This window comes from Ascaphus truei, chromosome 2, assembly GCF_040206685.1.
Source record: "Ascaphus truei isolate aAscTru1 chromosome 2, aAscTru1.hap1, whole genome shotgun sequence".
NCBI classification, from domain to species: Eukaryota; Metazoa; Chordata; class Amphibia; order Anura; family Ascaphidae; genus Ascaphus; species Ascaphus truei.
The window spans coordinates 5,997,729-6,069,817 of NC_134484.1; the positions used below are offsets into that span (position 1 = coordinate 5,997,729).

Consider the following 72,089-nt stretch of genomic DNA (forward strand, 5'->3'; position numbering starts at 1 on the left):
TGTTGCTAATGTTGTTTTCACTCTAGTTCTCTGGTGTCTAACTATTTGTCTGGTCCTATGTGCTCATCTATGTGTTATCACACTTTTTATCATCATTTTTTTGTTGTGTCTTCCCTCCTCCCCTTGTCTTATTTGTTCCTTCTGTGTCCTGTGTTTCACTTGGTCCCTTATTCCTTTCCCTTGTCTCACATCCACATTGGTGTTTCAAGTAGTTTGTCCCTTTCCTCCAGGCGCTGTGGTTGTTAGGTGTGTCTTTGGTGCTCCCCTTTTTTTACTTATTACGATCCGCATTAAATTGAAAAAAAAAGAGATGTTGATTACTACATGCATGGGGTGACTCTGTCGTACTATCACAGAGAAAAACTTATTCCTAGGGGCTTTCGCATTAAGAACCAACCTACCATTGGAAGCACTGACACCGAATTTTGTAAAAAATGGGTGGGAATTCTTAACAAGTGCTCCTTTGACCTCATGATTTTAGTGATCGAACAATCCAGTAAAGAAATACTACGTTTAAAGAATGAAACAGCAATCATTACAGACAAGCATGGGGACACACTAGCTTCAGATACGTCCACTGCTCCATTGTGCTCGGAACTACTGCGCATGACTCTGTAGCAGTCTCTGCATATATTTATTTATTTTCAGTCCCTTCCTATGCTATTCGTGCCGCACATGCGCAACCACGCTCCCTTTTTACTTATTACGATCCGCATTGACTACACGGCTCCATAGTGACTCCTGGATATATTTATTTATTTTCACTGAGGCACTCGCGCTGCGCATGTGCGATGCTGTTACATTTAGCCTCATTGACTCCATGGTTACCTATGACACTTTGTTATGCTTTTTCCCTCCAGCAGTGGTCGCATATATGACATCATTCTCAGATCTGACTAGTGAGTGTCTGCAGCTGTTTAGTGTTGTGACTTGACCAATCAGGACTCTGCTTGTTACTTGGTGGTGGGTATATATGTATGTTTGTCTTCACTATGTTTAGAGCACTCCCTTGAGAAAGGTCCTGTTTCTAGGACCGAAACTTCGGTGAATGTGCCTGTTTTCTACCAATACACTTCTTTTTTTTGGATACTACTGAGTGTGCTGTCTCTTCCTTGCTGAACTCTGGATCAGCCTGGTAAGGAGCTTATTTATACCTACTGTCTATATGGGATAAGCACCTACTTTACTGCAATATGTGTGTGCCATCTGTTTTTTCTATATATATTTATATATATATATACACACAGTGTTCGACAATCATATACTTTTACTCGCCCGGGGCGGGAGGATTTAACCCCCGGGCGTGTAAATATTGGCCCAAGCAGCACGTGTTTTTTTAAAATTCCCCCGTTTGCGCTGAAATTTCCCTGCTCGCGCTAAAAAAAAACAAAAAAAAAAAATTCCCCCCTACCTGACTCCTGATTGGCGCGCGCTCCCAGGCTTTGTGGGCGCGCGGCCAGGCTCTATATGAGCCCACCCCCAACGAGCGGCCATTCATTGCTGCCTGGAGATCTGTTGGAGGGTAAGTACTCTCCATGCTGTGGCCCCTCTGCTCCTTCCCTGCGATCCCCCTGGTCCCCACATGGCTCCCTACTCCCCACCGCGGCACCTCTCCTGTCCCCTGCTCCTGTCCCCTTCCCCTCCTCCTGTCCCCTTCCCCTCCTCCTGTCCCCTTCCCCTCGATCGATGTCCGGGGCGGGAGGTCACTGCTTCTGCAGCCCGGTTGGCTTGCGGGGGGGGGCTCGGCCCTCACCACGTGCCTCCCATGCACCAGCTACCTACATGATGGCGCAGCCGCCGCATAAGGTGGGGGGATGTCGGCCTGCCCCCCCCACGAGCTTCATGCCGCCGCGGGCTGGGGGGGAACACGCAGCCTGCAGCTTGGCCGTGCACTGTGACATGCCGGCGAGGGGAGCAGGGCAGTGGCGGCCACGGCAGGGCTGACTGTCACCTGGGGCGCCCCGTGGGGGATACCTCGCCACGTGCCTCCCACCCACCCTGCTGATTGGGGGGGGGGGATGTCGGCCTGCCCCCCACACGAGCGGGAGATGGGTGCGGGTGGGTGGGGGAGGAGCGTGGTGCTGGTCGCGGCCTTTCCTCCCCTGTGTGTGTGTGAGAATATGTATGTGTGGGAGAATGTGTGTGTGTGAATGAATGTATGGGAGTATGTGTATGTGTGTGACACCAGAGGTCCCCCCCAGTCAGTCACAGTCACCCCCCACCCCCAGTCAGTGTCAGTCACCCCCCCACCCCCAGTCAGTGTCAGTCACCCCCCACCCCCAGTCAGTGTCAGTCACCCCCCACCCCATCAGTGTCAGTCACCCCCCCACCCCGTCAGTGTCCATCACCCCCCCACCCCCAGTCAGTGTCAGTCACCCCCCCACCCCGTCAGTGTCAGTCACCCCCCCACCCCGTCAGTGTCAGTCACTCACCCACCCAGTCACCCCTGCCCCACCCAGACACTCAACCAGCAAACCACTCACCCAGCCAGTCACTCACCCAGCCTCTCTCTCTCTGTGTATCACCCACCCTCTGCGATATCGCCTGAAGAAGTTTACTTAGGTAAACGAAACGCGTCGTGACTGTTGTGGCTGGCGGTTTAATTACCCACCATCAGTACACACTCAAGTGTACCGTTCCTGCTTTTTTCCGATCGTTTTTATGCTATCAAAAACGGACAGGCATCCTAAGGACACCTATTGAAGGCCCCGGTTCCTGCACATGTGTGCTACACTCTGCACCACGCTACCACACGTGGAGGACAGGAGAGGAAACAGAGACAGCCCCAGTGCGCGGGTCTGATCTCTTAGAACTGAGATTACCCTTCATACTTCCTATGTGATGCCCTACTCCTGTGATAGACACCAGATCGGGGATTATTAAAGAAATTTTATATGTAAGTTACTAATTTTATTATTTGTTGCTAATACAATATCTATCTCATCTTGGTGCGCTTTTGTGTTTTTTCTTGTTTTGCTGATATTGGTATCACCATCGGGGTTCCGGTGGAGACCACATTTGGAGGTGGGGGAGACACCTCATAAACACAGAAGCAGCAAGAGAACTGAGAGGGACCAACAATCCAAGCTTAAAGAGCCAGAGCGCGGACTGAACTTTTCATTACCTGTCCCACATCTGCCTGGTATCACAAAGCTCACTTTCCCGCCAAAACGGAAACCAAATCAAAACCCTGAGGTGAACGAGGGGCCCCCACAGTTCCGTACCTCCTTAGAGTCCCATGCCCCCCCAGTCCCTTATTTCCCCAAAGTCCAGTGCCCCGCCACAGTCCCGTGCTCCTCCAAAGTCCAATCCCCCTCACAGTCCTGTGCCCCCCCACAGGGTCCGATCTGAACGCCGGTGGCTATTTGATCGTGGTGAAACGGCCATGACAAAATGTCCCATTCCGCAGCTACAGAAAGTGAGACCAGACAACTTTAGTATAATGGGGAACACACATTTTATTAGAACCAACAGCATGGACATATACAACATTTAACTTTAAATAAAACTATAATGGGGATTATATAAATAACCTGCTTTTAAAAAGTTATAACTTATCCTTTTAAAATACTTATTTTATACATAATAAAGTAAAGTAACTTTTCAATATAATTTAGCATAACACATATTCTAAGCCCTCGCTCAGGCAAACCCCAGATATTAAGCACATGTTTGCACTTATATGTGAGCGTGTTATCCTAAACATGAGAGAGAGATGTCTCTACCCCGTGTGTCCTCTTGTGTGTGTTCAGGTTGGATAACTGACTAAATCCCTTCCCACATTCCCCACATACATACGGTCTCTCCCCTGTGTGTGTCCTCTTGTGTGTGTTCAGGCTGGATAAGTCCCTAAATCCCTTCCCACATTCCCCACATACATGCGGTCTCTCCCCTGTGTGTGTCCTCTTGTGTTTCCTCAGGCTGGATAAGTCACTAAATCCTTTCCCACATTCCCCACATACATACGGTCTCTCCCCTGTGTGTGTCCTCTTGTGTTCCCTCAGGCTGGATAAGTCCCTAAATCCCTTCCCACATTCCCCACATACATGCGGTCTCTCCCCTGTGTGTGTCCTCTTGTGTTTCCTCAGGCTGGATAAGTCACTAAATCCTTTCCCACATTCCCCACATACATACGGTCTCTCCCCTGTGTGTGTCCTCTTGTGTGTCCTCAGGCTGGATAAGTCCCTAAATCCCTTCCCACATTCCCCACATACATGCGGTCTCTCCCCTGTGTGTGTCCTCTTGTGTAGGTTCAGGTGGGATAACCGACTAAATCCCTTCCCACATTCCCCACATACATACGGTCTCTCCCCTGTGTGTGTCCTCTTCTGTGTGTTCAGGTTGGATAATTTACTAAATCCCTTCCCACATTCCCCACATACATGCGGTCTCTCCCCTGTGTGTGTCCTCTTGTGGTCTAATAACAAAGTCTGACTCTTCCCACTTTCTCTAAGCTCTTTTCCTTTGGCACCTTCTAATATATTTCCTTTTGAATGAGAAGCAGTTACATTGTTTATAAATAGCGTTGACTGGTTGAAAGTTGCATTTTCTGACATAGTTATTGGAATGCTGCTTTCTAATCGATTCTCTAATCTGCAAGATTGTTCTGTCCTCATCTTTTCCATATACACATTTGGGTGTTTGAACTTCAGATGTTTGAGTAGGTAATCCTGACTGCTAAAAGCAACCTTGCAGTGTTGGCATGGGTGGGGTATTTGTGCTGGTCTTTGTACTAGACGAGAGACAAAAAAAATCCCTGTTACACAAACTGTCTTACAAAAGGTCATGAAGGAGACGTAAAGTGGCATATCACAAACAGTTTAGGATGAAAGTAAACTGTAAAAGTACATTGCAAAGCCCAACATGTGCAGCATTAGGGCCGGGAGAGTAGAAGTACATTGCAAAGCCCAACATGTGCAGCATTAGGGCCGGGAGAGTAGATGTACATTGCAAAGCATCATTTTAACACACAGCACATTGACTATCTGGACCTCCGTTTGTTCATTGACATTAAAGGCCAAATCCAAACGGAAACATTCAGGAAACCGAATGCCAGGAATATGCTACTACGAGCTGACAGCTGCCACCCCCCTGCGGTCATTAGGGGTATCCCCAAGGGCCAGTTCCTCAGACTGAGGAGGAATTGCTCCACCGAGGAGGCTTTTTCTCGTCAGTCTGAGGAACTATGCCTTCGTTTCCATCAGAGGGGCTATGAGATGGAGGGTCTGATTGACACCTCCAAAGAAATTGCACTGACAAATAGAGAGGATTTATTGAAAAAGACCAAGGGTGATCCTGACAAGGATAAAATTACATCGAGATATAATAAAAAAGACACTGGGTTTTCAAAAGGGGAGGTTCCACTCATGATTACACAATACAACAGATGTAGTCATAAAGTACAAAACATCATACGCAAACATTGGAATATTCTCCAAATGGATAGCAGCCTTAAGGAATGCGTTAAACAAGGCCCCCGTTTTGTCTACCGTAAGGCAAAAACTATCGCAAGTTATGTGTCGCCCAGTTATGTTGCATCCTCCACTTTATCTACAAGAAAATTTGTAACCAAGGGCTCATACAGATGTGGAGGCTGCAAGATCTGCCAATTTGTGACACCCTCACAATGTTTTAGGGGTTTAAATTCTAAACAAGAATTTCGTATAAAATCATTTATAAATTGTGATACTAACAACGTAGTGTACCTCTTAACATGTGGGTGTGGGATAAACTACGTGGGTAGGACAATTAGACCGCTAAAAAACAGAATCCTTGAACATATTAGGTTAATCAGAAAAGGAGACACTTCCCACCCGGTCTCGAAGCATTTTTCACAATGCCCAAAAGGGAGCCTAAATAGGCTAAAAGTTCAAGGTATTGAACAGATCTTTCGAAATGAAAGGGGAGGTGACTCACTCAACCTTCTGGACCGCAGGGAGGCATATTGGATATTTATGCTTCAGACTAGAACCCCCTGCGGTCTGAATGTAGAGTGGAATTTGAGTCATTTTCTTAAATAATTAATTAAAACCCACTATACCTGTTAATGCTGTAAAATAACAATGTTAATACTTATCCTATGGTCATCATCACTTTTTGACATAATTATGAGATCTTCACGCAGATATAAAACAAAAATTGCATGAACTATCCCATAACTTAGCACTATGTTTTTGATAGTATTCTATGTCAGTTTTTTTAATTTAATATATTGTGTATTGTACTAGACCCGGACATACGGGTTGAGCCCTCACAACAGAGGTGGCATTGCCACAGATTAATACCTGAGCTTATTGTTTAGGGCTGTCATAGTGATTACCTTCAAGAGCCATTGATTAATCTAAGGCCATGATTTGTAGTAGATAATTGAGTAATCGCAGGAATAGCATAACTGATTCCTCTTCCCCTTTGGAAGACTCAGAAAAACAAGACACTATATTCAAGTCTTGCTGATCTGATTTATATTTATTTATTATATTTTATATCTGTATGTTAATTTTGCCAGCATTTGTGCTGATAAGGATCTTAGATCCTGGATATGTATTCACTTGTATGTCTTTGTTTAAATGGGATCTGATTTTAGAATGGGCACCATTTCCAATAGGAGCTTAAAAGGATTCTGTTTACTTTATTTTTCAGTCTGCTCCTATTGTGACTTCTGTTTACACAAATTTGTCCTCTCTGCCTGTCCCTTCCAGCTACAGTGTGGTCGTGCAGGGCTCCGTGTGATTGGAGCCGTTCCGTCTGCCCCACACATTCATTGGTGGCGCAGCGGTGAGCTTCAACCAGTCGGATCACTTCGTGACGTCACTCGGGGAAGGAGAGGTGGCTGAGAGTAAGGGAATATCTTCTTGCCCTCACGGAGCACCAGGAGCATGCGCGGGCGTCATTTGGGGGCGGTATTTACCCACAATCCCATGGGTTGTTGGAGTGACGCTCCGTGTGACGTCACGCGCATGCGCGGTGGGTCCGCGACGCAACCATCCACAGATTTTTGTAATTTAACAATTAAACTTCAGATATATAAGGTGCCCATCCAGATCATATACCATACTCCTTGATAAAGGACCGGTTGGTCTGAAACGCGTAGGAGGACTCTATCTGTGTCCCCCAAGGGGGTGAATTTGTCTCTCACCATGCTGCAATAAAGAAAAGTTTTTTTACTCCACACCTGGCTCCCTGGCTGTGCGCCATTCGTTTTTTTCTCTATAAATAGCGTTGACTGGTTGAAAGTTGCATTTTCTGACATAGTTATTGGAATGCTGCTTTCTAATCGATTCTCTAATCTGGAAGATTGTTCTGTCCTCATCTTTTCCATATACACATTTGGGTGTTTGAACTTCAGATGTTTGAGTAGGTAATCCTGACTGCTAAAAGCAACCTTGCAGTGTTGGCATGGGTGGGGTATTTGTGCTGGTCTTTGTACTAGACGAGAGACAAAAAAAATCCCTGTTACACAAACTGTCTTACAAAAGGTCATGAAGGAGACGTAAAGTGGCATATCACAAACAGTTTAGGATGAAAGTAAACTGTAAAAGTACAGGAGAGCAGATGTACATTGCAAAGCCCAACATGTGCAGCATTAGGGCCGGGAGAGTAGAAGTACATTGCAAAGCCCAACATGTGCAGCATTAGGCCTGGGAGAGTAGATGTACATTGCAAAGCCCAACATGTGCAGCATTAGGGCCGGGAGAGTAGATGTACATTGCAAAGCCCAACATGTGCAGCATTAGGGCCGGGAGAGTAGATGTACATTGCAAAGCACATGTGCAGCATTAGGGCCGGGAGAGTAGATGTACATTGCAAAGCCCAACATGTGCAGCATTAGGGCCGGGAGAGTAGATGTACATTGCAAAGCACATGTGCAGCATTAGTGCCGGGAGAGTAGATGTACATTGCAAAGCCCAACATGTGCAGCATTAGGGCCGGGAGAGTAGAAGTACATTGCAAAGCCCAACATGTGCAGCATTAGGGCCGGGAGAGTAGAAGTACATTGCAAAGCCCAACATGTGCAGCATTAGGCCTGGGAGAGTAGATGTACATTGCAAAGCCGAACATGTGCAGCATTAGGCCTGGGAGAGTAGATGTACATTGCAAAGCCCAACATGTGCAGCATTAGGGCCGGGAGAGTAGATGTACATTGCAAAGCCCAACATGTGCAGCATTAGGGCCGGGAGAGTAGATGTACATTGCAAAGCACATGTGCAGCATTAGGGCCGGGAGAGTAGATGTACATTGCAAAGCCCAACATGTGCAGCATTAGGGCCGGGAGAGTAGATGTACATTGCAAAGCACATGTGCAGCATTAGTGCCGGGAGAGTAGATGTACATTGCAAAGCCCAACATGTGCAGCATTAGGGCCGGGAGAGTAGAAGTACATTGCAAAGCCCAACATGTGCAGCATTAGGCCTGGGAGAGTAGATGTACATTGCAAAGCCGAACATGTGCAGCATTAGGCCTGGGAGAGTAGATGTACATTGCAAAGCACATGTGCAGCATTAGGGCCGGGAGAGTAGATGTACATTGCAAAGCCCAACATGTGCAGCATTAGGGCCGGGAGAGTAGATGTACATTGCAAAGCACATGTGCAGCATTAGTGCCGGGAGAGTAGATGTACATTGCAAAGCCCAACATGTGCAGCATTAGGGCCGGGAGAGTAGATGTACATTGCAAAGCACATGTGCAGCATTAGGGCCGGGAGAGTAGATGTACATTGCAAAGCCCAACATGTGCAGCATTAGGGCCGGGAGAGTAGATGTACATTGCAAAGCACATGTGCAGCATTAGTGCCGGGAGAGTAGATGTACATTGCAAAGCCCAACATGTGCAGCATTAGGGCCGGGAGAGTAGATGTACATTGCAAAGCCCAACATGTGCAGCATTAGGGCCGGGAGAGAAGATGTACATTGCAAAGCACATGTGCAGCATTAGGGCCGGGAGAGTAGATGTACATTGCAAAGCACATGTGCAGCATTAGGGCCGGGAGAGTAGATGTACATTGCAAAGCACATGTGCAGCATTAGGGCCGGGAGAGTAGATGTAGTGGATCATACATTTAAAGTGGATCATAATATTAAGAGATTTAAAAGGAAGTGTCACTGTAGAGGGAGAGAGGGGGTGGCCCGGTATTAAAGGGGTTGCACCCCATTTGGCCACCCCTGACCGCACCAGGGAGACAAGGGGTTAACTGGGCTGAGGTCCAGAAATGTGATGTAACCCTTGTTATGACATGTAAATGTATTTCCCCTGTTCCATTGTAATGTCTGGTTACTCAGTGTTTGCATCACACACACACTAGAATCCATCCGGGAGCACAAGGGTTAATAATTCTTTAATGATTATAGCTCTTTGTGTAGTTTTCCCGCCTTTTCAGGCACCATTTTGCAGGTCCCCATTGGCCGCCATTAGGGCTCAATGCATTTCAATAGGAATTGGTGCTGTTTTCGTCCTGTTTCCTGTAGTGACCAGCAGGTGGCGTCCGAGAGGGAGAGCGGCGGTTTCCCATTGAAAGTCAATGGGCTCATTGACTTCAATGGAGATGCCTCGAGGTAACCTAGTTGGCTGCCGTCCAGACCGCAAACCGCAAAGCGGATACAATGTCTTTCAAAAGAGCTAAAATCACTGGGTCAAGTTCAACGTCAATTAGCGGGGAAATAAACTGTTCTAGGGCACCTAGGGATAAAATTATTTTTGCCCCTAGTTCCTAAGCGTCCCCCCACTCGACCACCACCGGGTCCCCGAATCCTGGACCCCCGATAAGGGTCGAACCAGATAGAGCGGGTCGCGCCATAGGCTTTGCCGGCGGCGGCAGAAACGGCTCAGAAAAATGACTAAGTGAGAAATGCTGAATTTTAGGAATCCATATCTCCGGTTCCGGAGGGTTCAGCGGATCAGGGTTTGGGGTATCTGTAGCCACTGCTCCGGCATCGCTGCAGAACCATCCTTGACCCGCTTGGACCAACCCGACGGAGTATGGACCCCCTTGAAGTTCGGGACTTTTCCCATAGACTTCAATGGCAGAAAACCCCCATTGACTTCAATGGCGGCGATTTACCATTGAAAGTCTATGGCGGAGCTGCCCGTTGTTTTCAATAGGGATTTAGTGAAAAGCTGAGATTTCTTTTTCAATGGAGATTTTTTGTATTAAAATGATTTAATGTGCATTTGTGTAACTCCGGTTTCTTAGGTCGTAGCAAGTCGCTTTTTTGACCATATGGTGTCCCAGTTCTGGCAATGCGAACTGGGAAGTTTGGACCTGCTAAACCTAACGGAACCGGATATTTTAATACGTTTATGTTTTATGCTTAATAGTGTATCCTAAGGTAGGGATAAGTTCAAAAGGAAATTCTTTTGGGCCATAAGGTAGCAGATGGCCCTGGGGACGCCGCTATGTCTAGGATTTAAGTGCTGTTCAAAGAGTTTTATCACCCTCACTGTTTATCCGAAGCCCAAACCAGGGCAGGTCTTAAGTGTTCCAGTTAACACCTTTCAACAAAGGTTTTCCTGCCAGAACTCCAAATAGTAGACTTTCTGGCATTCCTGACGTAAATGTGGGGCTTCAGAAATGAGACCCCCAGAGTTCTACTGCCCATGTGCCAACTAGCAGGGGGGCATGGGTCAGAATGCTTTCCCACGTTAGTGAGTGGCTGGAGGTAATTGTAAACCAATCCCCTGTGCTTAAGGTTAAGAATAGAAGGAGAATGGTTTATAAACGGCTGTCCACCCATATATCCTTTGTCTTCGTTTGCTGATATGGTTACCTGATATCACCTGAATGATTTCCTCACTGCTGAAAGAAATGCTACATCATACTTCTCATTCCCCAACCCTTAAGTAAGTGTACTTCTTGTTTGTTACTGTATTATCTGTTGTGTTCACCTTTATTCTAAGGAATAAATACAATTTATTATATCTTAAGCCTCGTTCAGTTCAAACCCAATTATTTTTGTGTAATATTAATAAGCCTGTGGAAGCTATCGTCACAGGCGTATTAATATAACTGGTGGCAGCTGGTGGGACTGAACTGGACCTGGATTACAGTATTCTGCGGGGTACTGTGATCCCGTGGGAACTTGATAGTAATTGCAAGTTCCTGGGACTAAAGATATTGAACACACAGTAGTGCAACAAGTAACGCAAGTTGTCACACCACCTCACTGCTGTGACCCAGAACTAAGAGCCATGAGTGAAGCGGAGAACCTCTATTACCTGAGAACTAGAAATCCGCTAAAAGACAAGTGCCGTGCCTATGGACTGGAATATGTGGACCAGGAGGTCGAGGACATGGTTGCTGCAGTCACCGCATATGAAGCTGAGCATCCAGAGGTCCTGGAAGTAGCTCAGCTTGCCCTTTTACAGCCGCCCGGAGATCAGGGACTGAACCCAGTGCCGGGCTGGCAGGATCCCGGGGAGGGACCAAGTGCACCTCCCAGGACAAGTGCAGCAGGAGGGGCACGGGTAGCTGCGGCTAGCAGTCCCTTTACCCCTGAAATGCTGGCACTGATAACAGCGTGGGGAGACCGAGGGACACCGGAGGAGCGGCTACAGTTTATCTCTATGGCAGTGAACAGACCCGCTTATTGCCCCCCGGTCCGACCCCCCAAAGATGGACTTCAACTGGACAAGCACAGCCTCACCAAGTATGTGGAGGGCACTGATCAGATTGACATGTTTCTAAGGAACTTTGAAACGCAGTGTCGGCGGTACGGGGTGCTTCCCCAGCATAGGGTTGCACGCCTGGACCCGCTACTCTCCGGCTTGGCTAAGCAGACCTTGATGGCGCTTCCAGATGAGTTTGCTGATGACTATGACCACCTGAAAGAACTTCTGCTGTTTCAGCACGGTTTTACCCCTGAAGCTTACCAGGGTAAGTTCCGGCTGGAGGAGAGGCACCCTCAGGAGACCTATGTCACTTATGTGACCCGCATGGCTTTGTACGGGTTACACTGGGTGGAGGGCTCTGAGGCCAAGACTTACCAACGCCTGCTGGACCTCATCTTTCAGGAGCAGCTCATGCAGCAGTGCCCGCCGGCGGTGAGGGCTTTTGTGTATGATAAAAAGCCCAAGACCTACACCGAGGCGGCGAGGATGGCAGATGACTATGTGGTCAGCCGGTCCCAGATGACCGCCAAGGTACCAGCCAAAGCGGTAACCCCACCGGCGCCGGCCAAGAAAGCTGTGAGTACCCCCCAGTGGACCCAAAAGCCGCCTGCGGGCAGCGGGTCACAGAAGGCGGGAGAGCTCCGGCATGAGCGCCGGTGCTACAATTGCAACAGCACTGGTCACCTCAGACCAGATTGCCCGGAACCCCTGCGTTCCAATGGACCCTACCGAGGGCAACGCACCCCAGCTGCAAAGCCGGTAGCCCGCGTGCGGGTGGCTTCCACCAAAGAACCAGGACCGGTCATGGAAACAACTCCCAGCGGGACGTCCCATGTCACCCCTACCCCGGTTTCTTCAGTGCCTACAGCCAGGAGCGGAGGACATCACAGCGCAGACCTGCAGCAGATGGACGGCAGGAGCAAGCATCTCACCCCGGTCACAGTCGGTGACCGGCAAGCAGTTGGCTTACTTGATTCAGGAGCTGCAGTGACCCTGGTCCGACCTGATATGGTCCGGCCAGAGGAATTGATCCCAGGCCCTGGGATGCAGATCACTGTGGCTGACGGAGAGCCCCGTTTCCTGCAGGTGGCCCGCATTTTTTTGGATTGGGGGGTGGGCAAGGGTGTGCGGGAGGTGGGGGTTCTACCAGGTTTGGATGCTGAAATTCTTTTGGGCAATGACCTGGGACCGATGACCTGCACCTACGACCGTGTGCCCCAGCCCGCTGCAGTGGCGGCGGTTACCCGGAGCCAGACCGCGGCAATGCCGGCGGTGGCCACCCCAGTCCCCCAGCCTTTGGGACCAACGTTAGCGGAGGGCACAGAGGAGCCCAGGGAGGTAAGCCAGGATCAGTTGCAACCACAGGCTGACTTACTGTTCCCCCTTACCGTGTCCCCTTCCCCTGACAATGACATGACTGGGGGGGGGCCAGATTTAGGAGCCCAGTTTAGGGAGGCAGTGAAGGTAGACCCTACCCTGGCCGGCGTGAGACTTCGGGCGTCCGAATCTCAGGCAGGGGAGGGCACTGAGCGCTGCCTATGGCATAAGGGACTCCTATACAGAGAAGAAGGGAACCCGGGAATAGAGAAGGGATTGACCGGTAAGCAACAGCTAGTAGTACCCCAGGGGTACCGACAGCAATTGTTACGGGTAGCTCACTCTATTCCGTTAGCGGGACATCAGGGGGTCACCAGGACGCGAGCCCGGTTATTGCAGCGTTACTTCTGGCCGGGGGCATCCAGGGATGCGGCTGATTTCTGCCGCTCCTGTGATGCCTGCCAGCGAGTAGGTAAGGCGGGCGACCGTGTGAAGGCACCCCTGAGACCCCTACCGATAATAGGGGAACCCTTCCAGAAGGTAGCGATGGACCTGATAGGACCCCTCATGATTCCTAGCAGGTCAGGGAAGCGCTACATCCTCACGGTGGTGGATTTTGCCACCCGGTACCCTGAGGCGGTAGCGCTGGGCACCATAAGTGCTAAGACAGTGGTAGCAGCTTTGCTGAACATTTTTGCTAGGGTAGGTTTCCCTAGTGAGATCCTAACTGATCAGGGGTCGCAGTTCATGAGTGAACTGTTACATTGTCTCTGGGATGCCTGCGGTGTACAGCACCAGCGCACTACCCCTTACCATCCCCAAACCAACGGATTATGTGAGAGGTTTAATGGTACCCTGAAGCAGATGCTTCGGACCTTTATAGAGGCGGAGGGGAAAGACTGGGAGATTCACCTGCAGCACTTGCTGTTTGCATACCGAGAGGTACCGCAAGAATCTACAGGCTTCTCCCCCTTCGAGCTACTATATGGCCGCAGGGTACGTGGACCTCTGGACCTCTTCCGTGAGGGATGGGAGGGGGAGACTACTGCTACTGATGCTTCAGTGATCCAGTATGTAGTAGATCTCAGAGACCGGTTAGAGATGCTTATGGGGGTGGCCCAGGACCACCTCAGGGCTGCTCAGACCAAGCAGAAGCAATGGTATGACCAGCAGGCCCGTAGCAGAGAGTTCATCCCAGGACAGCAGGTGCTTGTTCTCAAACCCACTCGGGAGAACAAGTTAATGGCTGCCTGGTCGGGACCGTATCCGGTCATCCGAAAGGTGAATGAGTGCAACTATGTTGTACAGGTAGCGCCTGAGAGGCACAAGACATATCACATTAATATGTTAAAGGAATACCGAGCACCGAGTATGGGAGCAGTAATGGCCATTTGTAGCCCACTGCTGGAGGATCCGGCGAGCAATGCTCTGCCTGATCTCCTAGGGGAGGCAAAGCAAGGAAACACTGTTGAGCAGGTAGAGATCGGGGCACAGTTGAGTGCTAGGCAGAAGGGAGAAGCCAGGGACATGCTAGCTCAGTATAGCGCCCTCTTCACTGACATGCCAGGGACCACACATCTCACCAAACACCCAGTACACACAGGGGACCTGCAGCCTCTGCATAAGCACGCTTATAGAGTGTCAGCAGAGGTCAAGACAAGTATGGAGAGAGAGATTTAGGAGATGCTGACCCTAGGGGTAATTACTCCGTCCCAGAGCCCTTGGGCAAGTCCAGTAGTCCTAGTGCCTAAGAAGGACAAAACCACCCGGTTTTGTGTGGACTACCGGTTGCTCAACGCTGGGACGGTGTCAGATGCTTACCCCATGCCCCGCATGGATGAGTTACTAGATGAACTCGCGGGGGCAAAGTATCTGACCACCATGGATCTGAGCAAAGGCTACTGGCAAATTCCCCTGACCCTGGAGGCTAGGGAGAAGTCAGCATTCATCACTCCAAGTGGCCTCTATGAGTTTTTGGTGATGCCATTTGGGATGAAGAATGCCCCGGCTACCTTCCAACGCCTGGTCAATAGGTTACTGGAAGGGATGCAGAGCTATGCCAGGGCTTACTTAGATGACATTGCTGTCTTTAGTAATTCCTGGGAATCCCACATAGGACATGTAGCTGCGGTGCTGGATAGAATCAGGGAGGCTGGGCTTACCTTAAAACCCACTAAGTGTATGGTAGGGATGGCAGAAGTCCTGTACTTAGGGCACAGGGTGGGTGGAGGGCATCTCAAGCCAGAGCCAGCCAAGGTAGAAGCCATAGTTCAGTGGCCTGTTCCAAAAACCAAGAAACAGGTCATGGCCTTTTTGGGCACCGCAGGGTACTACAGGAAATTTGTCCCACAGTACAGCGCCGTGGCCAAACCCCTGACTGATCTGACTAAGAAGCAACTGCCTGTGCTTATTACCTGGTCTCCTGCCTGTGAAACTGCTTTCCAGGCACTGAAAGCTGCGCTTGCTGAGGCCCCCATCCTGGCTGCCCCAGATTATACCAAGCATTTTCTTATTCAGACTGATGCCTCAGACTTTGGTGTGGGGGCTGTGTTGAGCCAGGTGGGGGACGACGGCAAAGAGCACCCTGTGGTGTATCTCAGTCGCAAACTGCTCCCCAGGGAGGTGGCATATGCCACCATTGAAAAGGAGTGCTTGGCCATTGTGTGGGCACTCAAAAAGCTCCAGCCCTATGTCTATGGGAGGGCTTTCACGGTCATTACCGACCACAATCCCCTGAGCTGGCTACAGAGGGTATCAGGGGAAAATGCCAAACTGCTGAGATGGAGCTTGGCTTTGCAAGAATTTGAATTCACCATTCAGCACAAAAAGGGCAGTGAAAACAGCAATGCTGATGGGCTTTCACGCCAGGACTATCCCTCTGAGACTGAATTCATTAATGGTGCCAGCAGTGCCCCACTCCCCGTCAGGGCCAGTGGGCCACAGGACACGCATTAAGAAGGGGAGGTGTAGAGGGAGAGAGGGGGTGGCCCGGTATTAAAGGGGTTGCACCCCATTTGGCCACCCCTGACCGCACCAGGGAGACAAGGGGTTAACTGGGCTGAGGTCCAGAAATGTGATGTAACCCTTGTTATGACATGTAAATGTATTTCCCCTGTTCCATTGTAATGTCTGGTTACTCAGTGTTTGCATCACACACACACTAGAATCCATCCGGGAGCACAAGGGTTAATAATTCTTTAATGATTATAGCTCTTTGTGTAGTTTTCCCGCCTTTTCAGGCACCATTTTGCAGGTCCCCATTGGCCGCCATTAGGGCTCAATGCATTTCAATAGGAATTGGTGCTGTTTTCGTCCTGTTTCCTGTAGTGACCAGCAGGTGGCGTCCGAGGGGGAGAGCGGCGGTTTCCCATTGAAAGTCAATGGGCTCATTGACTTCAATGGAGATGCCTCGAGGTAACCTAGTTGGCTGCCGTCCAGACCGCAAACCGCAAAGCGGATACAATGTCTTTCAAAAGAGCTAAAATCACTGGGTCAAGTTCAACGTCAATTAGCGGGGAAATAAACTGTTCTAGGGCACCTAGGGATAAAATTATTTTTGCCCCTAGTTCCTAAGCGTCCCCCCACTCGACCACCACCGGGTCCCCGAATCCTGGACCCCCGATAAGGGTCGAACCAGATAGAGCGGGTCGCGCCATAGGCTTTGCCGGCGGCGGCAGAAACGGCTCAGAAAAATGACTAAGTGAGAAATGCTGAATTTTAGGAATCCATATCTCCGGTTCCGGAGGGTTCAGCGGATCAGGGTTTGGGGTATCTGTAGCCACTGCTCCGGCATCGCTGCAGAACCATCCTTGACCCGCTTGGACCAACCCGACGGAGTATGGACCCCCTTGAAGTTCGGGACTTTTCCCATAGACTTCAATGGCAGAAAACCCCCATTGACTTCAATGGCGGCGATTTACCATTGAAAGTCTATGGCGGAGCAGCCCGTTGTTTTCAATGGGGATTTAGTGAAAAGCTGAGATTTCTTTTTCAATGGAGATTTTTGTATTAAAATGATTTAATGTGCATTTGTGTAACTCCGGTTTCTTAGGTCGTAGCAAGTCGCTTTTTTGACCATATGGTGTCCCAGTTCTGGCAATGCGAACTGGGAAGTTTGGACCTGCTAAACCTAACGGAACCGGATATTTTAATACGTTTATGTTTTATGCTTAATAGTGTATCCTAAGGTAGGGGATAAGTTCAAAAGGAAATTCTTTTGGGCCATAAGGTAGCAGATGGCCCTGGGGACGCCGCTATGTCTAGGATTTAAGTGCTGTTCAAAGAGTTTTATCACCCTCACTGTTTATCCGAAGCCCAAACCAGGGCAGGTCTTAAGTGTTCCAGTTAACACCTTTCAACAAAGGTTTTCCTGCCAGAACTCCAAATAGTAGACTTTCTGGCATTCCTGACGTAAATGTGGGGCTTCAGAAATGAGACCCCCAGAGTTCTACTGCCCATGTGCCAACTAGCAGGGGGGCATGGGTCAGAATGCTTTCCCACGTTAGTGAGTGGCTGGAGGTAATTGTAAACCAATCCCCTGTGCTTAAGGTTAAGAATAGAAGGAGAATGGTTTATAAACGGCTGTCCACCCATATATCCTTTGTCTTCGTTTGCTGATATGGTTACCTGATATCACCTGAATGATTTCCTCACTGCTGAAAGAAATGCTACATCATACTTCTCATTCCCCAACCCTTAAGTAAGTGTACTTCTTGTTTGTTACTGTATTATCTGTTGTGTTCACCTTTATTCTAAGGAATAAATACAATTTATTATATCTTAAGCCTCGTTCAGTTCAAACCCAATTATTTTTGTGTAATATTAATAAGCCTGTGGAAGCTATCGTCACAGTCACTAGCTGCAAAACACCATTTAAAGTGGCACAAATCCTTAGACAGAAAGTAAGTCGATAGTTTCAGATGTGAAGGCATCATTAAAAATTGCTTGTACAATGAATAGAATACGTGTCTCAGTAGGTGCTCAGATATCAGTCACCGGGTGTTCCCGTTACCGCACCATGTACCTGATCTCTAATAGTTATAGGATGACCCAACTTTCTGCTAAATCTCCATTGTTAAAGCAGAAAACAAATACCTAATTATTGTATTTGACATCACAGATGTTATTCAGACTTAATTAAGCTATACCAATATCATCCAGTGAGTTCCAGAACTGTGTTACAGTAGTTATTTAATACAATTGTTGATTTTTTTTTTTTTAAAGGAAACAAGGAGTCTGTACTTCTGTACTAAGGGGTTAATATTTTCTGTAATGTATTATAATAAAAATGTTATCATCTCTTTCAGGTTGGTTTAGCTTATCTGGCCTATGTATACAGTAAAATGACCAGTATATTGCCCAGTATATACATAGGAAAGACAGGGCTAACATCAGCCTGGAGCAGGTGATAAAATATTTGCGGTATTTCTGGCGTTCTTCCCATTCTGATAAATATCGGAACTTGATGTATGGCAGTGTTTTCCTAAACATGAGGTATAATGCCTGGCTTTTATTGGATCTGATGCTTTTAACGGGTCTGGTAAAAGGTGCTTTATTTTTGGCGGTGCAACACACTGATATATTGCACAATAAAAAGAAGGCACTTTTTTGGGGGGCGTTAATGCAGCATTTTTGGTTACCGCAGCTTGATGTATCTGGCCCTTTGACTCAAGTCAGGTTTAGTGATTTTTAAGTTCTAGTTGACCCATAATGGTAAATGCAGATCTATCAATATTTGCAATTTAATATCAGTAAAAAGACAATAGAGATGTAAAAAAACACATAACACACATATTCCTGATTACCTAGTTCTGGCGCGTTACTTTTCCACAGCGAACCCCACTTGATACCAAGCTCTTTCCCATATTCATCTCCATACCAGACGAGGAGCTCTGTGTGTGGGGGGAGGTCTGTGCAGGTTCTGTAATAGGAACTGGAACGCCACAAGGTTCTGTTCTTCCTCGTTTCTCGCACAATTTACAAACCTAAAATTGGGACAGTTAGTGAGGTCTCAAAGTAATGTCGTTTTTAAAAAGGAAGAGCTAAAAAAAGAAACAAGTTGTTAGTAATGTGACTTTACTTTTCTTTCTTCTCTAGTTTTTGAAACAGAAGTTAATGGAGACCAATGTATATACGACGGCTCACGTGTATGTACCCACATGGGAATCACAGGCCACTGACTACTTTCTCATTCCTTAAAAAAAGCAAAAAAATACTGCTGTAATAAAAAGTCCCCGACAAGATGACACGAGGGCCACAAGGGTGTGTTCTCTTCCAGTGGAACTATATAGAAAGTGGGGTTGATGTAACAAGGTGTTGTACAGTCGCAGGAATGTGTTCCATTAGCAACCTGAGCTTATAACATGCCCTGGACTGATATGGAAACTGGACTATAGAAAAAACCTTGAGCCAAAGTCTAATGAGGTAACAGTGTTGGTTTGGGCTTGAATAAGGAAAAATAAAACTAAAGAAGTTGAACCAGTTCCTGTAAGAGAAGTCTAACATTATGCTCAAGTGCAGGGTCATAAACATATATGATCAAATACAAATTCAGAAATGCGGCTTAAAGCTTAAAAGGAATAAGTATGAAAAGGTCTCATGCAAGTATACCCCTGAGGAAGGCAGGCATAACCTTGATGTCTCTGATTAAGGGATGGAGGGCATCATAGTATTAAAGCAGGAGAATAAAAGGGTGAGAGCGCACATGAAGTCTTACTTCCATCCTTTTTCATATTGTCTCCTCACCTCTATTTGTCTGAACATTGTTTTAACAGGCTGTGTAAGGCTACATACAGGCAGCAATGGTGCTGAACAAGGCTGTGAGGAGAAGACAGGAGTGAGGGCAGAGGTGTAAAGAACAGCTGTCATCACATGCTCATTGCCATTTACTTTAGTGGCTGTTAAAGTGCAATTGGGGCTATTGCACTCTAGTGAAAGTAGTGTTTGGTAAACAGAGGAGGCAAAGTGGATAAGGAAAAATAACCACCTGCAAATCAGTACCTGGGAGGCAACTAAAGATAAAGGGTGTGGGAGGTATGGGGATACAGAACACAAACAGCAATGTGAACACAGTAAGACAAACAACGTGAGACAGATAACTCTTCCCTTGTTGGGGTATTGGGGAAATAAGTTGACAAGCTGTTTAATTAATAAATGAAATGAATATTTCTGTTCTTCAGTAGGTTCGGGACGTTTGGCTAGGATTTGGTAGGACAATAAGTGATGGTAATGGGCACTTAGCGTAATAGTCTGGGGAATATAGATTTGGCATTAGCTGCCCAGTAAAGTAGTGTATAGTAGGTGACAGCAACTAAAGTTATCCATAATGTCAAACAGCTGCCTCTGGTTAAATAGAGCTTAGAAATATGTGGCCCTGCTTTCCAAAGACGGGGAAAGACGTGTGTGGGGTGAGAGGAAAAGGATTGCTTAGGATAGCTAGCAAGGACAAAACCCCGTTTAGCAAACAAAAATGTAACATTTTGATAAAAAACAAAAATGATTATAATACCCTCATTAGTCAAAGCAACTAATGCGTGTATCCGATGTTCCTGGAGAAATACAGAACATGATTTTTTCACAAGACACAAATAAGTAAAGCTGTTATTTTATCCCTTTGAGTGATGGAGGGGTCACGTGACCACTCCCTCACTGATGACAGAACGGACAGAGAGACACGATCCCTACTATCCCACGTAGCGATAGATCCCCGTCCTGCTCTGCACAGGAGCACAGAATGACATCTCCCCTAGGAAAACCAGCAGGATTATTAGGACGTAGCTATTACATCATGTGAAACAAAAAATGATCGAGTGGACTACCGCTTGCTATGAAAAGAAGTGGGGAACTCACCATATATGAGGTTAAAAAAACTTTTTAATGAAAACTACATAAAATGACAAAACTCCTCCTCCTGTCTATGATAACAGCCCTTAAACACGACTACCCAACGTACGTTTCCCGTGAACACTTTAGCAATTAGATACACACCCTGTTACAATTACCATACTCCCTAGAGCTTAAATAGGCTCACAGTGACAGCAGTATTTACTAATACCAAATTACACCCACTACATTATGGTCACAGATCGTCACATTTTTGTGGGTTGATGGTATATAGAGTATTCAAAGTTACATGCCCCACTTAACAATACCTTAGGTGGGCTAAAATAATGGTAGCAATTTTTGAGGTTGCTATCTGTACTGTTTAAACCCCTTAATAGTGCACCTACAGTACTTAAAAGGTAATACTGCTGTATTAACCTTCAGCTAGCCAATTTATGGTATTATCGCTGTTGAGGTCAATTACACTGGTGACATTGCAGAGAAAGGTATGCTACAACCTTATTGTACTTACATCAGAATCCGGCAATTAGCTTCTCCACTGGGGATTTTTAAGCACATTGTAAATAATTATACAGTTACGACGAATTTTTGTAATAAAACTTTTTAGTTTTTGTATTTTCAGTGGTACATAAGAGAACCAATATATACAATAGTGTTCTCTATGTGAGAATAATATTCTCGGAGATCATTTATATCTCTTAAATAACAAATGTACTTAGAGTGCCACTATAGGGATTCTTTACTGAGAACTCTTTTTCTTACTATTTGTGTACAAATGTCTATAGGTTTGTCCCTTTGCACCAGAGTTTAAACTTATATTTATCAGTTTTGGCACGTGGGATAGAGAAGTCAATCTACATGTTTAGTTGAGTTCTCTCCGGGACTAGGCCAGAGCTTTTCCCCCTTGGGCCCCGACTCACTGTAGCTTGTGGCTGCAATAGAGAGAGCCCATAGTCAGGGACCTTTCCCCTGTAGCTACCTATAGTAAGGTACAGAACCGGTGAGACGCCACGCGGTGACTGCGGCCGGAGGTCTGGGACCAGACCAGCTACATGGTAAAGACGAAGCACAGCAAGAGGAAATCCTTCTTCCGGTATCCAGAAAGGAAAAAAGGCCAGGCCACTCCAAAATTGACAAAAAGGGGGATAATTTATTGCAAATTTACATAGAGGATAAAGTGGGACTAGATGAACGCACCTACGCGTTTCGATAAAGTACATTCGGTACGAAACGCGTAGGTGCGTTCATCTAGTCCCACTTTATCCTCTGTATGTAAACTTGCAATAAATTATCCCCCTTTTTGTCAATTTTGGAGTGGCCTGGCCTTTTTTCCTTTCTGGATACCGGAAGAAGGATTTCCTCTTGCTGTGCTTCGTCTTCATCTCTACCCTGCTGCATTTACCCTGGATGGATTGCACGTCCTTGATGTTCAGACTGCCCCTGGGGTTACACAGGTAAATAGCCGCAGTGCTTCATCATTTCCTGTATGCCTCAGACATTGTCCTTTATATTTAGTATAGCTGGTTGGGTATTCATTATAGTGTTCATTTTTGAGGATGTCAAGCAGACTCCACTAGTCACTATTCCCTTCCAGCTTTATTTATAATCATTGAGGGCACTCCATCTATTGGACTATTATTATGGAACTATAATGTTCTCATTCTTTTTATATGGAATTGGTTACAATTATTGAGCACCACAGTTACCCTGTTTATTCCACATGGTAAAGACGGTAAGGTTATATTATCCGCGCCGTAATTCACCTAATGCGGAGGCGGACGCCATAGCGGTCGATAATGTTTGATCAGACGGATCCTCTTTGTTATTCAGCAATACCTGGGTGCTGGAGCCCCGTGCAGGTACCTAACCACGTGCACTAACACTCCATGGGATAGCGCTATCTCCAACACTTTGGGTGGGCCTTGACATTGGGAAAGGGACATCAAGGAATTGGTGCCTGGCACCCAATGTACTCTGGGGACTCTCACTATTGTTATCAGGTTGGGTTCTATTTTACTGTGTGGTACAGGGTACCAATATTATTTGTGTTCAGTAAAAGGTTGTTAGCATATATATTTGTGTGCGTGTCTCATTATTATTGTTCCTGTAAGGGTACATCCCTCCAAGTCAGGATCCCTTGTAGGTGGAGGCGCTGTCATTGTAAGAATCAGGTACTCCCAGTGGCGGAGGTTCCGGCCCTCTGTGAGCCACAGGTAACGTACCACGCACACCGTATTCGCCATATCTTCCATAGGGTGGGGGAAAGTGCGCTGCACATGTGTAAGGTTTCCCCAGAGATATGAGTTTATTAAAACAGTAAAAGACAGGGGTGCCCAATGCTACATCAAAATGACAAAACATATATGGTAATAAGTATAAAGTTTAAATACTTCAATAAAAATAGTAATTACTTGGTTATTTAGTTAAACCCTGGTTTAGTTAAAAGGTTTTAACTAAATAACCAAGTAATTACTATTTTTATTGAAGTATTTAAACTTTATACTTATTACCATATATGTTTTGTCAATTTGATGTAGCATTGAGCACCCGTCTTTTGTTGTACTGTATACATTTGCCACGCTCAGTAGCACTCATTTTGGCATAAATATATATACTGTATTCATGATGGGATGGGTGTAGGAGTTTGAGCTAGCTGGGAATGTGTATGTGTGTTTATTAAAACAATGTTTTAATGTTGTATACTGTATGTATTAATGTCTATACAGTCAGCCCGGGCATCTATATAGGCACCGGGATGTCTGCATAGACATCCGAGTTCAAAGAAGAGAAAGGATGTCCAGCGGTGAGAAAACCGTTTGGTGAGCGGGAGAGGGCGAAGTACCAAGTCCGGAGAACAAAGAGCACCCCGCTGGGGCACCTTTTGGTCTGGCAGACCTGGTGGAGCCTGCCCAGCGGGTGGCAATGGGCTGTCTGGGGGAATATGCTGCTGGTAAGCATGTTTCTCATTGGCCGATTCACATTTCCCGCTCGCTGGGCATTTCGAGCTGGGTTGGCACGCCCCCTCCTTTGACGTCAGCAGCCAGACGAGCCCCCATTCTAATTGGCTGGTGGGAGGAATCCCCACGCTCTGATTGGTCGCCACTCCGTCTTTCATGTTAGAGATAGCTCAGCGGAGTGTATGTAAGGAGTCGGCCCGATCAGAGAACCAGACCATCTAGCGGCTTGAGTCGGTGATGCAAAGGCGGCTTTTCAAAGTTGCTCTGTTGCGAATAGCAGAGCAACCGGCTTCATTTTTGGAGCCAAGAAAGTCTGCCTATTCCATATTTTGGCGCCTTGACGGGAAATGTCTGAATTTAAAATAAAACTGTGATGAAATCAGTTATAAAAACATAATAGATTGCTATGTGAGTGTAATAGTTCCCTTTTCAGATAGATGTCGCCTTAGTAAATTATTAAAATAAAAGTTATGGCACTGCCTTGTCATCTCATAATACCCTGTCCCCCACCCCTATAGGCGTTATTTTTTCTCCCATCGCTACATGTTAGGTCAGCGCATGTTTTTCCCCGTCACGCCAAGCACAGAGAGGATAAAACAGAAAAAATATAGCGGTCACACGGGAGATACCGTTCAGCTCGAAGGGTTTACAAATCGTTCATCCCTCATTATTACGTCACACTTTCATACTGGATATCGCTGTCCCGTATTATAAAAACTGAAATATGGCAACCCTAAGTACAGAGTAAAAGTAGAGTATCAGGACAAAACTGAAATGTGAAGTACAAACAGGGGCAAGTGCCAATGTGAGTAACACAAAGATGCTGAATAAATAGGAGAGGGATCGGGTGCAGGAAAGTACTTAAGCCCACATTGCAATCACATAGACAGCCGACAGGGAAGGCAGCTTTTACATGGAGCTGGGCAGCATCCTTACAAAGATATAATGCTTCTGACCTGCAGCTACTTTAAAGAGTCATTGAAGCAGCAGTAATAATTACTAGTTAAAATATAGTGATAACAGCAGCTTCATTCCCAAGTAAAGCCCCCCAAGCACTGAGGAAAGCGTGTGGAGTATTAAACCATAACAAAGATGCAGTGCAGCTGTTTTCAATGTAAGCAAGTGGATAATTAGAGGTGTCCTGGATTAAAATTAAAGGAGAGTTACTGTACCACACACAACAAAGACAGGCGTCATTCAGCATTTCAAATATGTATATATGGACACGTTAACTCCCTTTCAAGTCAAAGGGAGTGAACAGCAGACCAGGTGTGATAACCCGTGGCAGCACTTGATGAATGTGCCCTATATATTCTGTAAAGTAGGCAGCAAGTAATAATCCCATGTCATTCTTTTCTCATGCGTTGTTTAGTAACGTGCCGTGCTTGATAGCGCTGCTTTATAAGAAAAAGTGACCACATTAAAAATGTCAGGGATGATTTAAATAATATATATATAAAAATACTTTACCTCATCCAGTTAGAACTCTTTTCTTCCCTTGCATCAATATACTCATAATCATTTTTACCTTTAGTGATCTGTTTTCATTAAAAAAAAAAAAGTTACATTAGTACATTCACAAGTGAATAATTTTTGATGGAAAGGCTTGATGACACTTTAGTAACTGTTACCCGACACTAAATACTGTGTGAGGTCGGAAACGGAATGATTTATGATGAACATACTGTAGCAGAAACTAGTATGTAGATGAATTCCATATTTCAAATATTACACGATATAAGATTGAACTACCAACCAGCCAAGAGTAGCCACTATTAGCTCCTTCCTCCTCATCCGTTATGATCCCCTCATAAGGTCCAAAATGTACACCCTTCTGAAGGATTGCAGCCTCATTCCACACACCAAGCCCAACACGTGGAATGCTAGAAGGCCTGATACTCATCCCAGAAGGCAGAGTAAGGTACGATCTCTTCACATTTCCCATTTCAACGGCAGAGTCCTGGATGAAGACTGGAGATCCATGGACTGCACATTCATCGATGAAAAACGCCTGACATTCCTCACAAACTAGACGGAGTATGAGAAGCAGATGGAAAGATAAGACTCATGCAGCAACATCAATACTTAAAAGTTCTTCCAATGTTACGTAGCCATGCAGTTCTGTTCGTCACTTTAAAGCAGCAATCCCACCCAAATGGTGAATTGTTTTTATCACATAATTGGAACGTGTTATTTTCAGCTCCGGGGACCCCCTGATTACCAGGATACATGAAGTGTTCAGTGCTGGTGCGCCCTCATGTAAAAACCAACATGGCTGCCGGTGTCCACCAATAGGAAGCTGCAACCAATGATATTGCACATTCCTACTGGTCATATTAAATTCCCAGTGGGAGCTTTATCCCCCAGCACAGAAAACTGTACATATGTTTGCCAGACAAAATAGTATTTTTGTACACATAAAACAATACAACATTTTGTTATAAAATAGGACTTTCTCTGCACAATTGTTCTTTAATTCCCTTGTCCAGCCATTGCACCTGTTCAAAAACGCACATTAAGAAACAGATGCCCTCTTTGCCTCTCACTGCCCCACCTTCCCTATCCCTCACACCACCAATGTCCTCGCCTATCCCCTTAACACACCACTCCCCACATCACTGCACTTTGGCCCTTTGAGCACCAGAGAGGTTAGCAAAGCAATTTTACAATGTTACTGACCCCTCTGGCACTCAAGGGGTAAAGTCCCCTGCACATTATTCTCCTCCCAACTACATGTTACATTCCTTCTCTAGACCCCCCACATTATACCCCTTACACGTGATGGGTTTCACCACCACTTTGGAATTGCTGTTTTGCATCTAAAGTCCCACAAAATTGATACACAGCACACACTGCTGCTGCAGCTCCGCCTTCTCATCTGGCCACTCTGCTGTCTTCAGTGTCACTGGGGGTAGAGCTGCAGGAGCAGCACGTCCTGTGTATAAACTGAAATGCAACACCAAACACTGCACAAGGAAGTAGCAATTTCATAGTGATTGTTAGTCCTGTCTCCAGCAAGATGGCCGACAGTGAGCCGCCACCAGCAGGCGGGAAATTGTACATGCCAGTGGGCCGTATATGTATGTGTGTGTGGGTGTATATACACACAGTATATATTTCCATAGTTTCCCCTGGCCCCATGCCAAGCCACCCCTCTTTTGGGCTCATCTCATGACAGGGATAACCTACTGTATCCGTATTCAGTGCACTCCCACGTGTACAGTTTGAAATAATAACCAATGACTGGCACAAAGTGTTATCTAATGACAAGTGTCTTATTTGCAAAGCCTTTATATGTTACATTTAGGCACAGGTACACTGAGTGCATTTAAAATGTGATATAATGTATTAGTGATTGAAAATCTCTACATGCTCAAAACACTACAACATACATGCATTTTGATATAACATTTCAGCATTAGCCCAGGTTTAATGTGATGAGCTCTGAATGTTGGTAACATTTGAAACAGGTTGACACAATAAGGAGTGAAACATACATAAATAGTCATCGTCTTCTAGTTCGTTCATTTCTGTATATATTTTTCTCTCTCTCTTTCGCAAACCGAATGTCCTGTTACATTGCGTGCCCGTGTCCTCATTCCCGGAACCTTCTTGCTGAGAAACTAGAAAGAATAAAGGAGTCAGTAATTATTTATGTTTCCCTGTGGTATTGTTAGTAGAGATGTGCCAAATTTTCCTCCAAATTCAAATCCGCCTCAAATTTACAAATTCATTTTAGCGGGAAAAATCCATGGATTAGTCTCAAAAGTACAAATTCAACTCAAAATCTGCATCATAGCAGAAATCTATATGCTGATTCGGATATCTGCAAATCCAAATTCTCAAGTACCATGCTGTATATCCACGGAAACTACCCTCCAAACATGTGGGGAGACACCTATGTTCAAAAAGGAGCACACCTGGGAGATATGCAAAGTATATTTAAAGGACTCACACCCCACACCCATAGAAGATTGCTACAAGGCCTATACTGACAAGCCAGGTCCTAAGGGAATCTGTGAGGAGGAATACTGTCAGGCCCAACAGGATCAGAACCCACAACCTCTGTTATTACAGGGTGGCATCTTCTAGCAGTGAGCTAAACCAGCAGCTGAGAAACTATACGGTCGCAGTGTACTTTTGAGCTTGACTGCCACTTAGTATGACATCACCAGTAGCGACTTCAGTGATACTAAGTGGCAGTAGAGCGCAAAAGTATAAAAATGATGCTGCGACAGTGGCGCTTCTCAACTGCTGCGTTAGATCACTAATACAACTGTGAAACAAAATTAAAACAAAAAAAATAAAATTGATGCGCTTAGTGTAGTTAACTCTAGACAAAAAAACATTAACCAGAGACAGAAACTGTCTACCGGAGTGCCTTTGCAATAATGATAGGGTCAATCAGAAAAGGTGAAGAGAACCAAACAATGAACTAAAAAATAAATAAAAACTAATGAAACATATACAGAGAACCACTGATAGAAATAGGAACAAATAAATGGTATTTAAAGGCACAGCGTCTAGTCACTGACAATGCTGAATTGCAGAGAACAGTCAATAACCATATGGTATCTGCTGCCGGTTACACCGATTGAGCTCCTGCTTGACCTCCCCCACTTCCACCAACCCGGTACACAGTGATGCACTTCCAGACGTGTCACTTCCTGGATACACGATAGAAGCGAGGCCAGCCCACATGAGCACACGGTGTGAGGGACGCCTGCTGACGGAATCCCCAGAGGTTGCTTTCACCACCAGACATGCTAACATGGGCTCCATCTGTCTTCCAGTGATTGGGTTGGACAGAGAGGAGCAATTCCAGGAGTTATTACAAGTGGGAGTGATATCTCCTCCTTTACCAGGCGAAACTCTTTTCTTTTAAATTGTGAGTGTTTTTTGTGAACTCACTGTGTCATGATTTATTTAACAAAAATAAAGCCAAAATGGAGAAGCCACGTGTGGAAAACTAAATACACCCTTACTGCTTCCATAGGAATTAAGATGCTAAGTAGCAGACAGGTGCTGCTAATCAAATGCCTTGATTAATTGATCAGCAAGTGTGACCACCTCTATAAAAGCCGAAGTTTTTGCAGTTTGCTGGTCTGGAGCATTCAGGTGTGTGTTAACACAGCGGTGCGCAAAGTGGGGGGCGCGAGATTGTGCTGGGGGGGCGCGGGCAGTTGCAGAGGCCCCGCGCTCTTCCCCCAGGCATTTAAATTAAATGCCGGGGGTTCGCATGAGGCCCCTGCAACTGTTTACTTACCGGGATTCAGCTGTCTGTGTTGCGTCACCATGGCAACGCGGCGTCAATAGACGCCGCGGCACCATGTGACCTGACGTCACACGCCCACGCAGCGTCATCTGACGTGGCTGAAGGAAGGCAGGGGGGCGCGAGAGCCGGGGCAGAGAGACAGGGGGGCGCAGCTCAAAAAGTTTGCGCTCCCCTGTGTTAACACAATGCCAAGGAGGAAAGACAGAAGCAATGATCTTAGAGATGCAATTGTTGCTGCTCGTGAATCTGGGAAGGGTTATTAGGCCATTTCCAAACAATTTAAAGTCCATCATTCTACAGTGAGAAAGATTATTCAAAAGTGGAAAACATTCAAGACAATTGACAATTTCCCAGGAGTGGACATCCCAGCAAATTCATCCCAAGGGCAGACCGTGCAATGCTCAGAGAAATTGCAAAAACCCCAAGAGTTACATCTCAGACTCTACAGGCCTCAGTTAGCATGTTAAATGTTAAAGTTCATGACAGTACATGACACGGAACCTCTCTGTGAAGGAAGGAATTAAGCAGGAACCGCTGGACAAAAGTAGAAGGCTGGACTGTACAAAGCCCCACAGGGGTGAAACGCGTTAGTGTAGCAGGGGGTTTATCCCATTTTTTGGTATGACTTAATAAATACATTTTTTGTACCAGCACAGTCCAGCCTTCTATTTTTGTCCAGCGCTGCCTGCTTAAATCCTCCCTTAACAGAGAGGTTCCGTCTCAGATCATATGTATAGTAGAGCACGCCTACCCGGACGGAGCCACGAGACAACAAACAGTGAGTTATCTACACATTCTTCTATGGAGCTGCCCCAGGTGAACTGACCATATATGCAGGTCATTTAAGGGGTCCAGTGTCGGTTGAGAGAAACCCACTGGTCATCCCTGTTTGATTTATAATACTCATTGCTAGGTCAATTCCCACAATAGGGGCATACAGTGCAGTATCAAAGGCTATATATAACTACGTTAAATTCTCACTCCATGTGTGTCCGGATGTCGTGGCAAAAGTGATTTACTATTTATAACATGAGACTGTTTACTCTGTAGCACTTGTCTACTTTGGGGGGACCTTTACCCCTATCTAATCTTTCATGACAGTACAATTAGAAAAAGACTGAACAAGTATGGTTTGTTTGGAAGGGTTGCCAGGAGAAAGCCTCTTCTCTCTAAAAAGAACATGACAGCACAGCTTAGGTTTGCAAAGTTACATCTGAACAAACCACAAGACTTCTGGAACAATGTCCTTTGGACAGACGAGACCAAAGTGGAGATATTTGCCATAATGCACAGCGCTACGTTTGGCGAAAACCAAACACAGCATATCAGCACAAACACCTCATACAGTACCAACTGTCAAGCATGGTGATGATTTGGGCTTGTTTTGCAGCCACAGGACCTGGGAACCTTGCAGTCATTGAGTCGACCATGAACTCCTCTGTATACCAAAGTATTCTAGAGTCAAATGTGAGCCCATCTGTCCGAGAGCTAAAGCTTGGCCGAAATTGGGTCATGCAACAGGACAATGATCCCAAGCACATCAGCAAATCTACAACAGAATGGCTGAAAAAGAAAAGAATCAAGGTGTTGCAATGGCCCAGTCAAAGTCCAGACCTCAACCCAATTGAAATGCTGTGGCTGGACCTTAAGAGAGCTGTGCATAAACAAATGCCCACAAACCTCAATGAACTAAAGCAACATTGTAAAGAAGAGTGGGCCAAAATTCCTACACAACGATGTGAGAGACTGATAAAGTCATACAGAAAAGCAATCGAATCATAAGGTATACTTAGTTTTTCACACATGGCTTCTCCATTTTGGCTTTATTTTTGTTAAATAAATCATGACACGGTGTAATATGTCATGTGTTGTTGTTCATCTGAGGTTGTATTTACCCAATTTTAAGACCTGTTAAGGAACAGATGATTGTTATTATGTCCTGATATGTAAAACCATAGAATTCAAAGACGGTGTACTTTCTTTTTCACACAACTGTATATCTGTGAACGCTGATGTATATGAGGACATACATGGCTCTGTGTAATGGGGTTAAGAACTGTATACAGCTTACTATTGTGCTAAATAAAAATATTTCCTGTTATTCTCAATAACAATCTATCCAACTCAGGCCCTTCGTGAATAGTATATGACTCGGCTCCTCAAACCCACCTTAGCAAACTTGACACCCTCTACAATTCAATTTGTCGTTTTGTTCTCCAATGCAACTACAACACACATCACTGCGAAATGCTCAAAGAACTAGATTGGTCCTCACTAGAGTCTAGGCGCAAAGTTCACCTTTCCTGTCTTGCCTTTAAATTCTTCATGGGCAAGCTACCCAGCTACCTGAACAAGCTCCTCACCCCTACCACTTGCAGCACTTATCACCTGAGATCAGACTCCAAAAGACTGTTCATGGTCCCAAGGCTCAACAAAGTATCCGGACGTTCCTCCTTCTCCTTCCGTGCACCCCAAAACTGGAACAACCTACCAGAGACTCTCACATCCACCACCAGTTTAAGTTCTTTCAAATCTAAGGCTGTCTCACATTTTAACCTGGTCTGTAACTGTTTCATACGCTCATAATATATATTTTCTTTAACTGTGCACGCAATGTCTTGTATATAATGTGTACCCTGTTCAATTATGTAACTGTACTTGTAACCATGTATTATTTGTTTTACTCTGTGCCCACGACATACTTGAAAACGAGAGGTAACTCTCAATGTATTACTTCCTGGTAAAATATTTGATAGATAAATAAATAAATAAAAATGCAGTGAGAATGACTTTACTTTGCAGAAGAAGAAAATATCTCATTCATTTGAATAGAGCTGAACTTTTCGAATGGTAAATGCACCGATTTGAGATGTGTATAAACGTCACACCATGCTTTGGGGCCAGAGGATGCTGTGACCCACACGATCCCTTTATAAAGAGACAGAAACTGAATCTTTAAAACAAACTGCAGCAAGTTTTGGTAGCTGTGACTCTTACTTCTTTCTTGAACTTACTGTTTGTATGAAGAACAGATTGTGCTGTACCAGCACTGATAGTGTTTGAGGTGTCTTCTGGGAAACCCTTCAATTGCTCCTTATTTTCCTCACCATCAGCTGCCAGAATCTGCTCATTCTTCTCAACCTCTTCACTACTTGAGAACTCAAGACATCTCTTGCTACTCTGTAAAAGTGTATATGTACAGTACAGTACTTTAGGATAATACGAAGATGTTTCTTACTATTCTGTAAAAGTGTAGGTGTACTTGCTTTAGAATTATACAGACGTTTCTTGCTATTCTGTAAAAGTGTATATGTACTTACTTTGTATCATCCTAAAGTAAGTACATATACACTTTTACAGAATAGCAAGAAACGTCTTTGTATCATCCTAAAGACGTTTGTTCATTGAATTTAATTTTCACAAACCCGACATGTGATCTCATTCAATATGCTGTGACGCCGCTTCTCTGTGTCAGTGAGATGTGTGAGCTGCCTTCTGTAATGATCTTTGTGGGTTTATAGAGCAGAAAAGCTTTTGAATGAGACACAAACGTTTTAATAAGCAATCAGGGTCGGCGACGGGGAGAGCTGCAATGTCCCAGCTCTTCTCAGCTGCGGGTCCCTCTCTCGCCAAACCCGCCACCCCTCCCTGGTGCACCCGGCCAGCACCGAAAGCTGTTCCGACCCAGAAGTCAGGCCCAACTTCTGCACTCAGCTGCGGGGTCCAAGTTCTCTTCCATCGCGGGGCCATTAGACAGTAGAGGTCCCTCCGGGGGTGAGTGAGAGGTGGAGGGAGAGGGTGGTGGGAGAGAGAAAGGAGGGCGAGGGAGGGGAGTGAGAGAGAGGTATGAGGAATGGTGAGCAGAAAGAGTGAGGGGGGGTTAGAAAGGAGGGATAGAGAGATGGGCTGACCCAGCTTTTCCAGCCAGCTTGACTCTGATTGGCTGCTTGGGAAAGTTCCCACGCGTTGATTGGCTGCTCAGTTTTGTGAATGAAACTGAAAATACTATAAGAACCTGTGAGCCAATCAGATTCGGAGTCCCGGTAGTAAGAGCGCGGGCGAGCTTTTCAAAGTTGCTTCTGTGTGAATAGCAGAGCGACCGGCTTCGATATCGAGCCTGAAAAGTCTGCCCGCCAGAGCCTAAGTCCAGCTTTTTGGGACCAAGTCAGAATGCCGCAGGAGAAGGGCCATACTGCAAGGAATTGCCTGGGCCGGTAGCAATGTACAATCCGCCCCTGACAGCAAGTAAAAGAGGGATTCAGAGTACCAAATTCGACCTTTATGTATTTACCAGAACTTTACATTATGTTTCCAGTAATATATTCAGCAAAAATTACGATAATGAACCCAAGAATATTATATTCTGATAAAGTGGCACAGAGGTAACTATAAGGTTTGTTAAAACATCCCTTTACTGATATATTAATTACATGCACAATATGTAACGGATATCAATTAACAACCCTTTTGGTATGTCTGTGTATACGAATTAGTCACACACCTCCCTTCATTTCCATTGTCGTGTGATATTGTTAGAGTATATAAGTCAGTTTGTATCAGCTGTGCGACATGTTAAGTGTCACAAGTAAAGTGTCTGTAGTTATATTACAGATGAATTGGAGGTGAATTAGAAAAGAAGACCATCAGCTCTGCACCTGTGAGAACTTACCTTCTTATATGCTCTGGCAATATATACCCAACTTTAAGACTATAACTTCATCATCTGCTGTGTAACCGTCCATGCTACACTTCCCTCTCAGGCCTGATTTATACATTTGCACTTTCAATTCATATCCTCCAATACCTGGAAACTCTCTCCTCCTAACTTTCTCTCCCACCCACCTGCACTGCATCCCAATATACCCTCCCTATTGCTGTTTGCCGTGTCCTCATTCCTTTGTAAACTTTTCTTATCTCACCAACCTCCTCTCTCCTCCTCCTAGCCACATCTCTCCATCGTTGCATGTCCCCACACACTGCACCACTATTTACAGACCTCTATCCCAGCTACTTCTGCACCCCTCAATAAAAAATCACTCCCAGAAATCCTTTTCTCACCTCCTTTCTCTCTCTCTACTCCTACTTGCTGTTGGGGATATCTCTCCTAATCCTGGGCCTGCCCATATACACACCTGCTCTCGCCCACACCTCCCTGCCTCCTTCCACTCTGCTAAGGGTGTTAACCTATCTAATTTAATACATGTTCCTTGTCTCCCTTCTCTATTCCCTTCTCCTGTGCCCCCTGGAATGTCTGCTCTCTGACTAACAAGGCTCTGGTTATACATGACCTCTTCTGCTCTCACTCTCTTCATCTCTTTGCTCTAACAGAAACCTGGCTCTCACAATATGACTCTGCTGTAGAGGCTGCTGTCCCCTATGGTGGTCTCTCTCTTTCTCTCACTCCACGCAGCAATGGCTGGGGGTTGTAGGGTAGGTCTCCTCCCGCTGCCAATATCAGCTCCACTTCATGCCTCCATCTGTCTCTTTCTCTACCTTTGAGGTTCACTCTGTCCAGATTTTCTATCCTCTCTCTGCAGTGGCAGTCATCTGCAGACCGCCTACCTCTACCTCTGCAGCCTCTATCTCTACCTTTCTCTCTGACTTTGACTCCTGGCTTTCCTTCTTTCCTCTTCTATCCTCTTACTGGGGGATTCAACCGTCATATGTCAGGACCCGCTGTTGCGGCCATCCTCCTTTGGCACAGGCACATCCGTGAGATTGTTGACATTCTATTTTCCCTTCGCCTCAACCACGATGGTGAAAACAGTAGTCACAGTCGCCCTGAATAAAGATGGCCAAAGACAGGTAGTGGCCTTGCTTCACCCTGAACTAAGATGGAGCCCAGTAATTGACTACTCCTTCCCTAGGCCTATATTTAGCAGCCGTTTGCAACCAGCCAGTGCCAGAGCAAGGTGTCTGTTCCCCTTGTGTCAAGCATTTGTTCACATTTGTATCCTGATTGTATTCGACTTCGGACATCATATTGATGATCCCTCAGTCTCCTGGGCATCTCGCCTTCTCTCTGTAACCTCCACTAATGGAATAATTCCAGCACCCACAAGGATGGACACTACTTAGACCCGGTCTTTACTAAAAACTGTTCCCTATCTGATTTCTCTACCTCCACCCCCCACCCCTTCCGCTTTCTCACCATCACCTCCTATCATAAAACAACACTCATTCACCTCACCCGCCTCTTCGACTCCAGTTGATCTGTCTGTTGGTGAACCTCAGGGCTCTGTTCGGGGGCCTCTCCTTTTATCTCTCTACACACTATCATTTGGTGGCCTCATCAACTTTTTTGGCCTCAGGTATCACCTCTATGGAGATGATGCGCAGATATATGTATCCACCCCTATCCTCACTCCTGCAATCCAGTCCCAAGTCTCGGATTGCCTCCTGGCTCCTTCTTACATATCAGCTGCGATCCTCTTATACCCCTGTGCTCTATCCATAAAAGAAAATCTCTCTCTCTCACTGACCCTTACCTGTGGAACACCCTAACTCAGTATACACAAAGTACTGTCTTTCCTTCTTTAAGGCAAACCTTAAATTCACCTCTTAAATGAAGCATGCTAATAGCCTGGACTCATGGCTACTGTCCCAAACCCAGTCGCTCCTACCAACCCTTATGGCCAAGCACTGCCATCTATCGCACTTATTCCCTCATCTGTCTCTGTAAGTCTCCCAATATACCACTTAGATTGTAAGCTCCCAAGGGTTGGGATTTCCTTTCCTATTGTCCGACTTTGTTGCACTTAACGTATTGTAATTCCCTGTACTATTTTTGTCTCTTTTGCAAAGCCCTGAGTATACACTGTGAGTGCTATATGAATAAAGATATACATACAATATATTCTTACCGTACACACATTCTGAGCCTGTATTCTTTTCTTTGTGAACCCACGTGGTTGTCTAACATTTTTTACAATAGCTGTGGAGAGAGGAAACACGCTTTACACAGATTATGTTTATTCCTGCATCTTGCTTTGAAAACTTCCTATTTTTATAAACTTTTCAACTGGAATATGTTAAAATATCAAAAAAACATTAAGTGAAATAAGAGACATGGTAATAAAATAAAAACAAGTTAAAGACATTTTCTTTTATGGTTCATATAAACAATGCTTTACCTAAAGGGAAATATTTGTGATCCTGGGGAAATAACATAATCTCTTTCAATGTACCCCATAGACTCATCGAGAGCCAGGACAGGTTATTACAGCCAGTCCGGCATTAAGTTCTATTCAAGGCAATGGTAGTTAGCGCTGGAACAAGTGCAATAACCCATGTGCCCCTCTGTATCTAGCTGTCATTGTGCTATAACAACATTGGTGTTTACTGTACAGAGACTGCTATCTATTTCAATCTATATTCCAGTATGAAGATTGCCTCAGAGGTAGCTGCATGAAGTTACTAAGGTATCAGTTTACACGTACATTCCTTTGGGATAATAAAACAAGTATATACGGTATGCGTGAAAGGCTTTTAGCCTTTCCACCAAACAATGAATGAAATCAAACCGCTCATCCTATTATCTTTTTTCGTGTGTGCAAATAAAGAGGATTCTTTTGTATCTTCTTTGATCAATCCTGTATATTTGTTGCCACCAAAATTTAGTGAAGTTCTATGCAAAATGTTCAAAATTGTAATAAAACAAAATATGGGAAAAATAAGGATTTGTGTATTCCACTGTGCTCATTTGCCTGCTTTTACACAGAATCCCTGCTGGCTGTAGTGGAAGCACTGTTTGCTCAGCGATGTCTAAAATTCAAGGGGAGTGAAAGGGCAGCTACAGTATAGGGAGGAAGGAGACAAATGAAATTGATGACAGAAAATGGGTAAGATAGGGAAGGTAAGTGGATAGAGATGGGGAGAATAAATGACCAGGACGCTTGGGGAAAGATTACAATTACCCTATTTCCTCGATTCTAAGACGCACCTTTTTCCGATTTTCACATGTCTAAAATCGGGGTGCGTCTTAGAATCGATGTATATAAAAAAAAAAAACAAGTTTCTACATCACTAACCCCCTCTTTTTACTTACCATGTTTCAAGAGAGGTCCCATATCAGCAGAGGACAAAGCGGGCGGCGGCAGCAGGAAAGGTCCCACGTCTGCAGATGGTTGAAGATGGATAGTGGACGGGAGTGCGACGGTTGTGGTCCCAAGTCTGCAGGTGAATTAAGATAAGACAGAGGGCTGGCGTTCGTTTGCACCTCCCAAGCCGTTTCCCTATGCAGTTCTGCTCCTGCTCAGCTCTTCTGCTATTATGTTATCCTGCCACCGCACGCCTGCCCGCTGTCTTCTTATCTTCATTCACCTGCAGACTTGGGACCTATCCCGCCGCACTCCCGTCCACTATCCATCTTCAACCAGCAGATGTGGGACCTTTCCTGCTGCCACCGCCCGCTTCATCCTCCACTGACATGGGACCTCTCCTGAAACATGGTACAGAGGCGACCAACTTTATTCTAACTCGGCTAACTTCGCGAATTTCAGATTATCCTGGTTATGTGCGGTTTTGTATCGTTTTCGCCCGGAGTGTATTGCGTTATTTCGCACCCGTGATTTAAGCATTTTATTCCCGCTGTCTGCAATACTGCAATGCCATGTAAAAACTCATGGGGGCGTTTGCGAGCTGTTGTCTAGCCGTCCCCTGAAATTCATGAATTGTAATGCTGTATAACAACAACCCCTATAACCCCTAACATACACATACAGTACTGTATATGCACATCAATGATACTATAGGCCGTCTCCTGGCGAGATGTGTTTGCAGCAGAGAGAGATCCGCTGCTCTCTCTGCGCAAACATCGGCACATTAAAAATTATTTAAAATACATTTTTATTCATAGTGTAGATGTGCAGGGGGTCTCCGGAGCTGAACCGCGTTGGTTTCAGGTCCGGGGACCCCCTGCTTCCCGAGATGCAGGCCCCTTTATGAGGTGCCGGTATCCCTCTGCATTTAAAGGTCCCGATCACGTGACTGCGGAATGTAAACAAAGCAGATGGATACCGGCACCCCATAAAGGGGTCTGTATCTCAGGAAGCAGGGGGTCCCCAGACCTAAAACCAACGCGGTTCAGCTCCGGAGACCCTCTGCACATCTACAGTATGAATAAAACACACATCAATAAACACTCGTTCCTTACCTTTGCGGCTATGTGCTATGGTAACGAAGCAGCATGAATGTATTTTTATAAATATTGTAGTGAGCAGGGGGTTCCCTGAGCCACAAATCAAAACTCAGGGGACCCCCTGCTCCCGCACAATATTATTAAAATACAGAAATGCTGCTTCATTACCATAGCTGATAGCCGCTAAGGCAATGAAGGGGTTAACCCACCGTGCCCGCTTTATTGTGGGTAGCGGGGGTGGGTGAAGGGGGTATTTGGCCCTTGGTGTGAGTTTAGGACTTGCGGGGGGGTTGTGGGTGCACTTAACCCCTTCACGACCGTAGCAGTTAATACCGCTACGGTCATGAAGGGGTTAACCCCTCCCGCTACCCCCCCGCAAGCCCTAAACAACCACCGTTGGGGCTAATACCCCCTTCACCCACCCCCGCTACCCACAATAAAAAAAATTCACACACAGCAGCCGCCCAAAAAATAAATAAATAAATCTAAATAAATAAATAAATGAATATAAATAAATATAGATATGTTACAGTGTTCGACAAACATATACATTTGCACGCCCGGGCGAGTGGATTTAACATCGTGGCGAGCTCCTATTTGCCCAAGCAGCACACGTGTGGTACTAGGTGGCGAGTAGATTTTTTTTGTTCGGCGAGTAGATTTTTTGGTGATTTGTCGACCACTGTATATATACCAGCAGGCCTCCAGAACCTGTTTGAAAAGGGCTGCTGGTACCCTGTAGGTCTGTCAGGTGCCCCGCCAGCCCACCGGGGACTCGCATGGGGCTGCGTTATGAACCCTGTTTGTAAAAGGATACATCTTGTATTTATGGGGGGCACAGGGGGTGGGTAATGTATTTAATAAATATAATGATGCTTATTGTAGGGCTGTGTATTGTTTGTATTGTGGGTACTGGGGATGGGGGGGGGGTTCCCCAACGGTATGTGGGTAGGCCTCCCTTGTGGGTAGTGGGTGAGGGTGGTTAGGCCTGACGGGGTGGGAGGTTAGTGTGGGAGGGTATGTAGGCGTCCCGAGTGGTGGGTGAGGGTGGGTTAACCCCTTAATGACTGTAGCGGTTAATAACCGCTATGGTGATTAAGGGGTTAGGGCACATTACTTTGGATGTTTTAATTTTTGTCTCTGTTTTGCAGCAGCTGAGGGACCATGGGCAGGATGGGGCGGGGCAGGATGGGGCGGTGGCAACGGTATGTGGGTAGGCCTCCCTTGTGAGTAGTGGGTGAGGGTGGTTAGGCCTTACGGGTGGGTCATTGGCAGTGAGGCGCTGCATTATAGTGTATGGACATCGAGATCCGCCTCCCCACATTTACATACGCTGCACTCACAGAAACACAGGCAGGGAGATTTAACCGACACAATAGGGGGAGGGGGCTTTACACAGATTAGTCAAGGCAGGGAAGCTTAACCGACACAATAGGGGGAGGGGGCTTTACATAGATTACAGTCAAGGCAGGGAGGTTTAACACACACATTAAATATATGTATTTAATGTATTTATTGTTGTTTATGTATTTTAAATACACAGGGGGTGTACTGTATGTTGTTTATTGCAATGTTTATTGGGGGCAAGTGTCCCCAATAAACATGCTATTCTGCCTTAACCCTTCATTGCCTTAGCGGCTATCAGCTATGGTAAAGAAGCAGCATTTCTGTATTTTAATAATATTGTGCAGGAGCAGGGGGTCCCTTGAGCTTTGATTTGTGGCTCAGGGAACCCCCTGCTCACTGTACAATATTAAAAATACATTCATGCCTATAGTATCATTGATGTGCATATACAGTAAGTGTATTACTGTATGTTAGGAGTTACAGGGGTTGTTGTTATATATATATATATATATATATATATATATATATATATATACAGTATATATATATATGTATTTATATTCATGTATTTATTTAGATTTATTTATTTTTTGGGGCGGCTGCTGTGTGTGAATTTTTTTTATTGTGGGTAGCGGGGGTGGGTGAAGGGGTATTAGCCCCAACGGTGGTTGTTTAGAGCTTGGGGGGGGGGGGTGGGGTGTGTGTGTAGCGGGAGGGGTTAACCCCTTCATGACCGTAGCGGTATTAACTGCTACGGTCGTGAAGGGGTTAAGTGCACCCGCAACCCCCCCACAAGTCCTAAACTCACACCAAGGGCCAAATACCCCCTTCACCCACCCCCGCTACCCACAATAAAGCGGGCACGGTGGGTTAACCCCTTCATTGCCTTAGCGGCTATCAGCTATGGTATTGAAGCAGCATTTCTTTATTTTAATAATATTGTGCGGGAGCAGGGGGTCCCCTGAGTTTTGATTTGTGGCTCAGGGAACCCCCTGCTCACTGTACAATATTATTAAAAATACATTCATGCTGCTTTGTTACCATAGCACATAGCCGCAAAGGTAAGGAACGAGTGTTTATTGATATGTGTGTTTTATTCATACTGTAGATGTGCAGAGGGTCTCCGGAGCTGAACCGCGTTGGTTTTAGGTCCGGGGACCCCCTGCTTCCTGAGATACAGACCCCTTTATGGGGTGCCGGTATCCCTCTGCTTTGTTTACATTCCGCGGTCACGTGATCGGGACCTTTAAATGCAGAGGGATACCGGCACCTCATAAAGGGGCCTGTATCTCGGGAAGCAGGGGGTCCCCGGACCTGAAACCAACGCGGTTCAGCTCCGGAGACCCCCTGCACATCTACACTATGAATAAAAATGTATTTTAAATAATTTTTAATGTGCCGATGTTTGCGCAGAGAGAGCAGCGGATCTCTCTCTGCTGCAAACACATCTCGGCCCCGCCGGCCTATACTGTAGTATCATTGATGTGCATATACAGTACTGTATGTGTACAGTATGTTAGGGGTTATAGGGGTTGTTGTTATACAGATATATATATATATATCAGTATATACTGCATTGCAATTCATGAATTTATGCCATCTGGCGGACACGCGAAGCATTGCAGCCCATTAAATCCTGAAACATTATCAATTAACACATCAACCGCGCGTCAGCCGAGCATGACCCCTGGCTGGGAACGCGGCATGCTCCGGGTGAACAGCGTCACATTCCAGGAACAAGCCAGGTAAAAACCGGTGATTTGTTAGAATAAAGTCTGCCGCAGCAGTAAGTGAAAAAGTAATTTTTCTCGTTCGTAAGGGCCAAATCGATGGTGCGTCTTATAATTAATAGCGTCTTACAATCGAGGAAATACGGTACTTGGGAAAGTTAAAGGCGATAAATAGGTAAAAACTAGGGTGTCAGGTAAGCAGCTTAGAACAACAGAAAGGTGGGTCTGACAGAGAAGGGGTTTGGGGAAGAGATGAAAGTGCAGAAGTAGGGAAAGATTAAAAGAGGAGATAGATCTTCTCAAAGTGGCTTTGATGCTATGGGAGAGGATGTAGTACAGAGGAGCTGGGAGAGCAACACATTGTATTAGGAGTTTCCCAGTCTGAAAGCTTCTGAAATCTTTAGTGATACTTCACCTAGATTCCTGGGCACAGTTATGGGAGACAAAACCAATGTAACATTGAAAGCCTTAAGAGTAAAGACTTATAGACATCCACATACTGTAGGGGACAGGAAAAAACCCTGTCAAACTATTTGTCCGAGTAATGGGAAGAGCAGAATAAGATGTTGTTCTCTAAAAGGTAGATTTGGGGGGGAAATGTGAGGGAGAACAAATGATTGGGTACACGGACCAGTCTTTCAGCAGACGGGGAGCAAATACAGTAATAGAAGTAAAACATTCTAGGTATGAAGCAAAACACCCTAAAGGGTTTAGGAAGAATGCGAAAAATACTTATAATGCAAGATTAGAGAAAGAAGGAACAGGGAATATTTTTTATTGACCACCAATCTCCATTAATTTTAACAACCCAATCATGCTGGGGGTGGACAATCTAAGTTATGAGGAGAGGATAGCTAAATTACATTTATTTACATTAGAAAAGAGGCATCTAAGAGGGGATATGATAACTATATACAAATATATTCAGGGACAATACCAGGAGCTTTCAAAATAAATATTCATCCCACGGCAGTACAAAAGACTCGGGGGCATCCCTTAAGGTTGGAGGAAAGGAGATTTCACCAGCAACAAAGGAAAGGGTTCTTTACAGTAAGGGCAGTTACAATGTGGAATTCATTACCCATGGAGACTGTGATGGCAGATACAATAGATTTGTTCAAAAAAAGGTTAGACATCTTTTTAGAAAGGAAAGGTATAAAGGGATATACCAAAATAAGTAAACACGGGAAGAATGTTGATCCAGGGATTAATCCGATTGCCAATTCTTGGAGTCAGGAAGGAATTTATTTTTCCCCTTAAGGGTTTTTTTTTTGCCTTCCTCTGGATCAATAAGTAAGTATAGATATAGGATAAAGTATCGGTTGTCTAAATTTAGCATAGGTTGAACTTGATGGACATACGTCTTTTTTCAACCTTAGCTACTATGTAACTATGTTAAGAAAATATAGTTGTACTGGTAAAAAGATTTGTTTCTCTGCCTTTTTCCCCCAAAAATGTTCTGGTCAAAAAAGGAAACAATAAAGTTGCTAGATGATTTTATACGCGTCTCCCAGTTACTGTGCATGAACAGGTTGCATACAGAGGCAGCGGTATGGGGTGCCGGTATCTTCGCCATGTTAAAATCCATGTGGGATCTAAACAAAGCAGAGGGATACCGGCACCCCATACTGGGGCCTGTATCTCAGGAAGTAAGGGGTTCCCGAGGCTGAAAATCAACTTTTTTCATCTTAGGAGACCCCTGCTCATACACTGTAAATAGAACTAAAATCAGCTTCATTACATTAGCGGCTAACCGCTAAGGCAATGAAGGGGTTAAGGCAGACTACCAGGATTATTGGAGGCAGAGGGGGTGAGTGAAGGGGGTAATAGCCCCAGGATGGTTGGTTAGGCCTCTTGGGCGGGCATTGGGAGGGGTGAACCCCTTCATTACCTTAGCGGTAGTAACCGCTATGGTAATAAAAGGGTTAACCCCTCCCACTACACACCGAGGCCTGACCACCCACCCTGTAGCAACCACCCCCTTCACTCAATCCCTCTACCCACAATAAACATTAAAATACCTACTAAACCAATACACAACACACCCCTTGTAACCCCAACAACTCCCCTAACACGTACAATAATGGGCAAAATTACTATTATCCAGATATGGATAATAGGGCATTTGCCCATTTAAAATAAAACATACATTAAAATCAGCAGCATAAAGTAAATTAAACTGGCACTTACCCCTGCCAGGATGAAGGATGTTCTCATCCTCATGTATGTATGTATGTATGTATGTATGTCTGTCTTTATTTATATAGCGCCATTAATGTACATAGCGCTTCACAGTAGTAATACACGTGACAATCATATAAATAACAAATAATACAAATAACATCATGGGAAGAAGTGCTTCAGACATAAAAGTAACATTGTAGAAGAGGAATCCCTGCTCCAAAGAGTTTACAATCTAATTGGTGGGGAGAACGTACAAAGACAGTAGGAGGGCATACTGGTAAGTGTGTCTGCAGGGGGCCAAGCTTTATGTATCGTGTATAGTCTTAGCCACGGTGCTACTTATATGCTTCTTTAAGCAAGTGTGTCTTAAGGTGGGTCTTAAAGGTGAATAGAGAGGATTAGTCAGGTATTGATGGGGAACGGCATTCCAGAGGTGCGGGGAAGTCAGTGAGAAAGGTTTAAGGAAGGAGACGGCTTTAGATACAAAGGGGGTAGAGAGAAGACATCCTTGAGCAGAACGAAAGAGTCGGGGTGGTGCATAGTGAGAAATTAGGGCTGAGATGTAAGGAGGGGCAGAAGAGTGTAAAGCTTTAAAAGTGAGAAGAATGGAGTGTGAGATGCGTGATTTGATAGGAAAACAGGAGAGGGATTTCAGCAGGGGAGACGCTGAGACAGATTTAGGAAAGAGTAGAGTGATTCTGGCAGCAGCGTTTAGGATAGAGTGTAGGGGAGACAGGCGAGAGGCAGGAAGGCCGGACAGCAGGAGGTTACAGTAATCGAGACGGGAGAGAATGAGGGCCTGAGTCAGGGTTTTTGCAGTCGAGTAACAGAGGAAAGGGCGTATCTTTGTTATATTGTGGAGGAAAAAGCAACAGGTTTTAGATACGTTTTGAATGTGAGAGGCGAATGTGCGATAGTCAAGTGTGACCCCAAGGCAGCGTGCTTGAGCTACTGGGTGAATGATGGTACTCCCACAGTAATGTGGAAGGAGGTAGTAGGGCCAGGTTTGGGAGGAAGTATAAGGAGCTCTGTTTTTTGCCATGTTAAGTTTAAGTCGGCGGATGGTCATCCAGGATGATATCCCAGAGAGACATTCAGAAACGTTGGTCTGTATAACCCTATAAGGTCAGAGGTTGAAAGGTAAATGTGTGTTGTCAGCATAGAGGTGATATTTAAACCCAAGAGATGTGATTGTAACGCTGGCGTTCACCACAAACAAGGCGAGACCCCGGTACTGAGGTGGGAAAGTATAAAACTGTGCACCCACAGCAGAGGAGGCACGCCTGGAGGGTGGATAGTCAAGATCGCCGGGTCTGGGTTGGAGAGAGTGGGTTAGGCGTGATACTTGCCAAGGTCGTGGGTAGGTGCCAGGAGGATAGTTAGAGTCCGCAATGCCGTGGCCAAGGGTTGGAGCCGGGAGAGTAGTGAATGGTCCGTTAGCCGTGGTCAGGAATGGAGAAGGTAGGATGGTCTGAGGCAAGCCGGGGCCGATAATCCATAGCAGGGTCCAAAGTCTAGCCGGGTCAGTACACAGGGAAGCAAGCAGCAACAGGTTCAACACAGCAGTAGGCACAAGGCAGAGACAGAGACGTGGGAACACAAGGCTACCAATAACTATGCTCAGCCAAAGAGGAAGTGACAGAGCTGAGCATATATGGAGGCAGGAGTCCAATGAGAGAAGGGGGTGGAGCGGAAGAGCGACCTCTGCGGAGGCAGGGATAGGCTGTGAGAGGCAGGAGACAGGTGAGGGCGATATCAGAGTTGACGCGCAGCTGGGGAGTGGTATACACGCGTCACGTGTGCGCGTCGTGCAGGGCAACCACACGGCATAAGCGGAGGAGCGGAGCCTAGCTCCATAGGAACTGTGAAAGCCCTGCGTGGGTGCGCGCCCTCTGTAAGGTGAGCGGGAGGCTGTACAGCAGGAGGCAAGGAGGAAGCACGCAGCGGGGGACGCACTCTCAAACCACTTGCAGCGGGATGCTGTGCAGCAGGAGGTAAGGAGGGAACACGCCGCATAGGACGTGTTTCGGTTCCTTACAGTGATTAGGTCACCCAGAGAAAGTGTGTACAGAGGAAAGAGAAGAGGTCCCAGGACAGAGCCCTGGGGTACCCCCACAGAGAGATCGATAGAGGAGGGTGTTAGCAAAAGAGACACTGAAAGTACGATGGGAGAGGTACAGTAGGAGGAGATCCAGGATAGAGCTTTGTTACGAATACTAAGAGTATGGAGAATGTGAAGGAGAAGAGGGCTGTCCACGGTGTCCAATGCTGTTGGAGTCGGATTCGGTGGGTGAAGACATCAAAAAGTAAGAAAAAGATTTTTTTTTTTTAATGTTGTATGTTTTTTTTTAGGTTCACCATTGCATGGTATAATGGCATCTCATGCCCACATGGATGTGCCACCATGCCATTCAATGTTTTTTTCGGCCTTTTTATTTTCTGTAATTGCAGTGTGGTTTTATTTAATGCATGTATTTATTTTTTGCAAGTTGCCCATTGCATGGCATAGTGGCATCTCATGCCCACAGGGCATGGGTGTGCCATCATGCCAATCCAATTTTTTTGGTGGCATTTTTCAAATTAAAACTGAATGTGTTTTATTAGTGGCTTGTTTTGAAGATTGGCAGAATGCATGTTTTTGCCTGGCAGTGGCAGCTCATGCCCACAGTGCATGGGAGTGCCACCATGCAATTTTTTTTATTGTGCTGTTGATGCCCATGGAGGACAAGGACGGTCCTGAGGATGAGGATATCCTTCATCCTGGCAGGGGTAAGTGCCAGTTTAATTTACTTTATGCTGCTGATTTACTGTATATTTTATTTTAAATGGGCAAATGCACTATTATCTATATCTGGTTAATAGTAATTTTGCCCATTACTGTACTGTATGTGTTAGGGGGGTTGTTGGGGGTGCAGGGGGTGGGTTGTGTATTGGTACAGGGAAAAGGGAGACCAAAAAGCGCACCAGCACAAACGGAGCAGGAAGAACCCAGGACAAAAAACTGATTAAAAGGGCACTTTAATGTGACAAAAGACCCATCAAATGCATTTCGAACGTCGCAGCGTTCTTTTTCAAGGATAAAACACAATGTGATAACATCCATTATATACCCTCTTACCTGTGGGCCGTTTATCCTTGAAAAAGAACGCTGCGACGTTCGAAATGCATTGGATGGGTCTTTTGTCACATTAAAGTGCCCTTTTAATCATTTTTTTGTCCTGGGTTCTTCCTGTTCCGTTTGTGCTGGTGCGCTTTTTGGTCTCCCTTTTCCCTGTATTGCATTGAGTAGCTGCACAGCCTGCCTGCCTGCCCTACCAGGATGTGAGTACTTGTATATTTTTCAGGGGAACCTGCCAATGAGACTGATGGTGAGTGGGCTGCACCACACACCACCTGTTTTCAGGAGGATAGTACCCATTATATGATACAATAGGTACTATATCAATTGTTAGTACCCTGGTACAGTGGTCTGGCTTATCATTTTGAGATATACCTGCATTTGAGCGCTTCAGCTATTTTCCATGTGTATTGGTACAGTAGGTAGTAGTTATTTTAATGTTTATTGTGGGTAGAGGGATTGAGTGAAGGGGGTAGTTGCCGCAGGGTGGGTGGTCAAGCCTCGGTGTGTAGTGGGATGGGGTTAACCCTTTAATTACCATAGCGGTTACTGCCCACCTTAAGACACACTTGCTTAAAGAAGCATATGAGTAGCACCGTGGCTAACAGTATACAGAATACATAAAGCTTGGCCCCCTGCAGACACACTTACCTGAATGCCCTCCTACTGTCTTTGTACGTTCTCCCCACCAATTAGATTGTTAGCTCTTCGGAGCAGGGACTCCTCTTCTACAATGGTACTTTTATGTCTGAAGCACTTATTCCCATGATCTGTTATTTGTATTATTTTGGTTTTTATGATTGTCACGTGTATTACTACTGGGAAGTGCTATGTGCGTTAATGGCGTAATATAAATAAAGTAAAACGGATGATTCAGGGCACATCGGCTTTTTCAAAAATTTCATCAGCACAAAAAAACAAAGTGCCCTGGATCATCCATTTTACTCCATATACTGGATTCTTTTAGGCAGATATCTCTAAACCAGGAACACCGGTCATTGCAAGTATTTTGATTCAATTTACCTTGGTGTGCAGCTTTTTCTATTAGTATACTGCTATATATATATATATAAAGCCATGCATGAGGATGAGGACATCCTTCATCCTGGCAGGGGTAAGTGGCAGTTTAATTTACTTTATGCTGCTGATTTACTGTATGTTTTATTTTAAATGGGCAAATGCCCTATTATCCATATCTGGATAATAGTAATTTTGCCCATTACTGTACTGTATGTGTTAGGGGTGTTGTTGGGGTTACAGGGGGTGTGTTGTGTATTGGTACATTTGGTAGTAGGTATTTTAATGTTTATTGTGGGTAGAGGGATTGAGTGAAGGGGGTAGTTGCTACAGGGTGGGTGGTCAGGCCTCGGTGTGTAGTGGGAGGGGTTAACCCTTTAATTACCATAGCGGTTACTACTGCTAAGGTAATGAAGGGTTTAACCCCTCCCAATGCCCACCCGAGAGGCCTAACCAACCATCCTGGGGCTATTACCCCCTTCAGTCACCCCCTCTGCCCCCAGTAATCTGCTTTAACCCCTTCATTGCCTTAGTTGTTAGCCCCGCTAAAGTAATGAAGCTGCTTACATTTAATTTTTATTTGTTAGTGTGCGTGAGCAGGGGGTCTCCTGATCTGAACAAAGTTGATTTCAGCCTTGGGGACCCCTTACTTCCCGAGTTACAGGCCCTGGTATAGGGTGCGAGTATCCCCTACGAATAAGGGTTAGTGCTGCACACCAAAATAACATGAAAATGAAAAGATAGTTACCGGTGCTCCCGTCTTTGAACGATAGGCTGTATCCAATCCAATACACGTAATGGCTAAAGGAAGACAGGGCACACGGATTTGTAGAATAACCAATTAATTTATTAAGCTGAACACAACGTTTCGACCTAAGTGGTCCTTATCAAGTGAAGTCTAAGTGGCGTAATGAAAAAGTCCTTAATAGTTCATTATATAGCACCCACAAAGCTCAGTTTAATCACCCTAGATGACATTCATATACTGAAGTGCCTCCTCATCATCCGCCGACACTGTCTTTCATTACGTGAAGATGCCCCTCTTCTCCACGCTGCGTACCATCCAGCCGTGCACTGTCAGCTATCTCCTACTGTGATCCACTTTCCAGTGAATCCGGCGTCTTTGTATGCCATGGCCGTGTTGTTTGCCTATGTTATGCACTGTATCACGTGATCTCGATCCCCCGACGTTATCACGCTTCCCTCGTTGTGGACGCATCCTCCTCACGTCGCGTGTTCCTGGAACGCATCCTCCTACTGCTGCGTGTCACGTATCCTTGTCTCCTGGTTCACCAACGTCATTGCGTTCCTTCGCTTCAATTGGAGGCATCTGGCCCGTCGGATCCCACGTCCTCTTACAATGATCCGATTTCTCGCAATAGCGTCTTGTATCCCTTGGATACCAATATCCCTGCCATGTTAAAATCCACGTGGGATCTAAACAAAGCAGAGGGATACTGGCACCTCATACCTGTAACTCTGAAAGTAGGAGGTCCCCGAGGCTGAAATCAACTTTGATCAGCTCACGAGACCCCCTGCTCACGCACACCATGAATAAAAATAAAATGTAAGCAGCTTCATTACCTTAGTAGCCATCAGCTAAGGTAATGATTTTTTATTGAGTAGGGGGGCGGGGCGGGGGAGTGTTGGATACTAGTATGCGGGAGCAGGTGGTCTCCTGAGCTGTACAAAGTTGAACCCCGTACTTGCTGAGATACAGAACCCGTTATGCGGTGCCGGTATTACCTTCAATGTGAAAATCCCTCAGTCACGTGATCCACAGGATTTTTACATGGCGGGGATACTGGCACCCCAGTCTATAGCTCGGGAAGTAGGGGGTTCCCGGACCTGAAATCAATGCGGTTCAGCTCCGGAGACCCCCTGCTATATTACTGTAATGTTTAAAATTAAATAAAACCCCCGCTTTGATTAATTCAGCCTCTTACTGCGCGTCTCTTACAGACAGGCAGACACCATTAGGAATGTTAATCCGGTGGGAAAAAAGGGATCCAACGCTCTACGGATTTTATATTAAAGCTAAGTTATTAGTGCCACACAATGTTTGAACCTAAATAGGTATTTTTTTAGTGACTAGTCCTTAAAAAAGACCTATTTAGGTCGAAACGTTGTGCGGCACTAATAAATTATCTTTAATATAAAATCCATAGAGTGTTGGATCCCTTTTTTCCCCCCCGAGTATAGACTTGGAATAATCCTGACAGGTACTTCTTAAACCAGCAGCACCGGTAAACTGTATGTATTTATATTTTTACATTTTGTTGTGCTGCATACCCTTCTGTTTATAGTGTGAATCCGGTGGCCATTAGTCTGCCGCGGCCAATTTTGAGAGAATCTCGGGCAACTCTCAAAATCCATTTCGAGAAATGATCGCATAACGGCCGCTGCATCTGTACACACAACTCTCATATTACAATAAACATTCCTACAAATATCTTATTATATCATTTTAAAGCCTTTATCTTTATACTGTTATTAAGTCTTGTGTTTTTTGCAGAAAATCCTCAAAAACAAGCCGGTTTGCTGATGTGAGATGTATTGTTTTATTGCTGCCCCTATTACAGCTCAACCCTGTTATAGCGCGATCCGCTATAACGCGGTGTGAGCATAGAGCCCAAATTTAAAAAAAAAAAAATTTTAATTGTTTTTTTTTGCACTCAATATATAAATATAAATATATATAAAAACCATTTGATTGGTTTAAAACCATTTAATATATATATATATATATATATATATATATATATATATATATATATATATTATGAAATGGTTTTAAACCAATTAAATGGCGCTATAACGGGGTTGAGCTGTATATCCCATCACAGATTTATTAAAAGGAACCGTCCTCCCAAAGAGATAGAGATACGCGCAGTAAATTAAAAGTACTCGTATAATATTCAGATACATTAAATCAATGCTACATGTAAGGTAAAATGGTAACTATTTTTACACTCCCCTCTTTTGACATTGCAAAAATACATACATTAGCTTGTCTGACTTGGCAATACCCACTCACAGGGGAGTACACTGTGAAACAGCTGTAACTAACCTCACTTACTGTACATGTGGGAAACATCCAAGCACTAATTCCAATGGGTTTCTAAGAATAAGATTGAGATGACTTTCTACATTTCTATCAACCACAATGTTTCAGGGAAGGTGTAACCTGGGGAAATAACCCGGCCTACTCGCTTACACCGCTCATCTTGTGTGTGCAAAGGCTACAGTATAATAAAGAGCGGTCTCTTAAGTGATGTTCCCTACAAATATCTCAGGAAATATTATCATTATGTAACAGAGATACAATGTAGGATGGCTAGAACATCCTAATCACAGAGTGATGACCGGACTGTGACCTTCTAACAAATACCACTGATAATATTATGAACATTTCCCCAAATTGTTAAACGACCATCTTTACTTTGACATTTTGGCGTCCATTCTTCGTCAGAGTCACTGGTGTTGCACACTGGGGGCTTTGGCGGTCTCCGTCCACGTGACATAAAAAACGGTTTGGGAGCATTCATACCTGAAAGAAGTTATAGTCATTAATGGGAAGTTATTTTTAAATGCTATCCTTTAATATGAAGAGGCTGATGATTACGGAGACCAGAGTCAGGGACAGAGAGGTCCGTGTAAGAATACAGATGGGTGGAATAAAGCACGTTAGAGCGGGTGCCCCTCCACATTGCTGTTTTGTTACAGTATGTAGAGCTGGCAGGATAGAGAAACTGGTATTATCAGCCCGAGTTTCTCCTTTTGTGTTACCAATAATTCCAACATCATTGTAAATGTTTTGTCCTTCTAGGTTTTGCCCTGAACATGACCTCAATCCCTCACTAATATCTGCCCGGTGACACAAATTGTCACTTAGATACTGTGTCGGGGAACACCCTGAGATTACTATCAATGCTTATTTATCCTTTATAAAATATCATTATTTTCATTTAGTTTTAAAGTCCCATTTAATCCACATGTACTCTGTGTCTGGAAGCTGCTTTTCCCTTTATTGCTCAGGCTGTTCTTCTATGTTCCTGTGGCTCTCATGTCCTCCCTTACTATACCATTTCTTTTTTTACCAGCTTATGCTACTCATTTGAATGTTTCATTAAATAAAAATACACTTGTGGTTATGTTTGCATTACAGGTCTTGCACTGTAGCCAGGGATTCTGGGTAATGACATGCAAATGAGCACTCATGGTATTTTAACATGGAACCCTATAATCTTATGCCTGCTGCATTGCACAGCCTGGGGTTTGTGCTGAGAAAGCTGTGTAATACGGCACGCGTAAGCTTATAGGGGGTCCATCTTCATGTGGATAAGGCAGGGATAATGGTCCCTGCGCAGCCGTGCGCACTCCTGCAGCCCAAGCGTTTTGTGAACTTGGCTGTAGATCGTAGATCCGTGGCGGGGGCGTCACGAAGCTGGTCCGCCCTCATTGGCTGAACCAGGTCGCGTGCACCGACGTCACACAGCAGCTGCCTGAAAATACAAAATGTGTTGTATTTTCAAAACGTGGCCACGTAAACGCGCCTGTCCGCGCGCAGGCACGGAGGTAGGTCCCATAAAAAAAAGCAGAGTGCTTGCCGGGGGCGCGCACACGCGTCGCCGGCACCATAATCTGGGCCTAAGAAGTAAAGTGTGACACACTGAGTGCTCATTTGCATATCACCCAGAATCCCTGGCTGCAGTGGAAGCACTGTTTGCCAAGAGATAATGGGGAACGGCAGGGTTGCAGACCTGACTGAGACATGAGAATGTGCCCACACGTGGTATTTTTATTTGCTGTATACTGTACGTGGAGGGTTTGTCACTGGTTTTTTTTTACCTGCCAAACTTTTTGAATGCCTGGTTAAATACACTGAAATGAGGGCTCCCTTTTGGTTTTCAGGAGTTGGGCAAAGAATCTGACACGCTACAATATTCCTTCATAGTCCTGCTATCGGCTTCTCTGAATGTCTCGCCCTCTATCCTCCAAATGTATCTTTTTTATATCCCATCACAGATTTATTACAAGAGCAGTCCTCCCAAAGAGATAGAGATACGCGGAGGAAATTAAAAGTATTCATATAATATTCAGATACATTAAATCAATGCTTCCTATAAGTTAAAATGGTAACCATTTTTTCATTCCCCCCAAAATAGTTACAGGCCGTGTCTATGGTGCCATTAAATAAAACCCTCAGTATATTTGTGAATTAAGTGATCTTAGGCGCTAAACCACTTAAAGTGATCTAAACAAAATTGTGATTAAATAAAATATTATTTAAAGTGATATAGGATAATGTGATAAATTAGTAAAATATGTGATGTTAAATAGCCCTGCTCAACCCTTTGGTGGGACCTGTGTCACGGGTTCCAAGACGTTAGAGATATTTCAAACAATCCAGGAGGAGCATGTATGGGATCAAAAGAGAGAGAGAATACACAAATATAAGTGCAGATGTATAGGATGCAAGCAGTATGGCTTATGCTGTAATCTTGGCTCGAGTGTTCAGCCTACTCACTAGATTCAGATGTATAAAAAGCAGTTTGCAATTAGGGCTGCTACCCGTATGGAGTGGACGCGGTCTGGATCTCCCTCAGGGACACACTCAGCAATACGCGGTTATGTATAGGAGACAAGAGAACACTACATAGTGCGATCGGTCTGATATTCAAATTTATGTAAAAAAGATATAAAAGTGCACACTTACACGGTGCATATTAAAAACAAGCATTTATCACATAATTTGTGAAAAAACGAAGGGTCACCGCCTCCCCTGGGTCTTTTGAGCCTCCTCTCCGTGTAGTGTGCTGTCAGGGCCTGTCTCGTTGCGCCACACGGAGAGGAGGCTCAAAAGACCCAGGGGAGGCGGTGACCCTTCGTTTTTTCACAAATTATGTGATAAATGCTTGTTTTTAATATGCACCGTGTAAGTGCGCACTTTTATATCTTTTTTACATAAATTTGAATATCAGACCGATCTCACTATGTAGTGTTCTCTTGTCTCTCCTATACATAACCGCGTATTGCTGAGTGTGTCCCTGAGGGAGATCCAGACCGCGTCCACTCCATACGGGTAGCAGCCCTAATTGCAAACTGCTTTTAATACATCTGAATCTAGTGAGTAGGCTGAACACTCGAGCCAAGATTACAGCATAAGCCATACTGCTTGCATCCTATACATCTGCACTTATATTTGTGTATTCTCTCTCTCTTTTTATCCCATACATGCTCCTCCTGGATTGTTTGAAATATAATTAAATAAAACCCTGACAGAATAAAGAACGTGGCATTAGATGAGAGTAGAGCCCTGTAGGCTCCTAGAGACCGGGGCAATATATTTTTATTCTCTCTGTGTCCCACAATTCCATGTTTCTTTACTTTTTCATTGCTTGTGCTCCTATTTTCTCTGTATGTGTATATCATTGTAACATATACATGTATGTTCATTAATATTTATTTATAAAATGTGTTACCAGGAAGAAATACATTGAGAGTTACCTCTCGTTTTCACGTATGTCCTGGGCACAGAGTTAATATGGTGTGTGAGCGTGCATCTGTATGAGAGTGTGCGTATATGAGTCTGCGTGAGAGCGCGCGTCTGTCAGTGAGAGAGTGTATGTCTGTCTGTGTGTCACAGTGAGCTTTTAACCATTTGAAAGAGGGAGGGGGTGAGCTTCAAACTAGGTAGGAGGAGCCACCCTCCAATCAGCTAAGACCAGCTGAACAAGAATTGTAAAACATACAGGACATATTTTGGGGGTTCAATATGAGCTTGTAGGTGTCCTGTATGTTTTACAATTCTTGTTCAGCTGGTCTTAGCTGATTGGAGGGTGGCTCCTCCTACCTAGTTTGAAGCTCACCCCCTCCCACTTTCAAATGGTTAAAAGCTCACTCCATAGCATCTCCCACTCTCAGGGGAACTTGCTTGCTTGCAGTGTGATTGTGACAAATCTAATAAAGAATGCTTTTCCTGGTAATGTACAGGTTAATAAGAGCTTCAATCAGACTTAGAACTATGCAACTAATTTTGACAGATTTATTATAAATCATTCTTCCTGGTAATGCACAGGTTATTAAGAATTTATATTAGTGTTAGGGACCCTTGAGATGTGGTCTACCGTGTAGTGGTTCAGGGGCTTACAACACTTAGGCCAAAATGTTAAACTAAAAGACCATTTTATTCAAAAGATATTTATACATATATATTTAGGCACTGTACCGTGTATAGGTTTCACTGGATGTGCACTGAGCTCCGTCTGTGTTTCATGTTCCGTCTCTGGTTTTAAATATATATTGCCATGCTCAGTAGCACTCCTCTGTGACACATATGCTTATATATATGTTGTGGTTATTTTGGGGGTTCAATATGAGCTTGTAGGTGTCCTGTATGCAGAACATTTATGTACCTGCTAAGTATGGATATATTTTTGTATTTAAGTAGCAATAACAATGCACTTTACAGAATAGATACTTTATACAACAGACAGGGATACAGGGAATTACTAGTACAGGAGACACTGAAGCACACAATAGGAAAGTGAAACCCTGTCCTGAAGAGCTTACACTCTAAGTGTAATGTTGGGAGGCACACAGACACAGTAGATGCAATGGGTGGCCGTGCCTGGAGTGAGGGTAACTGACTGTCGGTGGGAGAAGTACTTAGGGGTGCAGGATATTACCCAGCTCACGCAGCTTTGCATAGTTTTGCTTTACGTTTCTGTAGCGGACTCTCCCAATCTCCAATTTCAGCCCATTCCTCTTTAGAGAAATAGCGCGAGATATCTCTGTAGGTGTCAGTGACCTTCAAGGTAAAGAATAAACATGCATTATAACCAAATTATACATGTGAATATAGCAACAACTTGAGAGGTAAGGAATAATGGTCCATATTTACTAAGCAGTCTTCTGCATAAGGCTGCGGCCACGCTGCCGCTGAGCACGCTCATGCTTGAGAGCGGTGACGTCACCAACTCCCCAAGCATGAGTGCAGGGTGTCCTGCATAATTTTGCAAGCGTGAGTGCGTGGATCAGGGATATTTGTGTGTGTAATGTGCGTGTTTGTGGCGGTGTGCATTTACTGCTGCTGAGCGCGCTTCAAACTCAATTCTTTGTCTCCCCGAGCGCTGAGCTTGGGAGAGCGTACGTGCCCGTGCACGAGCGCACCGCGTGAGCGAGACGATTCACATTCACTGAAGAAAATACGGCAAGCGCCCACGTGGACGCAGCCTTCCACACCTCACATCCCATATGGTGCTGCGATGTGTCTCCCAGCGCTGGAAGGTGCCTTATGATTTAGATCCTTCCTTATTTGCGATATTGCGGATCCTGCAAGTTTTGGCTTTCACGGCAATTTCGATTTTAATTAACTGACTTTGCAATGTCCACAACTCTGAATACATTTTGAGATTTGCAACACACCCTTTTCCTTATTTGTATTACCTGCCGAGTCCGTAACTACCGTAGATTTTGCAATATTTCTTCAATTTCACAGATGTACAGTAGTATACTTGCAGCAAAATGTTTGGTTATCAAAAACTAGGAATAACAATGCTTGAGTTTATATATATATATATATCATATCGGCAGATTGTTCTCTAGAACATAGGTCTTCTCCTGGCTTTTACACATTACTGCTAATAATAAAGATTAATTATTACTTTTTCTTGATTTTCACATATCTTGTCCGCAACTCAGCTGCAGTGCACGTGAAGCCTTACTTATAATAGGAGACAGCTTAGTAATATGGACCATAATGTCCCTAAGGACTGTCCCTTTAAATGCTGCTTTTTAACCTTATGACTGGAGTCGGAGGATCCTCCCTCGCTGTCGCTCATCCTTGGGATAATAAAGATAATATATTCACAGGAAGCGTGTTCTCCTAAACCTGTACTGGTACAAAGAGGGTTAATGCAGAAGATTAAATTGATTGGATGTGCTGGGGAACGCAGATATATGTGTAGCCAGCTCCCCTTCGGTTCCCAGGGTTTGTGTTGTACGCCCCTTACATCCGCTGACTCACAGGAGGTTGCGGGGGAATGAGACTGGTGATAGGATCGTCGGGGGCTCCAGTGGGTCCGTCTCAAGGGCGACGCCATCTTGGAGGTGCGCGCGCAGCCGCTGTATATTCACGCATGCGGTGGTCTACTGTGAAGTCAGGAGAGTAGCGGTGGCCATGACAGGGTGCGCATGCGCAGTGTACAGCGCACACGCTGTAATTTAAAATTTAAAATAATAATTATAATTTAAAATATTATATAACACACACACACACACACACACACACACGTTCCCCAGTGACACACTCACACAAATATATATACACATACACACACAGGTTCCCCGGTGACACACAAACCACTTCAAAGTGACACACACACACAGTGATACCCGCCTCCCAAGCGCGCTTGCTGTCTCCTCTGCCAGGACAGCAAAAAGCTCCTGGCAGAGCGAGCGGCAGCAAGCGAGAGCGAGCAGCAGCACCTAAGCGCTTACTATGTCCCAGGCCAAAGGTTCCGCAGGGACTACAACTAGGGTGACCAGATTTTCAAAACACACAATATATATACGCACAGTGCATGAAATAAAAAAAAAAAACACACACACACACGAGATGTAGTGAGGAGCAGCTCAGAGCAGGAATGCACTGCAGCGCCACCTGCTGCCCAGCAGCCAGACAGCCCCCTCTCCTTCCTCCTGCCATGTGACCGGCTCTGCAGCGCCACCTGCTGCCCAACAGCCAGACAGCCCGCTCTCCTCCTCCCTTAACGTTGCTTGGCCGCGGGGGCAGGGGGGCGGGAGCGCGGTTGACTGTTCCCTGGGGCGGCCGGTGGGGTGGACACGGGGAGCCTCCAGCCTTCCCACAAGCGACAGCAATGTGGTAGCTGCCGCCGGCTCCCCCCCCCGTCACCCCCAGCTTACCTTCCCCGCTCAACACGACTCCCCCTCCTCCGCCATCACCTCCCGCCACGCGCAGCGTGACATGGGAGGGGGGAGGAGCAGATGCCCTTCCCTCCGGTCACTTTGCCCACGGCGCTCCCTTGATTGCCCGGGCGGGAGATGGGCGCGGGAGCAGCCTCTTCGGATCGGCGGCCGTTCCAGTCCCCCTCCCCCTGTCGTGTGTGTGTGTGTGTGTGTGTGTGTGTGTACATATACACATTTTTATAAACACACACACACACACATTTATAAGTATATAAAAACACATATACATATATGTGCACCTGTGTTATGTACTAATGACTCACCCCTGATACTGTGCCCCCCGATACTGTGGCCCCTGTATGGGGTCCCTCCCTCTCACCTCCCTGTCCCGGCTGACTCTGTCACTACACTTCTCTCACCTCAGCCTTTTATACTTCCCTGTGTGTGACTGTCACTGTGTGACATATATATATATAAATATACACACACACAATGTCTCCCCCCTGATACTGTGCTCCCCGATACTGTGCCCCCTGTATGGTGTCCCTCCCTCTCACCTCCCTGTCCTGGCTGCTTCTGTCACTAGACCTCTCTCACCTCAGCCTTTTATACTTCCCGCGCTCGGCCGGCAGCCAATCACCGCGCAGCGCGGGATTCCTGCTCCAATAGGAAGGGATCCGGTGCTTTTCCGTGAACAAATTGGGGGGAAAGGCGGGAAGCCGCGCGAGCCACAGGTTCTCCTGTGTTTCTCCTCAGAAGGAACCCGGATGTGACTGGGGAGCAGCGGGGCTCTGAGGGCAGTGAGGAGCGCCCCCCCCCCACAGGAAGTGACGTCAATCTGCTTCTGATCCCGCCCCCTTTCCTGTGCCGGCCTGATCCCGCCCCCTCTCCTGTGCCGGCCTGACCCGCCCCCTCTCCTGTGCCGGCCTGATCCCGCACACTGCGCACCCCCCCCCCCCCACCGTGCAGGGAGAGAGGAAGGATCCCCCACTGCACCCCCCCCCCCACTGTGCAGGGAGAGAGGAGGGATCCCCCACTGCACACACACCCTACCCCCCCCCACTGTGCAGGGAGAGAGGAGGGATCCCCCACTGCACACACCCCCTCCCCCTCCACTGTGCAGGGAGAGAGGAGGGATCCCCCACTGCAACCCCCCCCCACTGTGCAGGGAGAGAGGAGAGATCCCCCACTGCCCCCCCCCCCCACTGTGCAGGGAGAGAGGAGGGATCCCCACTGCCCCCCCCCCCCCACTGTGCAGGGAGAGGAGAGATTCCCCACTGTCCGCCTCCCCACTGTGCAGGGAGAGAGGAGGGATCCCCCACTGTGCAGGGAGAGAAGAGGGGGATCCCCACTGTCCGCCTCCCCACTGTGCAGGGAGAGAGGAGGGATCCCCACTGCACCCCAACCCCCCCCTCCCCCCTCCCCCCCCACTGTGCAGGGAGAGAGGAGGGATCCACACTGCCCTCCCCCCCCCCACTGTGCAGGGAGAGAGGAGAGATCCCCCACTGTCCGCCTCCCCACTGTGCAGGGAGAGAGAAGGGATCCCCACTGCCCCTCCCCCCCCACTGTGCAGGGAGAGAGGAGGGATCCCCACTGCACCCCCCTCCCCCCCCCCACTGTGGAGGGAGAGAAGAGAGATCCCCACTGCGCACCCCCCCCCCCCACTGTGCAGGGAGAGAGAGATCCCCCACTGCACCCCCCACCCCATTGTGCAGGGAGAGAGGGATCCCCCACTGAACCCACCCCCCCCCACTGCAGGGAGAGAGGGATCCCCCACTGCACCCCCCCCCCTGTGCAAGGAGAGAGGAGGGACCCCCACTGCGCACCCTCCCCCCCCTCCCCCCCCCCATTATGCTGGGAGAGAGGCGAGATCCCCCACTATGCTTGAAGAGAGGAGAGATCCCCCCTTCCCCCCCCCTCTCTCTGTGCAGGCAGAGAGGAGGGACATAGGGTAGCCATTTTTATATTGCACTAGCTGAGAGACCCGGTGTTGCCCGGGATGTAAATGCGTAATAGGTAGTGTTATTTATAAATCGTGGAACAATAGGTGACTATTTGTTGTAAAGGTTGGATAATAATGTTGAAAAGAAAGATGGAATAAAATGTAATACGATGTTGTATAAAAATGGTTTATTGTAAACACACCAAAGTACAATGTATATTTTGGTGACATAACAGATGTAAAAATGTGAGGCGTGTGTCCTGCTAGGGTGTGAGGCGGCAGGTGGCGCGTGGGTTGTGAGTGCTGTCTGTGAGTGGGGGTCCTGCTAGGGTGTGAGGCGGCAGGTGGCGCGTGGGTTGTGAGTGCTGTCTGTGAGTGGGGGTCCTGCTAGGGTGTGAGGCGGTGGGTCAGTGATGTCGGTGCGTAGGGGCGGGAGGCAGCAGGTGTGTGTGGCGGCAGGTATGTGTCGAGTGTCTGTTGAGTGCGTGCAGCGGCTGTGAGGCGGTGGGTGAAAGGCAGAGGCGGCCGGAGTAAGGGCGGGTGAAAGGCCGAGGCGGGTGGGCGCGAAAGCAGAGGCGGGAAGCCGGGAAGGGGATGAGGGGAGGGGAAGGGGATGAGGGGGTGGGGGGAGGGAAAGGGGAGCAGAGGGGGGGAAAGGGGAGCGGAGGGGGGGGGGGAAAGGGGAGCGGAGGGGGGGGGGAAAGGGGAGCGGAGGGGGGGGGGGGGGAAAGGGGAGCGGAGGGGGGGGGGGGGAAAGGGGAGCGGAGGGGGGGGGGGGGAAAGGGGAGCGGAGGGGGGGGGGGAAAGGTGAGCGGAGGGGGAGGGAATGGTGAGCGGAGGGGGGGGGGAAAGGTGAGCGGAGGGGGGGGAGGGAAAGGGGAGCGGAGGGGGGAGGGTGGAGAGCAGGGGGCATATGTCTTGTCATAATTTATGTATCTGCATGCCCCCCCCCCCCGCTCCGGGCGTCCGTTCCCCCGCTGGCTCGGCGGCTGGCCGCTCCCCCTGCTTGGTTCCCCGATGGCTCGGGGCTCGCGCTTCGCTCCCCCGTTCCTCGGGGCTCGCCCCCCCCGCTCCCCCCCCCGTTTCCCGTGACTCGGGGCTCGCTCCCCCGTTCCCCGTGACTCGTTCCCCGTGACTCGCTCCCCCCCCCCCCCGTGCGACCGCTTGGTCCCCCGATGTGTCTGACGGAGGCACGTGCAGGCAGCGGCAGGAAGCGCGTGCATGTGTGGGCCTGGGTCCCGGCCTGAGGCACGAGGTTGTGCGCCTGAAATAGTTGAGTTACTGGGGCCATAAGGTGAGGCGGGAAGCGCAGTGGTGTGACTTACCTGGGCAGGAGGTGTGTGTGTGTGTGTGTGTGACCTTTGGCCCGTCACTCCGCCTCAGGCCAATGAGAGGTGTGCGGGGGCGGGCGGGCCAAGGGACCAATGTGATTGCCGCTAGGGACAGTACAGACAGAGAGATATACATATAATGCTTTCAGAAATTTATACTGTAGATAGATCTGGTAAAAATCGATCGCTTAGGGCAGGGCTTCCCCGCCTTTTTTACATTGGGTAATCCTGCTAGAAAATATTTGATGGGCGTTCCCCTAATTAATCTTATTACCTAGTCACCAGAATATTGCCAACACAACAGTCTTGTGTCCTGAGCTAGCAGGAGAAACACAGACTAAATAAGACCCCAAATGACACCTCAGCGTGTGCAGACAGCATGGGGGGTACAGCTGTTACTGTCATTACCACTGGCAGCTTCCAAAGTCACGCCCCACAATGCCTTACCGCGATGGGTGGGCAAACACTCAGGGCTGGACCGAGATATTATTGCGCCTCGAGTAGGCTAAAAATTTGGCGCCCGTCCTCTTGCAGCGTCAAATGATGCAATTACGTCACATAGCAATGCATCGCCATGAAAACGCGATGCCGCATGACATCCTGTTGTCTTGGAAACGTGTCACAACGTGACGTCAGGATGGTGAAAGGAGGCCGGGATGGCAAAAAAAAAAAAAAGTGTAAGTGCAACATTGTAAAACCGCCACCAGCGCGCCACTGCTCGACTTTGCGCCACGGTGGCTCCAACTCCATCTTTAAATGTCTGAATCCTGCGGGCACTCGTCAATGTTAAGAGACATTTAAAAAGATGACGCAACGGCCGCAGTGGCTATTCACGAGGGCGCTCAACCACAAAAAAACATTGACGGAGCGGCGGCGTGGAACAGGTCCTGCGCGCCCTGTCCCTCATTGCTGCTCAACCCATGTCCCTTACTGCTGATGCGAGTCCTGATCAATCTTTTAAATCTCCCTTGACATTGACAAGGGTGCGCTGGACTGTCATGTAAATATGGCACCGGAGCGCGGCGATAAGTCAAGGGCTTGTGCCCTGGGCGAGTGCCCAGCCAGATCACCGCTTCTTACATTGTGGGGAGCAACTCTGGAAGCTTCTGCTGTAATTGACAGCTATGCCAACCACGCCAAGGTGCAGTTTAGGGGTCTAGCAAGTGATAATACCCACACTGGCTCAGTTCCAAGTATACTGCCTGGGAACCGGCCTTACAGATTTTTTGGGGACACCTCATGAACCCCTAGTAGTTTCCGAACTCCCTGTTGGGATACACTGGCTTAAGCGATATTAACTCCTATTAAATAGCGACTCCCAGCCAATGTGGCTTATTTAATAAAGTGCGATTAAGCAGATTCAGCACTGCCAAACATAAGATCCCAGTGACTTAAATATGGCTTTCTGTGCAGTAGTGCAACATCAGTACCTATATTAAACTAATACATACTTTGATGCAATAATTTTAAAAAAAACTGTACCTCAATTTGTTTTATTTGGCAGTTTGTTCCTTCGCGATTACAAAATAAATAAATGTAAAAAAAAACGTATTTTTTTTTTGTCTTCAAGCTTACCGAATTTCTGCAGAATGTTTATGAAGTTATAAAAGTCTAATAGTCACAATTCAGGACCTTGCATGAAGATTTTACACATCTCTCTTTCCTTAAGAATCAGGGAGAGGAGACGGCAACACATCGTGAAACAGTTTATTAGATCTCATGACTTCAACTTTAAAGCACTTCATTACAGAATTTGTATTTTACAGTGATTATACAGCCATAACATTGTTATTATTCCTGTCGCATAACTTCATGTTACACTGCACAATTATTAACATTGAATACCATGGAAAACCTACCCAATGGCACAGATCACACCTTTACCTTATCTGTTGAATCAACTGGTCACCCCAAGTAAAAATCTTACCCCCTCTGCCCAGAAAATTATAAATATACGGATTCAGGGGATCTTCACTGCATTTAAAGACACTAGAAGATGCCGACCTGTCATGGTAAGCAGCATTTAATTGCCGGTTGTACATAAGGCAGCTCTTGAAGTCTATTGGAGGTATAACAAATTTGTTTCAGCAAATATAGGATGAAAGAATATAGGTGCAAAGAAGTGTCCAAGTAAACTGAAAAGACAGGGAACGCGGAGTAAGTTCTGGTGTACTGTAGGTACAGTATTACAATAGACGGGATTTTCTTTCCAGCCACCTATTGTTTGAAGTGCTTCTACTCACACACCGTTCGGTCATTGACGGACACACCATAGACCTCCACTGCACATAGGGTGAGATACTCTTCGCGTCCTGTAATGATAATGGTGATGTACCTTCCCACCATACCGTCACAGCAGAGCGTTATCTGGGGCGAGCGGATATCAGTGATGGTGCCACATCTGGAGGGTGACAAGAATGGGAAAAACTGTAAGCAAAGTTGTTCTAGGCTTGTGTAGACCCTTCAACCGCTCAGTGATGTACAGTATGATTCTACAGGAGCACTGCATGTTAAAGGATACATTTATAGCACTAGCATGTATGCAAAGAACCCAATGAAAGGTGACATCTTTATTCAAGAACTTTGTTAGACTGTGGGATGATCAAAGAACCCTTAACAGACCAAATATCACTATGAATTAAAGCATGGTACCTTAAGAGAAAAAAAAAGTGCAGCATGGGTCCCCTTTTCGTCTCCCTGGGTCCCCTTTCATTCCCCTTACCTCTGGGGGGCGCGAGGTGGCCAGCGGAAGGATGCGAATCATGGCGAATGCGCAGAGAGCAGGCGGTGGACTCGCCGGAGTCTACCGGCAGCTCCCACTGCAGGGCACCGCCATGTTGGTGCGCACACATGGCGACGTTTCGCGCATGCACAGTGGCATTCTATGTGCCATCTTGCTACACCTTGCACATGCGCAGAGGTTTACGGAGGCAGCCATTACACCCAACAGCTCCACAGGGGAACTACACTTCACAGCAGCCATGGGGCTGTACAAACATGATGCCTAGCAGCCAATCGCGCAGCTGGATTCCCCTGCTTGCAGATACAGTAGTTACAATTTGCGCGCTGAAGACCACAGCAGTCGGAGCTGGGACAAGGACAGGGTAGGAGGTACGAGAAGGTGTCTGACATCTGCACTAGGCCAGAAAACCGCAATTAGGCCCCGACTCCCCTCAGCTTCTGGTTGCTGCAGGGACAGGCCCATAGTATAGGGACACTGCCCTAAGTATTAGAGTGAGGGACACAGCCAGGACATGTTGGCATCCTGGCCCCTGGTGGTCTGCAGCTAGATCTAGCTTCAGAGTGAGAGACATTCTAAAGGTGGATCACTCCACGCGGGAGCCATCTGACAGAGGCGTCATGGAGCACCTTTCTGGATCCGTGGATCCCAATGACAGCATCTGTGCGCCCAGGTGTGGCATCACCCGGCAGGTACCTCACCGCAACACGTACACCAACTTACACCTCAGTTTTAGTGGGCAGCGCTGTCACACTTGGGTGGGTGTGAGTCTGAGGACACTGTTGAGGGGTTACAGCCCTGCGATGACTAGTCTTTTAGTGTGGCACTATTGTGTGTTGATTATGCATACAGTAAGCTGTTCTAAGTATACCATTGTTTATTGTATGTGGGTCCTGTAACGGGGTTATTCTACACTATAGAATCCCGTACAGGTGGAGGCGGTACCGAGCACCGTTCCAGGATACACCCCAGGCTCCCAGCAGCGGAGGCTCGGGCCTGTGAGCCACCAGGTATTGCACCCTACACACCGTAGCTACACATCTAGGGGGGCAGGAAAGTGCGCTACACAGGTATATACAATAAAGCTGTTAAATGTCCCATAACACACCTAACGGCAATAACTCCCACTTGCAATAGTGGAGACAAACACAATCCTGTGTCCAGAAAATTGATGGTGTGTTAATTAAAAAGGGTCGAAAAACCTTTTAAAGCTTGATTGAAGAATATTGAAGGACTCACGTAATTAAATGAAGTCCAAATTGATGTCCAGATCCGCTGTCAGTGAATTAGATGAAAAGATGGTAGCAGAGCACCATCTCTGTTCATCATTATGCAAGAAGATAGAGGTAAATACAACATAAAAAATGTATGATAGCCATTGATTACGATTGTTTGCAGCCAATCAATAATGGCTATGGAAGTTTGGACAATAGACCCTACTTGAGAAAATCCAGAGAGTTGGTCTATTTGGAAAAAAAAAAAAAAAGCAACATGGGCGTACTATGGAAGGAGTGTTCCAGGAAGAGATCACCTTCCTCCCCAGTCACTGTCTTCTGCCAGAGCAGAGGTGGCCAAATCCAATCCTCAAAGGCCACCAACAGTTCAGGTTCTCAGGATAAACCCACTTCAGCACAGGTGGTGCAGTTTTGCGTTAAATGAGGGGAGCCGTGCAGTATGCCGGAGAAAAACTACCTCAATTCGCTACTGTATGGGCACAACCCATAAAAGGACAACTGAAATGTGTACAAGAGCCTTGGCAGAATCAGTGTCGGAGAGCTGGAAATTCAAATTTCCTCTCAGAAGCAACAGCCTTGAACAACGTAAGTCAAGTAGTCAAGCCCAAGGACTAGTTATTTTCAATGGATTAAAAAAGGAGGCATGCAGACACATACCAGGTGTGCAAGAACATCAAAAATATCTGAGGTTTGCCGTAAACGGAAGGCATTAACAATCTACCGCGTTCCATTGGGCTTGGCGATGTCTCCCAGAATCTTCACCAAGGTGTCGGCTACTTTAGTCACCAAATTCAGATCTAGCCTCATCTAAACGGGCAGCCGATAAAATCTCAGCAAAGATATTCTGATACAGCATATGCAGAAAGTGATTGTGTTCCTGCAGTGGCACTTCTGGATAATAAACTCCCATAGAGTTACTTAATTCCATCTCATATTCCAAATGGAACAAGGGTCTGTCTAACCCAAAGCAGAATGAAGCAAGAGACAATACAGTACAAGCCACAAAGCCAAGAAGGTAAAGTCAGGTCTCGGCCAAAAGACTGCATGACCTTGCTGGAGAAATTCAATTAAACGGCAAGCGTTGTACAGTAGAGTGGGCTAGACTCCACATAAGGCCACTCCAGAAGAATTTGCTGAATCAATGGAAAAAAGATCCAAGAGCCTTACACCAAGGAGTATTTCTATCGACATACAGATGCAGCCACCAGTATTAGAACACTTACCTGGGAAATTCTCACAGTAAATGCCTCAACATTTCTGTAAGATTCTTAATGGCCCATCGGATAAACACAGCGGGGAGGTCCCTGCAGTCCCATTTAAACTGAACTGTAGGGACCCCTGCTGTGTTAATCCGATGGGCCATTAAGAATCTCATGGCAATGTTGAAGCATTTACTGTGAGACTGCCCCAGAATTTCCCAGGCAAGCGTTCTAATACTGGTGGCTGCATCTGTACTCTATACTATATACTCTATACCCCTCTTCCCATTATCTTTACGGAGACTCACCTTGTACTCGTGCTCAGCAGAGACTCTGCTACACGGACCTCTGCTCCCATCAAACGCTCCGCACAACAGTCTCCTCTGTTCACCACAATAATTGTGTCAATTTTGTAGCTTTCCTTTAGGTCCAGGACCCACCAGGCAGGTTTCTCATAGGACGTTTCGAAGCACGAGCCACTTCTGTAGTCAGTGTCTTTATTCCCATCAATCACTTTCCTGGCCGCTCCTTCTATGTTTTCTGAGCTTGGATACACATCTCCGTTCCTTGCTATGTTTTCATCTGAAAGAGGGAAAAGATCCATTACAGCTTTCAGAGTGTGACACATTCAGGGCATCTGCTCCAAAATTAGGGGAGTGGGGGGCAGGGAGAATCATGCCCATTTTATTTTTTAAATTGTTTCCATGTATTCCCTGGTTCAGGTTTCATTTCCCCCCTGATCACTCCGGCAGTAAATTCTGATTTGTCCTATTAAAATGTAATGTTTTTTGGTCATGGACCGTCAAGTAATTTGTTTTGGCTACTGAACCGTTACGGAGTGGAAGGCGGGGTCGTCAATGTGAGGGAGAAGAATGGCAACTTAACTAGGCAATAACAGCATTGTATATGGACAACCCCTTTACTGTACATGTGTAGATGGCTGGTTTGTCGATGTAAGGGACCCCCAAAGAGATCAAAGAACCACTATCAGGAAATAAAATTAAAAAAAACAGCAATTTTCCTATGACCAATTTAGGTTGTGGTCAGCAGCCAGTGGACAGCCAATATTAGGAAGCTCTGGGGAGGGTGGTAACTAGGCAGGTTGGCATTATTACAGACTGACATTGGCAGAGAAACCCCCAGGAAAGAGTGCCAAATAGTCTTTAAAGAACAGCCACGAGAAGGATACCGTGGTATCAGGATCAGTCCCAACCGGGGCACTACCTTATAGGGTGTTAGGGGAGGAGACGTATGCCTCACAGAGGTGATTTCCTCAAACACCAGTGTAGGTCACTCAGTCTACCCCTGACTTCTTCCTTTCTGGGAGGAGCCCCAAGATGGCCTTAGTGGCTCGATTAAGCCTACAAACTTTGTTGCCCAACACACACAGAGGGGCCCAATAGACGTATAGAAGCTGCTATGTTATCAAGCAACGTAATTTTAGAAGGGGGAGGGCGTAAATCTCTTGTTCCCAAGATATATGGGGTCCAATGATTTATAAGGGCCCCCCAGTTGAGGTACCATAACAAATATAGTATATTATAAAGAAACTGGAGGATTGCTGCTATAATAAATTGAAACCCATTGTTAATATGTGATTCCTAACTACACACCAGCCTATCCCGTATTGGTGTCTGTGCCAACCCGCTTGTTTTGGAGCATGCTGGGAGTTGTATCTAGATCCCGATTCAATCCTGTAACATGACAGGTGCACCTCAAGCCTTTATAAGTTGATCTGGATTTAGGATTCCGCTCTCTATTTGTGATCTTTGGGTTATTGTGCATGCATAGGGAATTTAATACGTTTTTTGTCCATTGTGGTATTTACCATTATGACTGATAGTCATATGACCAACAAGGTATGTTACAACATCCACACAAACACACTACACTTCTGCCATTGAAAGAAGGTGTGGGAAGACAGCCATGGTTATGGTGAGGAAAACTTAATAGCCGGCACTCCACGGGAGTTGGTGAAAAATGTATTAGGTAATCAGATTAACGTTTGGGTCACTATTAGGGCCTTTGTCAAGAACTCCTAATAGGGATGAAATGTTAATCCGATTACTTAATAAATGCTTCAATTTGTTACCAACTCCTTTGGAGTGCCACTGTGTGCCAGCTATTAATAATGTTCCTAATTGTATGTGCCGCTCGCTGTGGCAGGCTGAGCCCCGTTGGCAGCCGACTACCTGGATACATGCGAGTGCTCCTTTCAAATACAACATGGTTAGGGTGAGCCAAGAAGTAGTCCTTACCGTCCAGACCTGGAGAACAGGAAGGATCTGCCATTATTCCCACACACATGCCGATCACGCCAAGGAAGAAAAGAAGCTGCATTGGAGCTGGGGTTAAATGGAATGGGATATCAGGGTCCTTCATGGAGGGGGGGGGGGGGGAGAAAGGAGAAAATTTAAACTTACCGTAATTTTCTTTTCCTGGAACCATGGCAGTGGGCACCATTGGGTTAATCCCTTCTCACTCTAGGTAGGACAGGAAATAGACTTTTGCAGGTAGGCCATATAAGGCCCCTCCCTCTACCTGCACCTTAGTCTTACGATTCTTCCATAGCTGAAATATATAACTGATAGGCATTAGACATACATAGGGAGGGTAACTATGTGCCCACTGCCATGGTTCCAGGAAAAGAAAATTACGGTAAGTTGTTTAAATTTTCTCCTTTCCTGATCACCCTGGCAGTGGGCACCATTGGGACATACCCAAGCAGTGCAAATTTTAGGGAGGGATACATCAGAATAGACAACACCAGTTTAATGCCTTATCAGTTTGACCTTTATTAATACACTTTACACTTTATTTTACTACAGTTCTTAACGCCCAAAGCTTGCGTCAGCTGATGATTGTACGTCTAGTCTGTAGTATTTCAAGAATGTATTGAATGAGGACCAGACTGCCGCTATGCAAATCTGTCCTAGTGTATCCTGGGCTTTAAATGCCCATGAAGTAGACATGGCCCTTGTAGAATGAGCTTTAATGTTCAAAGGTTTATCTTGTCCTTTGCTTTCATAAGCCTTTTAATACAAGACACTATCCACTGGGAATTTGTTGTCTTTGAAGCTTCTTGACCTTCTTCGGTCCCTCTGGAATTGATGAATAGTCTGTCTGACTTTCTGATATCTCGCATCCTTCCAGGTACACTTTTAGACATCTTACCACGTCTAATTTGTGTAGTCTTTCTTCTTTCTTATTCTTTGGTTCTGGACAGAATGTCGGAATCACAATTTCTTGATTCATGTGGAACTGTGATACAACTTTTGGCAGGAATTGATGTACTGGTCTGAGAACTGCCTTGTCCTGATGTATGACTAGGAATGGTTCCTTGGCTGATAGAGCCTGTAGTTCTCCCACTCTCCTTGCTGAGGTGATTGCTATCAAACGCCATTTCCCATGATAGGCTTGAAATGGTTATCTCCTGTATAGGTTCAAACGGAGCTGCTGTTAGTACATCCAATACTAGGGACCAGTCCCCTGTAGGTACCCTGTTCTTGATTTGAGGCCTTAACCTTTAACTGCCTGAAAGAATCTGATGATCAATCTTTCCATTGCCAGATTTCTTTCCAACAAGGCTGATAGTGCAGACACCTGTACTTTCAATGAGCTAAGACTGAGACCTTTCTCAAATCCTTTTTGCAGGAACTCCACAATTGATACAATTCTAGGTGAAAGGACTTCTGTTTTCCCTTTTCACCCCAATCGCGAAAGCAAAGCCAGATTCTATGGTATACTTTCGATGTGGAACTTTCCCTTGCTTGTAAAAGGGTTTGGATTGTTTTGTCTGAACCACCTTTCAGTCTCAATGTTTCCTGCTCAATTGCCATGCCATCAAAGCCCATTGTTTGGCATTCGGATGACATATTGACCCCTGTCGCATCAACCCTTTGCGATCTGGTATGTGCCATGGTGTATCTACTGCCATATTTACCAAGTGTGTGAACCAAAGCCTTCTTGGCCAGTAGGGTGCTATGAATATCACCTCTGCTTGGTCTTCCCTGTTTTCCTGATTGTTTCCGGAATTAAGGGAATTGGAGGGAACAGGTATACCAACTTGAAGTGCCATTTGAAACTGAGAGCATCTGTACCCTGTGCGCTTGGATGAAACTGTCTGGCACAGTAGTTCCTTACCTTGCGGTTTTGGTGTGTCGCCATGAGATCTATGTCTGGCTGACCCCATCGCTCTACCAGTTCTTGACACCTGTGGCTATAATGCCCCTTCTCCTGGGTGTATGATGCTCCGACTTAGAAAGTCTGCTGTGACATTTTCTAGTCCTGGGATATGTATGGCTGTAATTTCCTACAAGTGGCACTCTGCCCAAAAGAGGATTTCTGCTGTGAGGTTCATCAGCTTTCTGCTCCTGGTTCCTCTTTGTTCGGCTATATACTTGACAACTGACCTGTTGTTTGATTCTATTTTTATACAGCCACCTCGTATATGGTCTTAGAAAGTTTCTAAGGCCCTTGTACTGCTTTTAATTCCAGCAGATTTGATGGAAGATGCTTTTCCTGGTTTGTCCAGGTTCCTTGCACCAATGTTTCTCCCATATGGGCACCCCGACCTGTGTTGCTCACATCTGTTGTAATTCTTACCCAGTGTACTGGGTGTAGTGTTTGTCTTTTTTTTAGGTTTCGGGTATCTTTCCTCCACTTTAATTCTTGTTTTGTGTGTGGGTGTAACAAGATTCTTGGTGTCATATGTATTGCTGCCCATTTTCTGACGCTTAATGTTGAAGCGAATTTCCCTATGAGCTTCATGCATTCTTCTGCTGAAGTCCTGGTAGCTTTCCTGAGTTTCTTTGTTGCATGGCTATGTCTTGCCTCTTTGCGTCTGGTAGTCTCACTTCTCCTTTTGCTGTATCAAATTCTACCCCCAGAAATCTTAACAGCTGAGTGGCATGAGATGGCTCTTGTTTATGTTTATTAACCAACCGTGGTGTTCCAGGAAGGTTATACCATCTTCTGGTCTTGTTGGAGTTTCTCCAGACTCCCTGATTTTACCCGGATGTCGTCCAGGTATGGGTATATTTCTACCCCTCTTCTCATTTCTGCCACTAGAGGGGCTAGAACCTTTATAAACGTCCTTGGGGAAGTCGCCAGACCAAATGGCAGTGCTGTGTACTGATAATGATCTTGATTTACTGTAAACCTTAGGCATCTTTGGTGTCCCTTTGCTATGGGCACCTGTAGATAAGCATCTTCTAAGTCTTATTGCCACCATCCAGTCTCCTGGTTGTAGCTCTTGAATAATCAGGTTCACACTTCTTAGGTCTAGAATTGCTCTGTATTCCCTTGTAGGTTTCCTTACTAGAAAAATTCTGGAAATTTCACTTCCTCTTCCTGAGGTACCTTCTTTATTACTTCTGCTTGTAATAATTTCTTTAAAGCCAAATTATTCTGCCTTCTTTTCTCCTTGGACTGTATCCATGTTATTAAGAACATATTTCTTCTTGGCATCTCTCTAAATTCTATACTGTACCCCTGATGAATGGTCTGTAATATCCAATTGCCCTGTATCGTTTGGGCCCATGTTGCAGAAAAACTGCTTCAGTCGCCCTCCTACTGGCAACTGTCACAAAGAAAACGGTCCTGGCCGTCCCTCCATGTTGTTTGTCTTGGAGATGACCTGCCAGGTCTATATGCCTTTGCTTCCTTATATTGGTTTCTATTAGCCTGTTGGAAACCGAATCTTCTGCTTTCTTGAGGTAAAAATGCTCTTACCTCCTGATGCTTTTGTTATTATTGCATTCCGTTTGTTACCGAAGAGGAACTCACCTTCAATGGTAATCCACACAAATTGTTCTTTGATGCTGTGTCAGCCATCCACTGTCTGAGCCATAAAGCCCTTCTTGCTGATACCGCCAGCACCATAGATTTTGCTGCTCATTTTACTTCGGACAGTGCTTAATAATAGCACTTCTTTCCACAGCTTTGTGTATTGCTTCTTCAATGTTGGCAACTATGGCAGGTATGAGGATGTTCCTGCGGTAACGTATGTTTTCTTCCATACGTATCCATCTTCCTATCCATAGCGTCCTCCAATTACGCAAGTTCCTTATTGGAATTGTGGTCTTCTCTACTATTCTGGAAATAGTAGTATCCACCTTTGGGCTGACATCCCAAAATTTTACCTCCTCTTGTGGGAATGGATACATCTTCCCAAACCTTTT

At 46.0% G+C, this 72,089-nt stretch overlaps 2 protein-coding genes across 2 annotated transcripts; both read right to left on the reverse strand.

Annotated features, from left to right (window-relative positions):
* Positions 1-3,449: 3,449 nt before the first annotated feature.
* On the reverse strand, positions 3,450-7,217 carry LOC142475171 (uncharacterized). The gene is made up of 2 exons (XM_075581147.1): positions 7,136-7,217; positions 3,450-4,732 (listed from the first exon to the last, which is right to left on the reverse strand). Exon 2 carries the CDS (start codon positions 4,623-4,625, stop codon positions 3,699-3,701), a length of 927 nt encoding a protein of 308 aa, XP_075437262.1. The 5' UTR covers positions 4,626-4,732; positions 7,136-7,217; the 3' UTR covers positions 3,450-3,698.
* A 124-nt stretch (positions 7,218-7,341) lies between these two features.
* On the reverse strand, positions 7,342-58,142 carry LOC142475142 (histone-lysine N-methyltransferase PRDM7-like). The gene is made up of 11 exons (XM_075581136.1): positions 58,018-58,142; positions 56,332-56,423; positions 55,219-55,340; positions 50,970-51,077; positions 35,856-35,926; positions 32,007-32,172; positions 27,215-27,340; positions 25,474-25,745; positions 25,188-25,255; positions 18,723-18,902; positions 7,342-7,425 (listed from the first exon to the last, which is right to left on the reverse strand). The coding sequence occupies exons 4-10, from the start codon at positions 51,073-51,075 to the stop codon at positions 18,785-18,787; spliced, it is 927 nt and encodes a 308-aa protein (XP_075437251.1). The 5' UTR covers positions 51,076-51,077; positions 55,219-55,340; positions 56,332-56,423; positions 58,018-58,142; the 3' UTR covers positions 7,342-7,425; positions 18,723-18,784.
* Positions 58,143-72,089: the final 13,947 nt, after the last annotated feature.

Excerpts from the sequence above, each read along its gene's own strand:
- LOC142475171 (XM_075581147.1), bottom strand. The coding sequence starts at position 4,625 with ATGGAAAAGATGAGGACAGAACAATCTTGCAGATTAGAGAATCGATTA.
- LOC142475142 (XM_075581136.1), bottom strand. The coding sequence starts at position 51,075 with ATGAATGCTCCCAAACCGTTTTTTATGTCACGTGGACGGAGACCGCCA. Across the intron at positions 25,746-27,214 it reads AGAAGACGATGACTATTTAT|TTTGTGAGGAATGTCAGGCG; the intron begins GTATGTTTCACT and ends TACTCCGTCTAG. Across the intron at positions 18,903-25,187 it reads AAGAGTTCTAACTGGATGAG|GTTTGTAAATTGTGCGAGAA; the intron begins GTAAAGTATTTT and ends TCCCAATTTTAG.